Source organism: Sander vitreus, chromosome 12, assembly GCF_031162955.1.
Source record: "Sander vitreus isolate 19-12246 chromosome 12, sanVit1, whole genome shotgun sequence".
NCBI lineage: Eukaryota > Metazoa > Chordata > Actinopteri > Perciformes > Percidae > Sander > Sander vitreus.
In genome coordinates, this window is record NC_135866.1 from 3,356,480 (window position 1) to 3,428,568 (window position 72,089).

General features: G+C 42.9%; 1 protein-coding gene across 1 annotated transcript; it reads left to right on the top strand.

The window, feature by feature from the left end:
• Positions 1-32,829: 32,829 nt before the first annotated feature.
• LOC144526134 (palmdelphin-like) lies at positions 32,830-45,689 on the top strand. The gene is made up of 8 exons (XM_078263353.1): positions 32,830-32,874; positions 33,038-33,118; positions 34,182-34,285; positions 35,674-35,788; positions 35,886-35,910; positions 35,991-36,062; positions 40,175-40,335; positions 44,688-45,689. Exons 1-8 carry the CDS (start codon positions 32,830-32,832, stop codon positions 45,687-45,689), a joined length of 1,605 nt encoding a protein of 534 aa, XP_078119479.1.
• Positions 45,690-72,089: the final 26,400 nt, after the last annotated feature.

A 72,089-nucleotide genomic window follows, 5' to 3' on the forward strand; every position in this document is an offset into this window, starting at 1 on the left:
GCCAGTTCCTCGTCATTTTCTGAGCCAGTTAGCTACCACTAGCCTGCCTACTTCTGTCTGCTAGCATTGTGGCTACAGGATCTCTGTTTTTTAACCAGCCTGCTCCTTTGGCTATATTTTCTGGGAACCGTGGAGGCCGCAAGAGAGGACGTGGTCGACATGGTCCCTGATGCCATGCACTGGTTCAACCGCTCTCCAGTGGACCGGAGCCCGAGTTGTCCAGTGGACCAGAGCCTGTGCTCTCCAACGTTTCCGAGCCTGTGCTGTCCAGCAGTTCCGAGCCTGTGCTGTCCAGCGGTTCAGAGCCCGAGGTCTCCAGCGACCTTGAGTCCGTGCTGACCAGTGTTACTGTTCCTGAGTCTACTAGTTTTCCCGAGCTGACGTGCAGCCGTCCAGAGTCTCAGCTGACGTCCAGCCGTCCAGAGTCTCGGCTGACGTCCAGCCGTCCAGAGTCTCCGATGACAACTCGTCAAGAGTCTCTACCAGAGCGGACCAGAGTTCCTGAGCTGACCATTCTACCAGAGTCGTTGCTAACCACTCTCCCAGAGTCTACGTCGACTGACCTCCCAGAGTCTACGCTGACCATTCTCCCAGAGTCTTGGCTGACCGGCGCCCCAGCGACTTTGTTGGTCTCTGACACCCCAGTGACTTTGCCGGGTTGCGGCATCCCTGAGACTGTCACTGAGATTGCCCCAGTGACTATGCCCTTTCCCGGTACCCCTGAGACTTCGCCCGTCTCCAGCGTCCCAGAGACTTTGCTTTTGTCGGTGGTCCAGCCGACTCTTGCCCCCCGTGTTTTGTCGGTGGTCCTGCCGACTCCTGCCCCTCGTGTTTTGTCAGCGGTCAGGCTGACTTCTGCTCCAGTTACCCTGTCGGTGGAGTTGCCGACTTCTGATCCTGTTGCCTTGTTGCCTGTTCCTGATCCTGTTGACTTGTTGGTGAACCCGCCTACTCCCGTTCCTGTTACCTAGCTGACTCGTCGCCTGTCTCCAGCGCTGCTGACTCGTCGCCTGTCTCCAGCGCTGCTGACTCGTCGCCTGTCTCCAGCCCAGCTGACCCGTCGCCTGTCTTCAGCCCGGCTGACCCATCGCCTGCCCGGCCCACAGAGGGGTTTAGTCTTCGCTGGCCCACCAGGTCTCCCTGATGGATTCAGCCTTAGCCGTCCTGCTTGTCCGCCTGAGGGATGCTGCCTGAGGGATGCTGCCTTCGCGGACGGCCTCCAGAGGGGTTTCGCCTTCGCAGCCGGCCTTCAGAAAGGATTCGCTTTCACCGCCGTCCTTCAAAAGGGATTTGCCTTCGCCGCCGGCCTCCAGAGGGATAGAGGGATATCGCCTTCGCCGTTGGCCTCCAGAGGGATAGAGGGATATCGCCTTCGCCGCCGGCCTCCAGAGGGATAGAGGATATCGCCTTCGCCGCCGGCCTCCAGAGGGATATCGCCTTCGCCGCTGGCCTTCTGATGGGTTTCGCCTTTGCAGCCGGCCTTCAGAGGGGTTTCGCCTTCGCTGTAGTCTTTCAGAAGGGATTTGCCTTCGCCGCCTGAAGGATTTTGCCTTTGCCGCCGGCCACCTGAAGGGTTCTGCCTTCGTTGCCGGCCGTACTGAAGGACATCGCTTTCGCCGCCGACCACCAGACGGACATCACCGTCACCGCCGACCGCCAGAGGGACACCTCCTCCCAGCCAACATGTACATGTGGGCCCCATATGGTTTACAAAGGGGCTGCATGGGTACCAAGTGGGCATGGGCTTGAACTGGGCAAATTGTCTGGGCCATGGTCATGGTTTATTTATACAGTCTATGGTCGGAGCGCTAGCTTGTGGAGTTTGACATAAGTGTTTAGCTGCTAGCCCTTTCCCTAGGTTGGATCGTTTGGTATCTAGCTTGGTTTTGTGACTCAATTTCAATGAATGCCCAGTGTGTCAGTCTCGGTTTTGTTGAACGCTATAAAGCCTACACGTTAGGCTTTATTATTTGTGCGTGTAAGTGAATATGTACGTGTTTTGTGTATGTCACAACAACATTACATCCAGCCCTTTGCCTAGTAGATTGCTAGCATGCTGGATAACAGCTAAACATACCTCTCTGTCCTCTGCCTGATGTGAGCGTTTCAGCGCCCTGTCTCTGCGGCCGATAGCATCGGTAGTGTTAGTACTTGCCGTTGGTCTATCGGTCTGCCCTGTACTGTAGCCTGAAAAATCGATCATTGACGGAATGGCCTCAGGTTTCAGTCTGTTGGACTTAACCCTCACCAGTGACCCTGTTGAATCGAAATTACAGCTTTCTAAATAGTCTGTCGCTACACACTCGAAATCCAGGGGCTGTTGGAGGGCTGGCCAGTTTTAAGCCAGCTAGCCATGAGTTGAGGACTGGTTTCCTTGTCAAAGGTAGCCTGTGGAAATGTATCGTAACCCCAGCTGCCTTAGCCCTATACAATTCATTACTGCAGCTGGGGCAATACAGTATGAACCCCCCCTAGACCTGTTGGTTTCTGTTTCCTCAGCCATGTCCGTTAGCCTCAGACTGTTTACATTCTATGACTGCTTATCATGCCAGTGATGTAGCCGATTATGGAATTCCAACATGGCGGTGCCCATGTAACAACAACAACACCTTCAATGTACCATTTTATCCCTTTTAACAAATTCAGCCATTTTAATCATTGTACCAATGAGAATAAATAAAATGCATCAGTTATATCACCTTTACTCAAATTCCAGTTCAGTTAATCTTTAAAGCTGGGACCAAGATGGGTTTTGTCTGTTTTGCCCAGCTGGGGCCCATCTAAAACCTGGTGTAATCCTGCCTCAAAGCCACATGGGCAATTGGCTTGGGGCCAACATGGAACCTACGGTCAATCCCACTTGCAACCCATATTTCAGCCTATACTGTCCCCATGTAGGCCCCACATAGGACTTAAAGCTGGGACCAAGATGGGTCTTGTCTGTTTTGCCCAGCTGGGGCCCATTTAAAACCTGGTGTAATCCTGCCTTAAAGCCACATGGGCAATTGGCTTGGGGCCAACATGGAACCCGCGGACAATCCCATATGGGTGTGATTTGACAATCCCACCTGGGGCCCATCATTCTGCCCACTTTTTACCCACATGGGCCCCACATAAAAATGTTGGCTGGGCTTCTCCGCCGGCCGCCAGAGGGGTCCCGTCTGTGCTGCGCCTCTCTGTTCCCTGTCCCGAGTGGTCCCTCTGCTTCCCCTAGTGGCCCTCTGTTTCCCCCAGGCTTTATAAAGCTCATTCATGACATACTTTTCACAATAAGACCTGAGTCACCTTTATGAAACATCCCTCTTTTTCTTTTGCCTAAAAAAAGATGAGGTGATTTAGCTGTTAAGTAAGCTGTTAAGTGCCAAAACATGAACAATAACGTCGCTGTCAACGGGCTTATGTTAGCTAGCTAGCTACCGACCGTTAAACGGTTTTAAAACAGTAACGTTAGTACAGCGTTAACGTTTAGCTACTGTAACCAGCTACGTTTGCTAGCGGTAGCTTGCTACACTTTGCTTGTCGTCACCTAACTAATGTTAACAATGCGAACATAACATTGAAACAAGACATAGCTGGCTACACACTTAAAAACAATACATGATTGACATTGAAACATATGAAATATAAGACCCACCTGAAGCATTGAAATTTTCTGCTTCTCCTCCGTTCACCATAGCCTCTAACAAGGCTGTAGCGGAGTTAAGTGCCCCAGTGGTTTGGCATGCCGGTCGGTCACCAAGTATGGAGTCCAGGACGTCAAAATATGGGGATCTTCTTTGCCGACCGCTGCTACCACTTCGCCCAAGCTCCATTTTTTGGTCCCGATAATCTTTTTTTAATTTTTTAATTTTGTTTATCAGGTGTTCTACACCTTCTCCGGGAACCATCACCTTATCGTGGTGGAGAGGTTTGTGTGTCCCTATGAACCTGAGGGCTGTGTTGTCTGGAGCTTTGTGCTCCTGGTAGGGTCTCCCAAGGCAAAGTGGTCTCAGGTGAGGGGCCAGACAAGGAATGGTTCAAAAATTGGAGGGCTCGTCAGCGAGCATCTGGTGGCCGGGTTTGCCACGGAGCCCGGCCGGGCACAGCCCGAAAAAGCTACGTGGCGGACATCTCTCCATCCCATGGGCCCACCACCTGTGGGAGGAACCGCTGGGGTTGGGTGCGCTGCCACATGGGTGGCAGTGAAGGTCAGGGGCCTCGACGGACCAGACCCGGGCAGCAGAGGCTGGCTCTGGGGACGTGGAATGTCACCTCTCTGTGGGGAAAGGAGCCGGAACTTGTGCGGGAGGTGGAGCACTACCGGTTAGATCTGGTGGGGCTTACCTCTACGCACAGTCTTAGTTCTGGAACCATACTCCTGGATAGGGGTTGGACTCTTTTCTTCTCCGGAGTTGCCTTCTTGGAGACCTTGAGTGGAGTCCTGCATGGGGCTCCAGTCGGGGACTCCATAGTTCTGCTGGGGGACTTCAACGCGCACGTGGGCAATGATGGAGACACATGGAGAGGCGTGATTGGGAGGAACGGCCTCCCTGATCTAAACCAGAGTGGTTGTTTGTTGTTGGACTTCTGTGCTAGTTATGGATTGTCTATAACGAACACCATGTTCGAACATAGGGATGCTCATAAGTGTACTTGGTACCAGAGCACCCTAGGCCAAAGGTCAATGATCGATTTTATAATCGTTTCATCTGATCTGAGGCTGTATGTTTTGGACACTCGGGTGAAGAGAGGGGCGGAGCTGTCAACCGATCACCATCTGGTGGTGAGTTGGGTCAGGGGGTGGGGGAAGACGCTGGACAGACCTGGTAAGCCCAAACGGGTAGTGCGGGTAAATTGGGAACGTCTGGAGGAGGCCCCTGTCCGACATACTTTCAACTCACACCTCCGGCGGAGCTTTTCGTGCATCCCTGTGGAGGCTGGGGGCATTGAACCCGAGTGGACAATGTTCAAAGTTTCCATTGCTGAAGCTGCGGTGAGGAGCTGTGGTCTTAGGTGCCTCAAGGGGCGGTAACCCACGAACACCGTGGTGGTGGACACCGGTGGTCAGGGAAGCCGTCCGACTGAAGAAGGAGTCTTTCCGGGATATGTTATCCCAGACGACTCTGGAGGCAGTTGCAAGGTACCGAAGGGCCCGAAGGGCTGCAGCCTCTGCTGTGAAAGAGGCAAAGCGGCATGTGTGGGAGAAGTTCGGAGAAGACATGGAGAAGGACTTTTGGTCGGCACCAAGGTGCTTCTGGAAAACCGTTCGCCACCTCAGGAGGGGGAAGCGGGGAACCATCCAAGCTGTGTACAGTAAGGATGGGACGCTGTTGACCTCAACTGAGGAGGTAATAGGGCGGTGGAAGGAGCACTTTGAGGAACTCCTAAATGTTGATGATGGGGGATTGGCGTCAATTTCCCTGGTGGAGGTTGCTGAGGTAGTTAAACAACTCCACAGTGGCAAAGCCCCAGGAATTGATGAGATCCGTCCAGAAATGCTTAAAGCTCTGGGTGTGGAGGGGTTGTCTTGGTTGACACACCTCTTCAACATTGCGTGGAAGTCTGGGACGGTGCCTAAGGAGTGGCAGACCGGGGTGGTGGTTCCCCTTTTTAAAAAGGGGGACCAGAGGGTGTGTGCCAATTACAGGGGTATCGCACTTCTCAGCCTCCCGGTAAAGTCTACTCCAAGGTGCTGGAAAGGAGGGTTCGGTCGATAGTCGAATCTCAGGTTGAAGAGAAACAATGCAGATTCCGTCCTGGTCGTGGAACAACGGACCAGATCTTTACTCTCGCAAGGATCCTGGAGGGAGCCTGGGAGTATGCCCAACCAGTCTACATGTGTTTTGTGGATCTGGAGAAAGCGTATGACCGGGTGCCCCGGGAGATACTGTAGGAGGTGCTGCGGGAGTACGGGGTGAGGGGGTCCCTTCTCAGGGCCATCAATCTCTGTACGACCAAGCGAGAGCTGTGTCGGGTTCTCGGCAGTAAGTCGGACTCGTTTCAGGTGAGAGTTGGCCTCCGCCAGGGCTAAGCTTTGTCACCAATCCTGTTTGTAGTATTTATGGACAGGATATCGAGGCGTAGTCGGGGTGGAGAGGGGTTGCAGTTCGGTGGGCTGGGGATCTCATCGCTGCTTTTTGCAGATGATGTGGTCCTAATGGCATCATCGGCCTGTGACCTTCAGCACTCACTGGATCGGTTCGCAGCCGAGTGTGAAGCGGCTGGGATGAGGATCAGCACCTCTAAATCGGAGGCCATGGTTCTCAGCAGGAAACCGATGGAGTGCCTTCTCCAGGTAGGGAATGAGTCCTTACCCCAAGTGAAGGAGTTCAAGTACCTTGGGGTCTTGTTCGCGAGTGAGGGGACAATGAAGCGGGAGATTGGTCGGAGAATCGGCACAGCAGGTGCGGTATTACATTCAATTTATCGCACAGTTGTGACGAAAAGAGAGCTGAGCCAGAAGGCAAAGCTCTCAATCTACCGGTCAGGAAGGCTGGGTCATGACTGAAAGAACAAGATCCTGGGTACAAGCGGCAAAAATGGGTTTCCTCAGGAGGGTAGCGTCTCCCTTAGAGATAGGGTGAGAAGCTCAGTTATCCGTGAGGAGCTCAGAGTAGAGCCGCTGCTCCTTTGCGTCGAAAGGAGCCAATTGAGGTGGTTCGGGCATCTGGTAAGGATGCCCCCTGGGCGCCTCCCTAGGGAGGTGTTCCAGGCACGTCCAGCTGGGAGGAGGCCTCGGGGGAGACCCAGGACTAGGTGGAGGGATTATATCTCTAACCTGGCCTGGGAACGCCTTGGGATCCCCCAGTCGGAGCTGGTTAATGTGGCCCAGGAAAGGGAAGTTTGGGGTCCCCTGCTGGAGCTGCTACCCCCGCGACCCAACCCTCGGAGAAGCGGATGAAGATGGATGGATAGTTGTTCTACACTCCTCTGGTAACCTGCTATAGACATCTCATTCTGTAGCTTTTCAAAGACGGGTTTTGTCCGCACAGCTCCATCCAATTTATTTTGAATTTCTGTGGAGGACCACAAAGCCAGCAAACAGTTGGTTTCCTCCACAGGCAACGGTTGTTTGAGTTTTCCGTCCATGTCCAAAGCTAACGTTAACAGCTGTCTATGGTTAACAGCTGACCGGTGTTTTAAAAGTGGCGTCCGAAGTTTTTGTTTTCGAAGGTCACGGCACCTGACGTAACTGGTTCTTAACCTTAGACCAGCGCAAAGTTGGTGCTGAGTTGGAACCTGTTTTCTTGGCCCAGAGCCAGGTTTTTTGTGTGGAAAAGCAAAGAACCGGTTCAATTTTGGCACTGACTCCGAACCAGCACCAGAACTGCCTTGGTGGAAAAGACATAAGAGTGACAGCTGATTCATTATGAACGAGTCCAGCGCGGGTTGAATGCACATCAGCAGGTCATCGGTGTTAGTGTATACTATAAAAGTCTGTATCGACTTGTACTGGTCGCGCAGCCACGATGGTCCGTGCATTGTCGTAGACACATGCAGCCTCTTTTCTGGAAATCCTTGCGTGTCCGTGCAACCGACACAAGTCCACAGCGGTCCGCTGTGTGTATGTATGAGGCCATCTCCACCACATCCATCTGTGAGGTTGTCATCTTTGTGTCTGCCTGGCTCAGAGCGCCGTCTAGCAAAAAGCCTCGAAGCTTAAAACACTCTCAAAAGTTAACTTTGGCTGCTTCTCGCTTGCCATGATTACTCTGCTACCAGCCTCTGTCACGTCCCGTGTGGAGCTTGTGAGCATGCGGCTGAGAAGGCAGTGTCGCTGTCAAATCGTCCCTGGGAAAAGTAACTATGTTTCGTTACCAAATTTTCAGTAGTAGCACGTTACACAAATTTTTACCCGAAAAGGTAGTTAAGTTACTGTCACGCTTTACTTTGTAACACCCAACACTGCCCCTAAATGACAGCTCCTGTCGGCCAAGCAAGGATGTCACATCAAGGCGGTTTAGGAAGGCCCTGTTTTGTTTGACTGTTTCATTATGTTTAGCCACTTGAATGCGAGCACCTTCATTGATTGCATGCTCAACCCTGATCTTGCCCATGCAACTTAATCTTGCACATGCACTCACATGTTCATTGCTCTTTTCATGCCTTTTATATGCCCTGTCAAAGTTAGACAGATCTCCAAACCCCACCTTTGACCAAACAACACATCCGTGAGATGGTTTCATCAAGACGCATGGCCAGCAGTACATTTTCTTTGTCACAGCACTTCCAGTCAGCCAGCTAACTTTGTCATACCAGGAAAGCTGAAAAGACCTGTTTCTTTTCCCTATCTTTTGCACTAAATCAATGTTAGGTGTTGATATGCCCTGCTGTTTAATTCTAAGTTTCTCCTCGTAAGGAAGACTTTCAAATGGCTTCGCCAAATTCAGGTCAACAATATTAGCATTGTCTGCCATCGTGTGCAGTTTGCTAGCTGGCTAGTTCACCCCTACGACGCTAGCCTAGCCTACTGTAAGAATGAATGAATGAACAAACCATCTAACAAAACGATATTAAACTCAACGGAGGAAATGTGGAAATTATGTTAAACTGAAACAAGGAATGTGGTGTATAATTGTGTGAAATGTATGATGAAAATTGGCTAGCAATTTCGCCAAGCAAATACCAAGAAATAGGTTGCAGCAGTTTGTCTTTCGACTACTCTTGCAAAATCCGCGATGGGACTGAGCTCGAATTGCAGATAGTGTTTTATTTTTGTGCAGTGATTTATTTTAGACAAAAGCTTTTTCTCAATGTCAAGGATCCTTCCTTGGTAGGACTAGTCCTTCCAAGGAAGGGTCCTTCAGAGGCTAGGCCAGGCTCCTCCTTAGCATTCGGAGACCACGTACAATGGAACAGGCTACCAAGTGCACGTCATTGCGTCATTATGTCAGTGAAAAGGCCACCTTCGGTGCTCCAGTTCAACAGTGGACAGAAATGGATGTTGGTGTTAATTTGTTTGCTGTTCAGCATCTTTGCTGAGATGGAGCTGGAGGTGGTGAGGGAGCAGGCTGGCTGAGGAGGTTGGGTTTAGGAAAAACACTACGGGGAAAGGGCGCCTCACACGCCGGGAGACGGCCGCGGGGGGACGGCTGCGGGGCACGGCCGCTGGGGACGCGCCGGGAGACGGCTGTGGGGGACGGCCACTGGGGATGCCTACAATAACGGGATGGTGGAGGTTGGGTTTAGGAAAAACGCTACAGGGAAAGGACGCCTCACACGCAGGGAGACACGCAACAATAACGGGACGGTTGTGATTAGGAAGACTGCGGAAAACAAAACGCCACACGCGGGACGCGATCCCCGCTCGCCCGGGTGAAAGTCCTGTGTTGTTTGACCCATCCACCATTGTTGATCAACTATATCAACACACTATGGAAATGTGATTCTTTTTCAGGACGACCTCTGAAAGTCGACCTTAAGATGCTGAGGACAATGACTTCACCCCGCCTAATAGGCAGATGGAAGCGTTCCATCGACATGGTGGTAGAATAAGGAGGGCCCAGAATCAGCCTCCGCGTGGAGCCCACCCTCAATGCAGAACCCAACCTTGAGTCCATCCACAAGCCCAGCCTCTGCGCTGAGTGCAGTTTCAGCTCCCTCAGCTCCCTCCAGCACCTCAGCTCCCTACGCCCCCTCAGCGCCAGATACAGCCTTCCAGAGAGCAACGCCTCCGTGCAAAGAGGTCAGCTTCACTCTCACCTGTCCCTGTACGTTGTGTTCAATCACCTCCTGATTTTTATTTATTCTTTTTCTGTTCCATCTGCACTTTGTAGTGAGTGATGCCAGTGCTGCTCCGCTGGTGGGTGGACAACAACAAGCCCTCCTCCAGCTTGTACTGGGGTACACAATTGTGTCTGGAACGCAGCATAACTAATGTCTAATTAGTGGTAATTGTTAGTTGTAAACTTGAAAGATTTCATAAGTTTTGTCATTTTGCTTCTTAAAAGGCGTTTTATGTTCAATGAGCTCCTGTTTCCTTGTTTGTAAATGCTTCAATTTAGTTTTTTTTTAATAAAAAGCCTAGTACAATACTGACATGACACTGAATAAATACAATATTCTGCTCACAACGCTTTTTTTTAAGATAATGTTTTTGGGGCATTTTAGGCCTTTAGCTACAAAAAGTCAAGAGTCGTGCCAGAAACCACATGAATGTGCCTTCAAATTAAAAGGATGAACAGGATAAAATATGGCACATTTGTATAAAATAATTTTTAGTACGATATATTTATAATTTACTCTAGATTTTCACCGTACGTATTTATTATAGGGCAAATAATTGTAATATTTTTTAAAAATGGCAATACGTTTTTCAACAAGTGGCTTATTTTGAAAATTTAAATCAGTTGTACATTGTCAGCTTTGTTTAGCTTGATAATTTGTGGAAGGTTTGCTGCAGATATAATTAACTAAAGGCCACTGATATTGTCCTAACTCGCTCTTGGTAAAATAAGTGCACCAACCTCCAAAAATTAAAACCACAGACGCAAAATGAATGAGCTAGTTTTGATTGAGATCGCTGTATTGTAGCTACATATTAAGTAAATAATGTCTGTGTTTCCCCCTACTTTTATTAACATAATAGAACCAATCCAGTTGATTTGAAGAGCACAATCCAAACATACTGAAAGATGCAACTGACTGCTCAGCAAATGCACAACTTGTGTGTAAGCTTTGATTCTGCATGTCTTGGTTTGGATGCAGCAGCACAATCAGACCACTGGAGGCAGAACATCAAGTGTGTGACCTTGATGACATGACAAGGTGCATCATGACCTTGATGACATGACAAGGTGCATCATGACCTTGATGACATGATGCACCTTGAAACCTGGTCTGGCAGAACTTGTCCACGAAGAGCATATCTGATGATCTTTTCAGCCATCTTCATGACATTGTGGATGGACTTCCTAGCCTGTTGAAAGCTGGGTTTCCATCCACTTTCATAATTTTAAGCTCATATTTGAAAATTTTACTAAAATAAATGTTTTTTAAAGATGGCTATGATAAACTTTATTTCCCAGTGCAAGTGGACATTAGATGACTGCACTCATCTTCTGCAGACAGATTATGCTGGGCCTGCTGTGTTGGAATCCACATTAACAAGGTGAGCGTTTGAGTTGTAAAAACCTTTCTGTAATAGTAAAATTGCTAGAGAAATGCAGTTTCCTTTACAATATTGATAGTGAATGTCAAGTTGAACCAGTGACTGGGTTAGTTTTGGTAGCGTTAGCCATGTCAAAGCACCTGGATATATAATTTAGTAAGAGGCTGACCATGACTTCTGTAGGTTAACGTCGATGTAACGTAACATCAACCTGGCCCGTAGATTTTGTGTATCCATCTTATTCCCTGTACGTTAACTGGGAAAGTAACATTAACAGTAACGTTAGAGAATTCATTTCAAATGAAGATCTAAAAGATTAACGTTGGCTTGGTTAGTTTTAGCAGTGTGAACAAAACATTTTGGACTAAAGTTATTAGCTGTTGTGGCGAGCAGTTGTTATTGTAAAACTATAAAGCCAGCTAACATTATGCTATTCCTAATGCATTGCAGATCAAGTTGTCAGAAGGTTAATTCAAGATTTGATAATATTATCTCTTCCTCCTGCCTCTTGCCAGAGGTTTTTCCTTTTTTTTTTTTTTTTTCTGGCCACGTTTGAACCACCCCATCATCAACTGCCATGCAGTCAATTCAACTCCTCTCCCATGTGCTCTAACTTTTACTTCATGTACATTTGGTCACTGTCATTCGAGCTCATGTTCGCCACCTACTGGTCCTCAGGACTTCAGTCAACCTGCATTGTGGATTATGAACCCAGGAGTTTTTTTTTTACACTGTAGGCCTACTTAGGGACTGTTCGTTATTTATTTAAGAGGCCACCAGAGGAGTTTTGGGATCTTTGGTCAAAATAGACCTGACCCTCCCTTCACCAGCAATACATTTTGGTTGACCCTCCAAAATGATATAAAAAAAAGGGATGACCCTCCAACAATTTATGAATCCTTCTGTACTGCACAAAGATGTACAGCCATGACTTACGTGACTAAACCTCTACATTCTCATCTTACGCATCACACTCCTCTGTTATGGTGTGGTGGCCATTTCAGTAGATTTACTCACTAACATAGTAGTGGAAACACAATAAGCATGGTCACACTTCCTGCATTACTGCATTACTTCAAATACTAAGTTACTCCTCTAGTAAACTAGTATTCACATGAAATAAAACAATAAAACATTGAGACCATTCAGCAAAGCACACTGGGTAATAAGAAATTCAACACTGGTTGCTATGGACTTGTCACTAGGCTTCCTCAGTCATTGTATATTTTAGCATAGGTAAAGCTGCCGAAGCTGAACATTATCCAAAACTCCATTTCTCAGACGAGCGTCAATTTGGGAGCTTGCATGCTACCACTCCTTCCTTCTCAAATGCCTTGAAAAGGCTGTCGTTTGCACAATTTCACAAATAATCACCGGGACCGAAAGGATATTTGAGTCGGGTATGGCTGGGGCTGCAGCCTGGAGACCTCCCGTCTCATGCTCTCTCGGCTGGTGCTGTCGACGGCGCGAGCTTCGACTTTTCAAAATAAAAGCTTGCGTCTGGTCCGCTGTGTTTTCGTACGGTGTTTTGGATGTTTTTCAACTAAACAGTACGGCAATCATGCTAATGAATAAAACTATTTTTTTCAGCAGATGTCTTAGTTACAACACGATGGAGCTAGCAAAGCAGTTTTGTGTTTATATGTGCAAGCGGGATTTATTCAGTTTGGGAAATCCCATGGTCTCTAAAACTACAGCTCAAATTGTCTGGCTGACTAAACAAGGAGGGACCCATCTGCTAGCGATAGGGTCAGAGACTGAGAGAGCTACATGGCGCTACATACATGCACCAAACAAGCCACTTTGAAATTTAGCTGTTCTCATGAAAACAAAAGTTGGGTGACCCTCCCCCCTAGACTAAAAAAAATTGGATGACCCTCCCATCAACAAAGAATAAAAAGACATGACCCTCCCCTATTTTCCTCTAGTGGTCCATTCCATAAATACTGAACGGTCCCTTAGACTTAGGCCTATAGTTATACTTATAGCCAACCTATATTGAACCATTGGTTTTTATTATGGTCTGTCACCCCCCTATTTTAGGCATACAGCAGCATATACATATACACACACATACACAAATATCTCACACACATATCAATCAAGAATCACTCACAGAAAAGTAGGTGAAGTGATTACAGAGGCCTATTAAGGACTGGCCCTTTGATACATTGACCATGATAAGGTGCTATGGTAGATTGTGTGTAGTAGTGGAAGTGCAAAAGTACAAAAGTACAAAAAGTAAACAGTGTAGGGATATAATCAGTGCAAAGCTGTCACTGCTGTTAAATATAATTTATTGATAAGTATGGACATTGTATAAACATAGAGAATGGCTTAAGAAGATAATGTAATTTTAGAAACTAGAGCAACAGTTAAAATAAAGCAAAATAGGTACAGATTGCAAATGTCAATAGAGGTAATGTAAGGATCACAGTCCAGACTGTGGAGAGGGGTTAATATAGCCTGTAAAAGCAGTCAGACATATATGGGATGTCAGAGAGAAGACAGAGTGATGTGGTGGTGGGGCAAGAAATTAGACTCATGCTGAAAAGTCCAATTTTATCCTCCCTTTCTATGACGTAAAGCTGAATGGCCAAGGAGACAAAGGACATTCTTAGTCTGTCTGATGAACATGACAGTGACAAAAGTCTACTAATGAAAATGCTATTCTGTTTGTTGAATGTGTTGTGTAGTGGGTGACAGTCATTATCAAGGATTGCCAGCATCATGTTCAGTGTATTTTTCTCTGCTGTTGATGTGATGCACTCTAGCTCCATGCCAACTACAGCTCTCCTTACCAGCCTGTCAAGTCGCCCAACATCCCTCTTCTTTATGCTGCCTCCCCGGCATAACACAGCATAGGAAAGGAAACTGGCAAGGTGGTGTGTCTGATTAGTACCACGTAGCAGAACAGATTTGCATTGGTCTGGGGTGTTTGGGTCCCATAACATGGAAGCTATTGAGCAAAAAGCCATTTTCCATAGAAAATGAATGGGATTCTTAAAAAAATAAATAAAAAAAAACAGTAGGCGAAAAATATTAATTTATATTAATTTATACAAGCGTGCCTGCTTGCAAAAGCACCAGGTTGGCCTCCCTCCACAAAACCACCTTCACCTCAGCATCATCCTACAATAAAAAAAACAAAATAAAAACATGCTGCCTAAGCAGTGCTTACTTTAGTGTTGTTTTTTTGGCGTCCTGTTTTAGTTTCTAGTCTTTGTGTCAAGCTGTCATTTTAGTTTTTATTAGTTTTAGTCACGTTCATACTCTTTTTAGTCTAGTCAAGTTTCAGTCGACTAAAAGTCTGAGCATTTTAGTCTTATTTTAGTCAGAATTATCCATGACTATTTTAATCTAGTTTTAGTCGACGAAAACTGATGACATTTAGTCTAGTTTTAGTCAAGGAAAATTGTATTTTAGTCTCTTTTTAGTAATGCAATTCTATTTAATCCAGTCAATATAGTATAAGTACCTAGTAGTATAGACAAAACCTAGTAGTATAGACAAAACCATTTCTTTTATAAATATTTAAAATGACTAGATAAGTTGTACAAACTATGTAACGTTAACATTATACAATCCACAGCATTATACTGATAGCTTTCTTGTCTTTTTTAACAGGGACTGAGGAACAAACAGAGGCGTTTATACATCTCCGTGTAGAACAGAAGCAGCTGTTTACCGGGGGGAGAGACACCATGGTGAACGGATATCGGTGAGAATCAAATGTATTATTGTTTAATGTTCAGAAGTAATAGCTGTGTAATCTGCTTTTTATTTCCCCCTCATTCACATAGGCTTATTTTGGAGAAGATGGATCGGAGGGAGGGTCATCCATGCCCAGGCCAAAAAAAAGTGGGACAATTTAAAAACCAAGTACAAGGTGGGAGATATTGTACTTTGGGGTTTTATTGTATGGACATAATTGTTATGCACATTTTAATGTAACTTGTGATTTTTTAAGCAAGCTTTGAATGTCAACCTGACAGACTTGGGCCTGCTGACAGTAAGTTTAGATGCAGTGTTGTGTACAATAGTAGTAATACATCATCACAACAATTTTTTGATCTTCACTGTTTAGGAATGCAAGTGTCCTGCCACAGGTCAGGGGACAGAGAATGGAAAGGCGACGGCAGCAACTTGGCCCTGGTTTGCCCTCATGGACGAGGCATTAGGGCAGTCTGCGGCAGTCTCGCCCCCCTGCCTTATTGCCTCGATCCAAGAGGACAAACCAGGGCCAAGCACTGCACAAGAGGTAGAGGAAGGGAGAGACGAGGATGAGGAGGAGGAGGAGGAGGAGGAGACAGACAGCAGCAAAAGACAGAGCAGGGCACAGAGGAGAGAAGAGGAGAAGGGAGAGAGAGGATCCGTTCCTACAGCTCCTCAAGGAGGACATCAAATATCAGAGGGAGGCAGATGAGAGGAAGGAAGCTGAGGCCAGAGAGAGGTCAAATAGTTTTTTTTCACTGTTGGAGACGTTGGCGGAAAAATAAAATAAATTAAATTTAACTAGTTTTGTCTTTGCCCCTTTTTTAATTATTTAATATAAACTGTCTATGTCCATTTTTTTTTTTAAACCTTATTGTTCTTTAGACTGCAATAGAAAAAACTTGGTAAGTGACAAATAACTAGCATGTGAAGCCTAGAACAATGTGTTGAACAATATCATCATCCTTATTTATTTAAGTTTTTGTGGTTAGGTATTCCAAGCTCTACAAAAACATTCATTTCATCTTGGTCAAAAAAACAAATTTAAACATTTCTATATTGACAACTATATACATGAAGCAGAACATTCTTTCAAACATAACATTATTATATCTACAACTATATACAACAACTTAAACATTTACAACTATATACAACAAGAAGTTGCTTCAAGACTGCAGACAGAAGGAGAAAGTTTAGGTTAGTCCAGTGGTAATCCAATCTGTCCTGTAAAATGATAATTCAATTCAATTCAATTTTATTTATAGTATCAATTCATAACAAGAGTTATCTCAAGACACTTTACAGATAGAGTAGGTCTAGACCACACTCTATAATTTACAAAGCCTCAACAATTCCAGTAATTCCCCCAAGAGCAAGCATTAGCAGTGGCTAATGCGACAGTGGCGAGGAAAAACTCCCTTTTAGGAAGAAACCTCGGACAGACCCAGCTCTTGGTAGGCGGTGTCTGACGGTGCCGGTTGGGGGTGTGATGAACAGTGGCAATAATAGTCATAATAAAGATAATGGAACAATGACTACAAATGGTAGTCGTAGTAGTTCATGTCATAGCAGGGCACTGCAGGGCGTTACAGGATGTAGCATGGCACAGCAGAGCATGGGTGGACGTAGCAGGACGCAGCCAGACACTGCAGGGCATTGCAGAGCGTAGGACCACAGTGACAGCTGCAACCAAGATCTTGGTGCCACCCTAATCCAAGGGAATATTCTGGGCGAAAAAAGAAACATAAGGACTCCGGGGAGTAAACTCCCCAGAGCTAGGTTAGTAACAAGCATTTCTGGGACAATGATGCACACAAATGGAAACAAATGGAAAGAGAGAGCAGCTCAGTGTGTCAAAGGAAGGAAGGAACTTCCCCGGCAGTCTAGAACTATAACAGCATAACTAAGAGAGACAGGTTAAGGAGAGGAGCCTGGTCGGGCTAGAACTCTCCCCAACCGGATTGGGCTGTACTGGCCTGACTCCCTCTACTTTTATTGTATTATTGTTTATATGGTAGATGAATCTAACGACTATGAATGTATTCATCTAATTGTATCTAGATAGATACAATCTAATTTTATCTAATACAGTTGCAGTATATTTAATATTGTATCATGAAGGTAAATAATGTACTTAATGTACTGGTGATGTACTTTATTATGGTCTTAACTGACATCACTGTGTATGGGTGTTTACCAATGGTGTTGTTAAATGACTTTTCATATGTTGGTTACAGTACTTTAAGGATAATTGCCAGCTGGTAACTTCGAGGTATGTTATTTGTCTTAATAGTCATAGAAACAACAAACTTTCTTTTATGTACTTGGATGTGTCATCTTCCCCACTTTTAATTATTCACCTGGGATAAATAGTCATGGTCAAGAGGTGCCTCATGCGGTGCAGACACCTCGTTGGTCAGCGCGGCCCGCCAAGCAGCTCCACTCCGGCTCTCCCCACCATCACGCTCCAGAGGTGGCTGATTGTCATCCTCCTCCACAGCCTCTTCCAGCTCATCTCCGACACCAACACAAATGTTGTGTAATATTACACATGCCATCACCACCTGTGCACAAGGCAGAGCAAAAGACAAGACTTTTGTTGAGATATGAAAAAACATGAACACAGAAGATAGTGTGACTTTAGCAATTGTTAAGCATTAACTGTTGTTTTGAGTAGGATATTAAGATTTTATTAAGAAATTAACTACAGAAAATTTTAAATGATTTATTACCTTAGGGACAAACAGTGGATGTACTTCAAGTGCTTCTAAAAAAGATGCACCTAATGGTCACAGACTGCCTGGAGCATCACGGAGGGAAAGAGCTTCCTATTGTTGTAGTCGTGACCATCAGAGCCGCCAGGACATTTGATCCGTATGTGGCAACCATCTACTGCCCCTGCTGCCTTGGCAAATGCTCGGTGATGAGTCAAACGAGCAAAACCATCCCCGACCACCTGGAGCTCCTCCTGTGTGCGGGGGAAGATGACAAAATGGGGGAGCACAGCCACCACCTCATCCACCATCCTGTGGACCACTCTATGGACCGTGGGTAGAGGCATGCAAAAGGTCATATGTAGGTAATTAACTGCATATGGACCAAAAAAAACTTAAAAACTGATAGACTTTGGGGTCAGAGGTGCTTGCAACTGATGGTTTCGAGTGGGGGGGGCGGAACGAGGGAGAGAATACCATTGCAGTATTGAATAACTGGAGCTCAGATGCAATTTTGTAATTTTTGAATTTCTGATCCTCTGAATAAAAACAGAAAATTGGAAAAACAGTTTAAAGATCCAATTTTTTAATTTGTCAAGGCGGAAAAAAATTACAAATTGGATATTGGAACCCATTTTTCTGTTTTTCCAAAAGTCTGTTTGTGCTTAGAAAATTGGGTTTTTGGGTTTATTGCCAAGTGTTTTCTTTTGATTTTATATTCTTTTTTTGCACTACCTCCTGGAACCACTACTGGTTATGGCAGTTTATATTGTGTCTATATTGTGTTAAGTTTCTTTTAGTTTGTTCTTTTCTTTATAACCTCTTATATTGATTTTGATGTTCTTTTCGTGGAGTGAACCCTGCTAATTGTGTGTGTGTGTGTGTGTGTGTGTGTGTGTGTGTGTGTGTGTGTGTGTGTGTGTGTGTGTGTCCCGTTTTTGTTCTCATTTTAGTTGCTGAGAGCCGAAGGTGGTGGTGCTGGTGTCCGGATGGTGGTATTCCCTTCCTATGTGCTGTGTGTCTCCCCGTTTTCATTTGCTGTGTTCACTGTTGTGTGTTTTTGTGTGTTCACGGGTGATTTTTCCCGGGATCCCTCACTGCCCTCGTACTTCCTTCCCCGCCACTGGTAAGCCTCAGCACAATTATTTTCTCACCCTTTTTGGTAAGAATGTGTTTTAAACAGTTTTGTTTTTAAACTTATTGAAATAAAATGTGCTCCTTTTAAAAATTGGACCTCGTCTCTGGCTGCGTTGTATACTTACCTGTGTGACCTTAAATATATTAACCTTGCAATTGCGAAGTAAAATCATTCATTAGTAATTGAAATCATTCTCTGGGTGAAATTCCCAGGGTGGCGTTGTCGGTGTTTTTGAGTTAGGTTTCATCTAGAATACCACCTCCTCTGCTGCCACAGTAACACTGCTTTTTCTGCCAAAAGGCATCATTTTGTGATTAATTACATACCACTTTGCAACACAGTAATACAGCAGAAACCTTATTTATTGATACATATCAATATTAATCCATCTTAATGTTACTACAATGTATGTGCTGGTTGACAAGTAGCTAACGTTAATGCTAGCTAATGCTTGGTGGATAACATAATAGGGTTACAACATCATTCAACACGCTCATAAAGTTATTAATAGTATGATTGTTTTGACCATGGATGAAAGCAGCACTGCGCTAACCCATGAATAAGTTCACTAGTAACGTTAACGTTAGCTGTATAGATAGACGATTAATCTAATGCTAATTTAGCCAGCTAGCACACCCCGCTCTGCCTGCCTCACTCCCCCGGCACAAAGAGACTTCATTCGGGATGACAACACAGCTAGGACATGTAGCAATAGCTAGTTAGCGTTAGCCCCACCGGTGCCGGGTGCTTACGATGCTAATGGCAGTTTAATGAAGCGTCGTGAAACAGAGAATAGCAGACCCAGGCATCCTAGTCACAACATTGGCCATCCATAATGTTAGCTACCGGTGTTTGTACCGAAAATCTCCTCCCTGCCGAATTTCTCCCCCCTTCGCGTTTAGCTGTCTTTACAGTTTACTAAATTAACCCGACAAAAGCTGGGTTAAGCACCAAAACGAATAGTCAGAGATTACAGAAAAGTGAAGGGGGAGATCAGGCAGCTGGGAGATGTTCTCCTGCTGCTGACAACAGCAATCGCACATCCATACCGTCCTGGAGATTCCCCCTGCAATCCCCACCCACACCCATCTTGCAGCCTCGTTGAGTAGCTAGCTAGCGTTAAAATAAACCCTGTCCGCCCGGTAAAATCCAAAAGGTGACATTGGCATGTGAAATATACTGTGATAGTGTGGTTTTAGCTGCTGGCTAATCATTAGCCAGCAGCTAAAACCTGTTCATGTTGGCGCTAATGTTAGCTTGCTGGCTCACTAGGTAACTGGTCAACTAGTTACCAATACAGATTGAATCAAGAAAAACGTAATAGGCCTTTCACACAACTTCCGCATTTTTGACCGGAAATACGCAATCGTCGTGGTAATCTTCTTCCGCTCCGGTCAGGGCAACAGGAAAACAATTGGCGCAAGCAACTAGCAAGAGTTATTGTAGCGTACCGGGCTGTTCTTGTTATTCCCTAAAGCAGCCATATCTGTCATTTCATTCCTTCACTGTTAGGGTGAAGTTCGACGGAAATGGATTCAGGCTATCCGGCGGGATGAAGGACCAAACTTTACAGTTAAAAAGGGGAGCACTTATGTCTGCAGCAGACAATTCACATCAGACGACTACGTTTTAGGGATCACTGTTCGCCGCTTGAAACCAGAGGCTGTTCCTAGCCTTTTTCCTTGGAACGATTTCACCCCTAAAGGAAAAGGGACCCTGTGTATGAGCGGTGCCAGAAACGGCAGCCGTTAACGTCTGTAGGTAAGAAATTCCACCTCCTGTAACGTTAATGTCTTCATGGTAGAGTGGTGTGTTGCCTGTAACAGCTTGTCAATATTTTACCACAGCTAACTTAAAGGGTTTAAAGCATTTCTTACCTTATATCGCTGTGCCTAGTTCCCTATCTATGTTCTTGTGTTGTAGCCTACTTTGCAAAAATTACAACGGACCTGTTCAGCCGGTATTGTGCGTCAGATGACCTGGGCCAATTACCTCCTCTTCATTCTGGGGACGTTTCCTCTTTGGGTGAGTAGGGAGAAGGTGAAGTCCGTCATGCCAGGAAAATTCAAGAAGTACTGTCCAAATGTTCGTGTGATACTGGACTGCACTGAGATTGCTGTGGTGGCAGCCTCTTCAATGACCCTGCAATCAGAAATGTTCTCCCACTACAAAAACAGGACAACCTTGAAGGGACTGATCGGAGTCGCTCCCCACGGTTTGGTGACATTCTTCTCGCCGCTGTACACTGGAAGCATCTCTGACAAGGAGATAACAAAGATCAGCGGAATCCTTCCCTTACTTGGGTCAGGTGATGAAGTGATGGCCGACAAAGGATTTATCATTGAAGATCTCCTTTCTGGTGTTGGGGCAAAACTCATCATTCCACCCTTCAAGCGTTCAGCCCAATTTACAAGAGAAGATACTGAGAAGACACAAGCCATAGCGCGTCTCAGGATAGTGGTCGAAAGGGTAATAGGCAGAATTATGTCAAATCACATCTGGGACTCACCTTTGATGGGCACTGTCAGCCAGATCTGGCACAACTGTTGTGTCATGGTGAATTTTCAAGGACCTTTGTCTTTTGAAGAAGACATGGAGAGTAGAGATCTGGAGAGTATATGGCATGTGATGTTGCATACTTATCCTGGTTTTGGGTTTGCTCTCTTTTTGTCATTGGTGTATATATATGTAAATAACTGCCTCTTTGTCACTTCCTTTGCGGGGTGAAGTGGGTTAGTTTACGGATTGTTTTGGAAAGAACAATATATATATTGTTATTTTTTCTTTGGTGTGTTGCTATGCACTTTTGTACTTGTTATATATATACACACACACACATCTTATTTTTGTCGAAATAAATGAAATGAAAGACACATACCATATACCGCATACCCGGGAATGTTAAGGGAAGGCATCTTAAATATTGTAACAAGCACACTTTGAATTTTCTCTGCTGTAAGTAGAACAGTATCTTTTTGGGCCTTGTGTACCAGGAGCAACTGATTAATATATTGACATTAAAAGCCATTAACTGAATAAACAACTGATTTATTGCAATTCACTTTACATTTTACAGTACCAGGATTTAATAGCAATGTGATAATTACTTAATTAACTGATTAATAAATTAACTATTCAGGTTAATTCATGAACATATATCAGAATCAGAATCAGAAAAGCTTTATTGCCAAGTACGTTTTTTACACATACAAGGAATTTGTTTTGGTGTTGTAGGTGCACGTCACACATTCTCTAAAATAAGTTAAACAAGCAGGTTAAACAGAACAAACAATATAAGTATAAATGTATGTATATATATATATATATATATATATATATATATATACACACACACACAGAATGTATTAAAAATAAGAGAGTAATAGCTAAGATAAAAAGAGCAGATTAAGTACAGTGGCATGTAGAGCCAGAGGGGGTGTGTGGAGAGAGTCAGGGTGGGTTCCGGGCCTTGTTGATAAGGCTAGTGGCAGAAGGGAAAAAACTGTCCTTGTGACGTAAGGTTTTGGTCCTGATGGACCTCAGCCTCCTGCCAGAGGGGAGTGGCTCAAAGAGTTTGTTGCCGGGGTGGGAGGGGTCAGCCACAATCTTTCCAGCACGCTTCAGAGTCCTGGTGGCATAAAGGTCCTGGAACGGCGGCAGATTACAGCCAATCACCTTCTCAGCTGACCGAATGACACGCTGCAGTCTGCCCTTGTCCTTGGCTGTGGCAGCCGCGTACCAGATGGTGATGGAGGATGTGAGGATGGACTCAATGATGGCTGTGTAGAAGTGCACCATCATTGTCTTTGGCAGGTTGAATTTCTTCAGCTGCCGCAGGAAGTACATCCTCTGTTGTGCTTTCTTGACGAGGGAGTTGATGTTCAGCTCCCACTTGAGGTCCTGGGAGATGATAGTTCCCAGGAAGCGGAAAGACTCCACAATGTTAATTGTGGAGCCACAGAGGGTGATGGGGAGTTCCTCCTGAAGTCCACAACCATCTCCACTGTCTTTAGAGCATTGAGCTCTAGGTTGTTTTGCTTGCACCACTTCACCAGGTGGTCAGCCTCCGACCTGTAGGCGGACTCGTCTCCATCAGAGATGAGTCCGATGAGGGAGGTGTCGTCCGCAAACTTCAGAAGCTTGACAGACTGGTGACTGGAGGTGCAGCTGTTGGTGTACAGGGACAAGAGCAGAGGAGAAAGAACGCAGCCCTGAGGGGATCCAGTGCTGATGGTCTGTGAGTCGGAGAAGTCTTTCCCCAGCTTCACATGCTGCTTCCTGTCAGACAGGAAGTCAGTGATCAACCTGCAGGTGGAGTCAGGCACACCAAGCTGGGAGATTTTCTCCTGAAGCAGAGCGGGGATGATGGTGGCAGAGCTGAAGTCCACAGACAGGATCCTGGCATAGGTTCCTGCGGAGTCCAGGTGCCGGAGGATGTAGTGTAGGGCCAGGTTGACTGCATTGTCTACAGACCTATTGGCTCTGTAGGCAAACTGCAGGGGGTCCAGGAGGGGGTCGGTGGTGGCTTTGAGGTGAGAAAGCACAAGGCGCTCAAAGGACTTCATAACCACAGAGGTCAGGGCAACGGGTCTGAAGTCATTAAGTCCTGTTGTCCTTGGCTTCTTGGGAACAGGGATGATTGTTGAGGTCTTGAAACAGGCTGGCACATGACATGTCTCCAGTGAGGTGTTAAAAATGTCTGTGAACACTGGAGACAGCTGGTCAGGGCAGTGCTACAAGCTAGATGGGGAGACAGCATCCGGTCCAGCAGCTTTCCTGGGGTTCTGTCTCCTGAACAGTCTGTTGTCGTCTTCCTCATTGATGGAGAGAGTCGTCACTGAGGTGGGTGGGGGGACCTTTAAGGTGGGGGAGGTGGAGGTGATGCACTGTAGCTGGAGCTGTTGGGAGGTGTCGCGGGGGATGGTGTCAGGGAAGACCCTTTGTTGGGAGGTGTTGACGGGGATGGTGTCAGGACCAACCCATTGTCCATCAAAGCGACAGTAGAAGTCGTTCAGGTCGTTGGCTAGGCGTCGGTCGTTGGTGGAGTGGGAGACTTTGGGCTTGAAGCTGGTGATCTGTTTGAGCCCTCTCCAGACAGAAGCAGAGTCGTTCACTGAGAACTGGTGTTGGAGTTTCTCAGAGTACCGTTGTTTAGCCTCTTTCACCGCCTTGCTAAACTTGTACTTTGCTTCTTTAATTTATATGTATGAATGAGTATATGCAACTGATTAATAAAAAAAATTCCCATTACAGCAAATATTTTAAAAGACATATAGTGAGAGTCCAGGACAGTTACAGTTTTTTTTCCAATTGCTAACACACTAAAATGACATGCATAGCACAATTATTTAAACTGACACAGAGAGCAAAACCTCTTCTCAAGTCTCCAAAAGTGTAAACACATTTTCTGCTTTACACACATTGTGCAATTCAAAATTGCACTTTTTTAACGCACTGAACATGGTTCTCTGCATAAGACAACAATCTGACGTAAAGTCACATGTTTGCCATTTCAAAACACTGCCATTCAAAAGACACTACATGAGCTAGCCTACTTGGCCAATATATATATATATATATATATATATATATATATATATATATATATATATATATATATATATATGTGTCACCTGGCCAAACACCTCAATGGTTCATTGTTACCACTTCAATCAGGATGTAAGCACTATGATGCCTCTCAATTTATTTTTTTCCCCAATTTTTTCTTGCAATTTTCTTTTTCAGTTTACTGTTTTTTGTTCAGTCCAATGTCAATGTATCTGCTGTGCTTAGCAGCCATCAAATCAGGGTGAGGAAATGGTCCTAAAGAAAGAAAAGATACAGTAAGTCAACCATTTAATTTAACATTTTGATTACATAGTAAAAGTAAAATGGACATAAGTTGTCGCCTGACCTGAGTATGCCTGGTACAATGTGGACCTAAGACCACTCTCGTCCACTGTTGTTGGCTTTCGCACCACCACATCACTCACAGGTTCTGGATGGATTCCCTAAAATTCAAATAAAATATGAACACTGTGTGTGTGTGTGTATCTGTGTGTGTAGCCTGGCTCCACCCGCCTACGTACTTCCACTTCATTTTCATTTTTCTTCAGTACTTAACTTCCTAACTTTATCTTACACCCACCTGTGTTCTCGGTCTATGCCATCGCTGTAAATCACTTGTGCAGGCTAGAGGTGGAGAAAAAGTCTTCTCGCCAAGCTGCAAATAATGTGCTGTCTGATATAGGAGGGCCACAGTGTGGTTGCAGAAACCTTTTCCAGCTACGCAGCTGCAGGAAAAGGCCATCAGACATCCATTGTCAGCAGCAAGTGATATCTATACACAAAAAATAAAACATAGGGAAATACTAATAAGAATGGTGTACATGACATCACTGTTCATAACAGTATATCACTGTCAGCGGTAAACGGAAGTAACAGTTTATGGAAAGAGTTGAAATAGCAGAAGAGATTTATAACTTATGGAATGAGATGGAAGAGAAAGAGCTGAGGCAAAGCTCCTGCAGATAATTAAGGTAGATTTCCAGACTTATGCTGGAAATCACCTTCTGGCACTCTTTAATCAAAACAATATAAAACACAGCACTCCTGTGGCCAGCAAGGCTACACAAACAAAGAAGAGAGTGTGTGTGAGAGTTTCTATACTTGTAGCTGTGCAAAAACTCAGCAGAAAGAGCTGCAACTGCAGCGAGTGAACAGTAGCAGTACTGCAACAGCAGTAAGAACAGGAGGTTGCCACCATAATAACAGGGGACTTGTGCACTCAGTGGTCAAACCTCTAGTTTGTGAGGCTCCTCGTTTTTCCTCTGAGATGGGTAGCATCTAGTCCTCACAAAAACCTGCCTGTCTACTACATTTGATACTGACACGCAAACACACGTACATAAACACAGACATTGCCAGAGAAAAATGTTAACTGATGATGATACCATTCGGCTAACATTATTGTCGCTACACACAAGACGTTCACTTGGACATCCATAGACAGAACAAATTGATACCATAATGCTTCATTAAAAGCAAACGTTAATGATTTAGTAAGGTTAGGTAGTATATATCCTTTATACTATACATACATTGTCTAAGTGGACACGTTAATGATTTGTCATTCTAGTTAACAGCTCAGTAGCGGCTAACTGTTAGCCGCTAACTGTTAGCCTGATCGCTCTCTACTTACCTTGGCACTTATGGACAAATTCATTGTGGAAAAATGTATACCCTTTATTGATTTTTTTCTTTTTGGTGACGGAGTTTTCCTCCACGAGTCTTGTAACGTCGGCAAATGTAATATTTGGCAAATCCGTTAGCGAAGTTGTGTAGACTCTGATCCATTTTCTCTGTGTTGATGCTTGACAGGAAGTCTGCTTCCACAACGATTACGTATTTCCGGTTACAAAATACTGACCGATGTGTTTTAATCCAAAAACGTTAGTCGGACAGCTCCACTGTAGTCATTTGTAGTCATAGATTTGTGTTTCCTGCAATTTACGATCTAATTGGAATCAGATTTGACCTTTAATTTTCCGATTGGTTGGTTTTGTGGCACACTTGTAACGTTGTGAAAAATTGAGCGAGTGTGTCAGAGATGACAGAGTTTTTTTTGCGAGTGTATAATTTCTGTTCAAAATGTAATGTAATGTGCTTTCAAAATATAGTTCTCTGTGCTCAAAACATACAGTTACTCGCTCAGGAATGAGGCACATATTTAACCCCATAGATTACCAACTGTCAATCAGCTGTAATACCGTAGCCCCACCCACCTGCACCTGCAGCCGTCTGGTCTCGAGCTTCCCTCGGGACGAGGCACAGCCTTGCAGCCGCAGAGGGAGAGACAAGGTAGGCTAACTGGTTCTCTTTTATAGGAGCAATGGAGTAAGAATGTGTACCACTACGTTTTTTTTTAACATGCAGCAACATTGTTTCATAGTTCCAAATAACTTTTGGAGTTTATTATTCCACTTAATGTTACTAAATATTGGAGTTACATAAAAAGTCATAGCAGGTTTTAAATAAGAAACATGTTGTGAGTTGATGTGGTGAAGCTTACTGCGGGGCTTTTTGATATTACGAGAGAGAGAGAGAGAGAGAGAGAGAGAGGTGGAGATTATCTTCAGTTTCTCCTCGCTGGGGCTTAGTGTGTAGACACTATAGCTCCAAAACGATCTCAAACCTTACACACTTCCGTTCTTATTGCGACATTGGTAAATTGACTTCACACTAGGGCTGCTCTCCATCAAATAGATTCTTAGTCGACTCACGATTTTGTCGATTAGTTGAATTATTGGACAGATCTGTAAAACAGAGTTTCTCCACAAAGAATCATGCAAAGGCACAACTTTACATATTGTGTTTACTACAGTTGTGCTCAAAAGGTTTCTTGGAAATAAGTAATGCAGCACAAGTAAGATACATGAGGTAGCTGAATTTGGCAGGTATACTGCGTGCTTATGTCCAGATTGACGGATGATATTTACATGTTAAAAACTGTGTGTAAACTACACAGATATACAGCGAAGCACAGTGGATGTGAGGTGTTACAGCGTTATTGACACTTTTATTGGATTTTATTAAAGTAAGAGTTAGGTTAGAGCCATGTACAGTGATAATATGATGCCAGTGACATAAAGTAAATGCTCTGTGAAGCCATAGATAGCAGATAGTCGCTACAGAGCACATTGTGTGTGTGTGTGTGTGTGTGTTGTGGAGCAGATGGCTAACAGATTAGCAGCCTCAGAGCAGATTAGCTCACTTTGTCCACTGCTTTACTCACTGACTCATATTAGCTCTACTCTGCTTTTAATTTTACAATTAATCACAATGTTATCCAAATCGCAATATGGACTAGTGTGATATCCAAATAGCAGGGCGCTGGTGCGCATGGTGCCTTGTCTGATAGAGTTATTAGGACAGGAAGATGTAGTCCTTTCCTTCACGGTCTGTTAGGGGACCTGACCTGAGGCAGTGGGTCAGTAGCATGTTAGCATTGTGTTTGTTGAGTAGAGACATATATGTGTCTGAACCAGCACAACGGAAATCAGAAAATGCAGAAAATGCATTTGTTTCTTTCTAAGAATAGTCTCCACCCCTGACCCCCTTATTCATGTGAACATGTTTAAACCTCCACTCCAAACACTTCTGACCCACATATATATGAAGCACTCTTCGCCTCTTACCATAAATACAGCAGACTCCCAAACACTGGTCCACTGAACATGTCTCTAGGAAGCTGGACTTCATGTGCTACACGGACGTGTAACAGCTTGTGAGGTGACAGCACGTCCCACACTGACATGTCATATTAAAGTAATACTCAACAATAGACCGAAATCTAGGCACAAACCAGTAAGAAAATCTTAGAAAGTTAACAACTGTCTTGTACATATCAAGCCTTCTATGTCTGTTTGTACCGCTTAGTCTAAATGCACCCCACGTTCTCGATTTGGGATTTTTACAGATATATTGGTGATCACTGAATCATGGTTAAAGCAGATTGTTAGTTTTTCTCAATCGCTTTGGCACAATCGTCCAATGACTATTGAACTCGGTCAAACTATATGTCTATTTATATGAGCATTAGGTCAGTTGTTCTCATGACTATAGTCATTTATAATTGCATTATTGAGTAAGCCTTGCAGATCAAAATAGTTTGTATTCATTTGCTATTGAATAATTACTCTCAAATGCAATTATACACGTGTTCATTGTGCAAATCCCTACATGCAAAATAGAGCAACCAACAATCACAATAAGCTGTGTCACATATATATATATATATATAAGACTCTTATTGGGAAAACTACCACACTTCCTTACAGAACTTCTCTGTTACTCAGAGGAACATTATCAGACTGCTGACTGGCTTTTACTTCCTGTTCCTCGAGCTTGCTCTGAACTTGGAAAAACTGCTTTATCTTTAGTGCCCCTGACTTAGAAATCTGGTTTTAACCTGCAAACTTCTACTTGTAATTGTTACATAATTGTACTTTCTTTTGCATCCGTATTGTCCTGATTTATTTGTCAATTAATTTCTCCAATTCAGAAATGTTTAGTATCTTTCTATTTTTCTTATGATGGTGTCCCTTCTTTTCTGTGTACTTTTGTTTTTTGTCTTTGTAATTTGACTTGATGTCATTGAAAATAAGGGTCGCCCCTCAATGATCTTTCGAGAGTAAATAAATAATTGAACAAGAATCCCTCCAATGTGCTTATCAGATAGCTGTTAGAAAGTTGTGCACCTGGCAGTGCAGTGCTGGGGGGTATGATAAATAAATTAGGGTTAGGGTATTTTTTAAGATTCTGGCGGTTTCAGTCATGACAGTATTGTTTTCTTTTGTATGACTGGGCCTTTATATAGGTTTGTAGTTTCTTATTCTACTGTCAGGAGTAGTAGTAGTACTATATATATATATATATATATATCTAAAATAGTAGTATTGTTTTCTCCAACTTAAACTCTCATCAGTACCTCCTAAGAAGCTTGTGTTAGACACTTGAGGCATCTCAACAGACTCAATTGTAATTTTAAATAAATCTTTACAGTTAGATTTTTTATATTCAGGGGGTTCAAAATAATTCCTTCATTAATAATTTGTTACACATAACTTTATTATATTAAATATTAATCAAAAATAATTCACACCTTCACAAAATCCACACGTTTAACACCCTATACAAAATTCACACCCCATTCAAATTTCTTTACCTCTACAAAATCCACACGCTGTTGGATGCCGTCCTCTTCTCCTACTCTTTCTTCAATTCTTCAATCTCTTTCTCACTCCCTGACCCTGTCTTTCTGCTTGAGCAGCACTGGTTGAAGCCTGAAAATATTGTAAACAAATTAATAACATAACTAATTCCACTGGTCGGACTGTTGAGCTCTGTTTCAGACTGATACCTCTGGTTCAGGCTGGTCCTCATCCTCAACACGGGCCTTTTTCAGTCGCGGAAAATACTTTTCAATACTCATCTGGATTGAAGCAGCAAACATTCAGTGTAAGAGTAAAAAAATGACATAACATTATTTATAATACGTTTACTTAAATTCAGAGCTGCTACATATAGTGTTTTGACCTTGACAACCTAACTGCATTTTACCGCAAACTTGCGACTAGTTAACTTTCTAAAGAAGGCGCATTCGCTTTATTACTAATGGTTGGGTTGGGACTCCAACGTTAACACACTGACAACATTGTATTCAGAATATAAAATGTTTTTTATAGGACTTTTTAATTTGTGATTGTGTAAAGTTGTTCACGAGATACCAACCTTTCGTGAACTTGTGAATTTCGCCAGCCGTCTTCTCTGCACCAAATCTAGGCCAAGCTTCCACGCTTCCAGGAATGATCTCGTTTTGATGGAGAAAACGTGTGCACGGAGGAGAGGGGCTGTGTGTGTGTGTGTGTGTGTGTGTATGTGAGAGAGACGCGTGAGTGACGGAGGGAGAGCAGGGAAAGGAAATGTAGCTGAACGAATACGCTGCGTTTTTTAAATAACGTAAACATTTTTTTTAAAAAAAAAAAGAATAATGAAATGCAATACAGTATGTGGCGGCCGGTGATGATTCTGTGGCGCACCGCCACAAATTAGTCTATGTGTGGGAAACACTGGGATTACCATGGCAATCAGAGATTTTATTGGCTAAATCATGACCAGTATTATCAAAACATTGAAACATTGAATTCTTTAGCTATATCAAATGGATTGTTTTCCACCATCCCAAAAGACTGTAGGTAACTCTGTAGTAGTCTTTTCATTTTGCAACATCTGGTTTTACTTTGCAGGTGGATTTAGTATCTTTAAACATTTACAAATGTTTATATACAAGGAGCGTTCATTTATATGAAAGAGCTCATCGATAAACAAGTGAATAAAATAGATTTCAAAGTAATTATTATTATTGTACTGTGTGTACAGTATATGTGAATTAATGAATGTGTACAAATCTAATGTTAAGACATCTGAGGCGTAGCATTGGTTCTTCTAGGCCTCTGGGCAGGTTTCTCTGGATGGTGGGTGTACAATGAGTTTGTCATACCGCAGGTAGGCAATCTCCCCCTGTTCCCTGGCAGCCTTCATGGCTGGAAGAAGTTCCTATCTCTTCTGACGAACAGCTTCAGGATAATCCTCATTTATAAAAATGTCTGTGCCTTTTAGGGCTTTGGCTTTGCTGAGAACCTCCAGTTTGTCCTTAAAGCGCAGAAACTTGACAACAATGAGCCTGGGCAATTGGGCGAGAGGTAGAGTTGTGACAGCAGAGAGCAGGGACCGCTTCTATGAAAAAAAAACTATTAAGGCTGATAAAAATATAACTATTTACCTCGTAAAGCCTTGTGAGCTCATTTGTCTCTGGCTCTCTCATCACTCAATATTTCCCACACTGGCTGTTAGATAGTTAGATGAAAGTCTAATCACCTTAGATATGGTTGTTATTTCAGTGTAAACAAAAAAAAAGACAGAGAGGAGTGAGGGAGAACCTGTATTCCATTTCTGAATGTGCATTTGTTAAGCACCATTCAATTAAAGTGTGCCTGAACTAAAATAAGACAAAAGATTGTTGTGTCTGTATTTATTACCAAATCATTATCAGTAAAACAGTTAAAATGGGGGAAATGTAAAAAATTGCATTGCAGGTCAATTTAAGGTGTGCGCCTCCAAATTTTCTGCCTGTGCCCCTAAAATGTTTTACTTAGGGGCTGCAATAATCCTGGTAAAATAAGTTTCGTCTGGATCCCTGGGTCCCCTCGGCCGTAGCGCTCTCCCCGGCTATGCACCGCTGTCCGGTATGTGAAAATGTCATATAATACGGGAAATTAAGAGCAGTATAGCGGTCAGCACTATGGCAGGGTGTAGTTCACACCCTGCCATAGTGCTGGCCAACAGTTCGTTGAACAAATAGTGTCATTCATTCCGAGCACTCAGCTGTCTGCTGACTGACAACTGTTTACAACTGAGGAGGACACTGCTCTCCCGTTACCTGGTGGCCAATATTACTAATGTGTTGTTAGTATGGGATGCTGTTGAGAGGGAGGTGACAGACAAGGTAGTAGTCAGAGAATTCTTCATGTCAAAGAGCAGATAGAAAACATTTTAAACCACAACAGCTGGACAACCCCGCCCCACCCCAGGCAGCCCAGACCCCAGACCCCAGACAGCCTGCTGACCCACTGGATAGAAATAGCTGTTTATAAAAAGCCAGAGCAGTGTGTAGGAAGTCACAGCTATCTGCTCCTGATACAGCAGCAACACTCCATGGGGTCACCATGACTGAATATACAATGGTCATTTAAATGAGAAATATTCAGACGAAACACACACACACACACTGTGCCGTCTTTGGTATTGCTCTATACACTGACGGCCAGCTAAACTCTCTCCTAACATCAAGACAGTCGTTCCCACGTCCACAGGTTTAATGACATTGCAAGGAAAGTGTGAAACTGTCACATACAAAGACAGACTAATCAATTCTATGCTAGCTTTTAACATACAATATAGCCTAATGTAATTTCATCAATTCACATATTTCCTTTCTATCGTTACACCATATAATTCATGACTATTAAATTGATAGTGAGTGTGATTATGCTGTAAAAAGAAATTTTTTACATGTAAACAATATTACGTTCATTCATATAAAAAACCTGAGTGGAAATGCCATAATTAAAAAAAAAAAATCCTGAAATATAAGTTTTATGCTTGGCTGAGGTGGAAAAGTTGGTGTATCAGTAAAAGGAAGATGCAACAATGGAAACAGTCATAATTTATCATTTATAATTTATTGAGGGTCGGGGGGAGGGGGGGGTCATTAATAAAATAAACATGACAGTGTTATAAAAATGAATGAAGACATCCATTTTGGGTTGGTTATTACATAATGCACCATATTACATTTTCGTTAAAAAGAAGTGCAACTCCCACATTTTGTAACAACCGGCACATTATGTAATCATTTATTACAAAATGCGGGGACATTTTTACATATTTGGTTAAGGTTTTTTTATTACAAAATGAGGGAGATTATTACATAATGCGGGTGTTATTACATAATGACATAATGAAGTGAATATTTATTAGATTTTGACATTGTTATTACATAATGCATTGTAAGAAATGTCCCGGTTGTCTCTGATGTGTCCTGCAGCAGAATGGAGGAGGCTGCCCTGCTGAAGGAGAGGCTCCACGCTATCACCGTAATGCTTTACTCTACTCATACCTTCAATCATTATCTGCTACAGTAAACTAACCTCAACACGTGTTAGATCTGCACCACTCTGGTAACTGTCCCTTCCATGTGTTGGAGTCCTCGGTCCCTGCTCTGTAATCTCATGTGAGTGTTTGTCTTTAACGGAACAGGAGAAGCGTCGCATTCAGGAAGAGATTAGGCAGAGGAAACTGGAACTGGACCAAGAAAAACTCAATCTCCAGCATCTAAAGGTTCACTACGCTCATTTACATGTTAACATTGTCTCAATCTATAAATAGTCAGTAATAACACCAGATTACCCAATTGGGATTATCTCATATTAGCATGTATAATCATGCTGTCCATCTGTTGGTCCTTAAATGGTCCTATCATTAGGGATGTAACCATACACTCAACTCACAATTCACTACCATTCACGATTTTCAAGTTCTTGATACCATTTTTTCACGATTTTCTTTAACAGAATGAAATTACTCAAAAATAATCCTTTATTTATATAAACTGCAAGACAGCAGATGTGTCCTCTTGTCATAAATGCAACTGAAATAGTATTTTATCTTAAATAACAAAAATAAATAAAAAAAATCGGCTTTTTTTATTGCTAAGGCCATATGCTCAACTTTAAATGATTTATTTAAAATGTAATAACAATAACTCATAACAACAACTCTTTTCACCAGTCATTTCCTGTTAAACAACAAAATGAAAAGGAACACTAGATGGCAGAAGGGTGTTTTACATCAACACTGAACGCAACACAAGCTTACAAGCCAAAGTCATACACAACAACAGTCCTGTCTCTGTTATTATATTATAATAACAGATCAATAATAAATTATTATTACATTATTATATATGTTATTCTACCGACAGTCCATGCTGTCTCAAAGGTCAGCGAGACTCCTCTGTGTCTTTAGCTGCAAACTGTTGGACGATGCTGTTAGAATCCTTTCCAGTGAAATGCATTCACACTTTACACCGTTTAGCCGTTAGAATTTTAACCGTGTTAAAGTCAGCTAATGTTACTAGCTAACGGCAGGCTAATGTTACCTGCTGTGTTAGCTAGCGTCACACCCTGGGCTGTTTTTTTTTATCTCAACTGGTAGTAATCTTACACATTTAAATACATTTTGAAGCGATTGAGGATGCATTGTTCCATCCCTACGTATGATTGTTCTTCCCATGAGAGGCTCGGTGGTCCGCCAACAGTTTGATGCACTCTAACATCTGATAGCTGTAGCTAGGAACCTGAATTAATCCACATAACTGTGTTCTTTCTTCTGAAATCATCAGAAGAAAGTTCTGAGAGAGCAGTGGCTGCTCCAAGACTCAGCTTCCCACAATGCAGCAGGCTCTGACCATCAGCAGACCAGAGCACTGCAGCTCAACATCAACAGGTACACACACACCCACGCGCATTCACAAACACACACACACACACACACACACACACACACACACGCTTTTTACAGTGCTTAGGTGCAGATGACATCATACGCTCATTTGCATATTGGTGACATCATAGCTTAGTGATTGTTGGTTGCAGCGAGGGAGAGATAACTAAAACAATACACAAAGCAGCAGCTTGTCACTAAAATGAGAATAGCTGGTCCACCTTAAAGCCAGCCCACCTTAAGTTAGTGAGCCTGAGCTGAAGTTGTCGTTAGCTCCGCGGCTAATATCAGGTAGCAGCAGGACACAGGTACTTGTCTGTGGTCTTGGACAGTTGCCGCATTTATTCCACGACAGATAAACTGTACAAAGACTGCACTGCTACGCTAACAGCATTAGCATTATGCTAACTTCACACTCACCGACACACACACACACACACCTCCCTCTCTCTCCACCACACACTGGCTAACGTGAGCCGCTGTGTGCGCAACACACATGTTGTGTGTGTGTGTGCCGCTGTGTGTGTGTCAGTCAGTGCTGTAGTACTCAAGATGTTTTTTTACAGTCTCAGATTTGGCCATTGGTCTCACCAAATATTCTAGTTGGTCTGGACCGAGTCCAGCACTATCGGCAACATCCTCCTTCAGAACAAAACCGTTGATGAAGCACTTCTTCAGAGAACGGGTATTGGTTGAATTCAGAATCCATCTAGAACGGGCGTTGCCATTGGTCACCTGGTAAATGCCTGGCTGCTTCATATGAGGCGGCATCAATCATTTTCATTTTGACCACATTTTCCATCAGCAGTCCAGAATGTTCTTGTTCCACCAGAATAAAAAAGATCTAAAATGTGAAGCTGCACTTCAACTTTGTGTGACTTAAATCAGGGGTCTTCAACGTGTTTTAGGCCAAGGAACCCTTAGCAGTAGGGGCCCCCTACTGCACATATTATATACAATTGAGTTGCATGTTAAACTGGGCCGAATGGATGGAAATAAATAATTATTATTCATGCATCATGTTGTAAATAATCTGGCCTAATTTGATCCTACAGTGTTGTTACTCTGCACTTGCTTTTTGATTATTACAAATAATAATGCAACATGATCATCTTATAATAGAAGGTCTCTATCATCACATAAATGATCAACAGGTCAGTGACTGTCTCTCATTTGGACTCGGTCTTGTCTTAGACTGGATACAGGTGGTCTTGACTCCAGCTGTGGTGTGTGCGTGTGTGTGTGTGTCTCACACTGTTTCTCTCAGATGCTCTCCACATTGGTTTTATTTTCATACTTAGGTAGTGCGCCTAAGCTGTATAATGGCAGGGTAAACCCTGAACACACACACACCAAATATGACCTATGGAACCTGCGCTTTTTCCCATTAGGATAGAAATGGAGGTGGAGTCTCTGGAGGGACAGGAGTCGATGATTTCTGCCAAAGAAAGTTTCATCCTCAACAGACTAAAGGCTGTGGAGAAAGGTCCAGGGGACATTATCAAGGTACACACACACACACACACACACACACACACACACACAGAGCTGTAGTTTAGTGTGTCCATTCTGTTTTATTTACTGATTTGTGTCTTTCCCGTAGGAGGCCCAGGACAACTTTGTTCCAGGTAAGTGATGACATCATTTGGATGTTTTTACCAACACCAAAGATGGATCTGTGTTAACAGTTCGGTTTTCTGTCCCACAGAGCCATTTCATGTCCCAGAATCCCTCTGTCCACCAGCCAACCAACTCCCTGAACCAAACACACCAAGAAAGAGTGAGATCATTTTTACACATTCCTGTAAAGCCATTCAAAGCCCATTGTACATTGTACGTTTATGAGTTTGGACATACACAGGTTCATAAGTTCAGGGTTCACTCATAATCATAATGAAGTCTGATGGCAAACAACCTTAAAGGAGTAGTCCACTGAAAACCTGCATTTTGTAAGTATCAAACACAGGACAGCAGATGTAGTCACCTTGGATTTAGTTACAATGGCTTCCAGTTAGGACCAGGTTTACCTTTGTCACTTGTCGTTAGACAAATGTAAGCTAACCATGCTAACATTAAGCATAAGCTGTGTATTCTGGCAAACACAGGAGTGTTCAGAACATATGGAGCATACTGGACAGCCGAGAGAGGATTGTTCTGCAGATGTTTCTATGGACATGTCCATACTTTGTTCCTGAATATGGGCCAGCACTAGAATCTATGTAGACCGATCACCTGTTCACTGTAAGGAGGCAAGTGTACAGGGTTCCCACGGGGTCTTAAACGTCTTAATAAAAGTCTAAAATTCAATATTCTAAAGATAACACCTTAAAAGTCTTAAATTTCGTTACAAAGTATTACATTTCGTTTACAAAGGTTTTAAATTATTTCTTGTCCTTTCATAGGATGAAATAAATACCGTATGTGTGTGTGACTTTACAATTTACTCCGTGTGACTCGGATGTTATACGACAGTACAGGTACTGTTTACCTCAGTGTTTTTATTTACGCTCTTGACTGGGGAGTTTGCGCGGACGTGGGATGCGCGACACATGCGCGATGTATAACAATAACAACGGCGCAACATGGTGTTTTATCATAAATCCATGGACACGGTGAGCAAGCTCTGGCCTAAACAGCCAACCTCGGGCTAAATCAATCAGTTGTCAGGAAAGAAAAGCAAAACGTCTCGCACCGTGCTACTAACAAGCTCACGTTAGCTTATCGGTTAGAATGGGCAAGTGTCTGAAGGTCTGGCCACAGATGCGGACAAGTTGGCAGACGAGGCGGAGGGCAATGGAGCTAAGGTTAGCAGCTAAGGTTATCTTATCTAGCCAAGGCAGAACTAATTGTGACACCTCAAAATGCACGTTTTTATTTTTTATCATCTTATTTATTTTGTGTGTTTCATAGCATAAGAGCACTTCATGCAACAAAAACTTAATTATCTTATGTTAATAGAGTACAAACACCTTACAAAGCTATTGTGAATTAAATATGATTGTTGAGTATTATAATAAAATGTTTTATTCAATTCAGGTGACATTACATGTTAAATAATTGTTTTCTCAGGCCTTAAAACTGATTTTCCATTATATGGCCTTGAAGTTGGCATTAAATTTCATCCTAGGTGGTATTAAAAAGTCTTAAATTTAACTCATAGAATCCTGGGGGTACCCTGGTGTAGCTTAATGGGTGGTTCATTCATTTGTATTTAATTATCGTAGAATGCCTGCACTCTACTTTGGCTATCAGAAATCATTTGTTGAATATTTTAATGTTGATTTTAACCAGGATTTACCCAGAATTAGCTTAGTACACACTTAAAACGATTAATAAAACTTATAGATCATGTTGATTCAATTACATGATCTGAATTTTTGTTGCAAAAGTAAAGGTGGCGTAATATACTTCAAACATACATTTCTGTTACTGTAGCTCTTTAGAAATGAAGAATTAATTTAACTACTAAGAATACACACTCCTAAATAAACAAATGCATATATATATATGTGTGTGTGTGTGTGTGTGTGTGTGTGTGTGTGTGTGTGTGTGTGTGTGTGTGTGTATCTACGTGGACATCTATAAATATGAATGAAATAGTAATAAATGAAACTTAGATGATTAGACTGCAACTTAAATGGTTGGCCAAGACATACAACTGCAAGGCTGTAATGTTAGTTAGCTTTTGCCCTGTGAGGATTCTTTAAATAGCTTCTGTCTGTGCCATTCTTCCTAAAGAAGTTTAGTGATGCTGGACAAGGCTTCATTTAATAATCTACATTCCCACATACTCGTGATTTGAACATCACCGTGCTTGAATACCAGTTCTGTACATGCTACCTTCAGCCAAAGGTTGTTCACCAACTTTGAGTTGCATATCATGTTTACAAGGCATGGTTATTTATATCCCTGTTAGGCTTGGGTGGTATCTTTTTTTTTTTTATACCTTCATAGCTTCTTGACTCTATTCTTAGTGTACTGACTAACTACCAGTTGAGGGGGCCTCTGCCAACATGGCTGCCAGCGATCAGAATCCTGGATGAGATGTTTACTCTACACAGTATCCTGGTTTCCATTGCAGTACTGCAGCTTGCTAGTTGGCTTTCTCAAAACCAGGATTAGGGCTTACCCAGATTTAGATGGACAAACACAAAATGATCATACTGCAAACACCTGAATCTAATATTGCGTTCCATTTGCCTCGGAAGTCAGAGGTGAGAACTGAGACTGACGCCACCCCCGAGTTAAACGCATTCCAGTTACAAGTCAGAAAAAACGAGGTAGGGGGACTCTAGCCAGGTTAGCCATTGTGAGCAATACCAGTTGATGACAACGTGTTGTCCGGTATTTTGCGTAGCAACATGATCACGGATTAGTTGAAAATGTCAACTGGAATGGCCCTTGAAGTGGGATTTCCGACTGTCTATTTGTGGACATGTTGCTAAAATATTTGTATGCAGAAAATACAGCATAATAGGGCTGTGTATTGGCAAGAATCTGGCGATACGATCGTATCACGATACGTGGGTCACGATTCAATATACTGCAATATATTTCGATACTGTGCATATGGCGATATATTGGGATTTTTTTTAAGTATAATCTTAGATAAACTAATATTTAAAAAAAGATGTTCATAAAAGTCAAAGAAGTTTACTTTAGGTTAACAGAAACTCAAACTGCCAGTTTGGGATTGTGGTTCACAGGTTCTTAGTGAGCTAATTTTTATATGCTAAAGTAGGCCAAAGTTCAGCCAAAGCTACATTGTTAGCTTCTAGCAAAAAGTCAGGCACTGCTAGGCACTGTTAGGCAAGGACACTAGTAGTGCGTCTCAGCATAGCCATCTAGCGGTAGGGGGTTTAAACACAACATAAACGTGAACCACTGTCTTACATGAGTATTTTTTAACGTAAAAAAGAAAAAAAGAAAAAAATCGATATTGCCTTTTTGAAAATCAATACAGTATTGCAAAATAAAATCACGATACACTGTGTCAGCTTCACGGAATCGCAAAACATTCCGTGATGGGCCCACGGAAGAATTCCGTTAAATAAACACGGCCCCTTAAGTTAAGGAAAAGGTCGTGGGTGGGCTTATGGTTCTGTGACATGCGGGAAGAACAAGACGGAAAAGAAGAAAGCGACTTTAGGAAACTTGACATGCGGGACACGAACCCCAGTCTCCTGGGTGATAGTCCTGTGTTTGACCCATCCACCACCCCAACCAACCTAATTTCGGCCTTACATACTACTTGCTACTGTAGTCACTCTTAATGCTACGTCATCTTGTCACCGTAGTCACTCTTAATGCTACGTCATCTTGTCATTGACTTTACATTGGCATTGTTTTCCGTGGTGGCCACACGGATTTTTCACATATTCCGTGCCACCACCACGTAATGCGCTGTTAACAATCCGTGATAATTTCACGGAATTCTGTGCGACCAGGCAGATTTTTTCTTATACCCCTACAGCATAATGCATTGTTATCAATGGTATTGCTTACAGTGGCTTACCTGGCTAGAGTCCCCCCCACTCCTTTCAGGGGTGAAAAGGGGACTGAGTACCCAGGGCCCCAAAAGATGCTAGAATGAGGAGGGGGCCCATGGAGAATGCCTTTCTACAGGGCCCAGGATTTTGTGCTATGCCCCTGACCCCGTTAAATATAACGGTTTTCCGACTTGTTACTAGAACACAGTCAACTCGGCTGTGACATCATTCCCAGGAAAATGAAGTACACACTATCTCACTATCTGCTGATGATGGAGGTTGGTTATCTGGGAGAGGACTGAATGCTTTCTACTGTGTGTGAACTTCAGGGGAATACAGCTGTTACTATAGAGATATGAGGTTTGGCCAACATAACTGTGTTTGTCTTCCTTCTGTGTCCCAGCTCTATTTGCCATGGAGATCAGTGTGAGTAAAAACTTGCTGACTGGGACGAACACGGTGCTTTCTACTGCAACAGTTCCTCCGGAGGAGTTAGAGCAACACACCGGGCGCAAGGTCTACGACGATGGCAGGAAGTGTGTTTACGCCTTGAATTCACAAAAGGTATTCATTTATTATAACCTTTATGTATGTAACACTTTTCAAAACAACCTTCATAAAACAAACAAAACCCCAAACTTTAAAAATAGCAAAGATTATGCGACCATATTCTTTTTGCGACCATTTTTCTGCGACCAAGTATTTTTTTTTCAACTACTTGTGCAAATTCAACAACTCTTTTTTTTTTTCATTTCATGTTGAAAGACCGAGTAGAAGTTAAAAGTTACAGGGCACATAGTCTTTAAAGTTTATGAAAATGAGTTTTTAGTAGAGCTTTTAAGTGTAAAGTGCAGGTTAACCACCACAACCAATTAATGTGTAAATAAAGTGCAAAAAAATGTATATATTTAAACATGTCTGTCTTAAAATGCGTTAAAATAACATTTATTGGGGATTCTGCTAAGTTAGCATGTTTTTTAACGTAACTGGGTGATGACAGCATATGAGGGAGTAGCAACCCATAGCAACCCATACTCTGCTAGATTCCTACCGTCTACGGCTAGACTATGGAGAATGACTGGGAGAATGAGGAGGTGGGAAACCATCAAATTCTTGATGGACCACAGCCCCTACAATTTTTACAATGTCAGAAACGTGATTTTTGTGTGAGATAAAAGTTAGAGGTAGAGAAGTGATGTGACGTGTTTTTTAGGCTACAACATTTTTCGTCACATACAGCAAACATCTCCTCACTATCCGCTATCTGCCTGTCCCCTGAACAGACTGTAAAAAAACGCGGTCTCTGAAGACAGCCCAGGCTCCACAAACGCAAACAAAAAAACTGCGCCAACTTGCACCACGAACCATAACAAACAGTGTTCCAGCCAATAACTGACAAGAAGGAGCTGGTTGTGCCATCACTGCAGCAGCATTAGCCAGTAGGCTACTTCCACAATGCACGTTCATGACTCAACCAACTCCAATTTTGCTGCACCACTTTACCGTTAGATTCGCACAACAGCCACTAGCTGGTCTTTACACACAATTTATTTATCTGGACCACTGTAAAACAAAAAGAGAGAATATTAGAAACTTTATTCATCACAGGGGGGAATTTATGTATACAATAGTTTCTACAACCACAACACAACACACATACAAACATATCTCACATACATGAAAATAAAAATTACTCACAAAAATGTACAAAGTAAAGTCATACATTGACCATGACAAGGTGCTATGGTAGAGTGTGTGCAATGTTAGACAGACATCACAGTCTAGCTAGCCATCACTGGTGCTGAAAGTAGGGAGACATATCATCTCACTTTAGGTCAGAGTTACTTGGATGAGGTGGCGGCTCCTTCATCAGGCATCCAAGAGGTGTCACTTGTGATGAAAGAGGCCTCTTCATCGCTGTTTTCAGGACTGGCCAGGGGTGTAGATGTTCTAATGCTTGTGGTCTGAGTCCCCACACTGACCATCTTGTGCCTTACCTGCACAGCAGTGTCAGAGAAGCATAAGACAAACATAGCCACAATGACAATAATGGTACACAGTATGCTGCTATATTTTGGTTGACCTACCAAAGGATTTTCCATCGGGTTTCAAATCACACCGTGGCCCAGTGTGGCATAGGCCAGATGCAGGTGGGAGGGTTTCGGGATCGGGGTTGTCAAGCTTTTCTTCTTGGGGTGTTGCATTTTCCAAAATCTTGTATGAAAACCAGTGAAAACAGGGCAGAATCACAAGCATAGTGAGTAAGAAAGTAAGAAAACATTTATTTATATAGCACATTGTCTAACACAGTGGTCACTAAAAGAGCCTCATGTAGACAGACAAACAAAATCACGCAATAACAGGTAATGGTGGTGCTTTGCTTGACATGAATACAACATCATTGAGTCCTTCAACAGTCCCACCAGGCTGCTAGATCTGATGAGCTCTGTCAGGTTGTTTGATCTCAGCCAATACTCATGGCAAGGCATTCAATGTTTGGGAGCTATGCGAGAAGATAGCCTTATCACTACTCCTAACTTTCAGCACCAGTGATGGCTGGCTAAAGTGTGATGTCTGTCTGCCTCGGGTATGCTAACATTTACTTCTGGAAATTTTCATGAAGTATGCTTTTCTAATAATTCTAGTAGTATTAGTCGTAAGACGTTAGAAGGTGTGCACTCTAAGGAACAAAGGAAGGCGAAGCAAGGTGGCACTGGTATTTGTTATTGTCACACTCACTGAGCTAACGTTGCTAGCCATACATTGTAGAATATTTGAGACTTACCGTAGCCAGCTCAGCCAGCTCTCGCTTTTGGCGAGCACCCCCAATCTTGACTGGCTTCTTTGTCCGGACAGGACAGGCATAGGAGCAGGAATGGCAATGCCGTGAAGGAATAGCATCGGAAAGAAGTCTTACCCGGCGTTTAAAACCCATATTGAACAGACGCATGTCTCCAGGGTCATAGTCTTCTGCAGTGAAGTGCCCGCTGCATATGACGGCTGACTTTGTCACAGAGGCAGCAGTAAAATCTGCCCGCTTCATAGCCACAAACCTCACCCAGGCATGAATCAGCCGTTTGTCCTTGGGGAACTTGTGGACCCTCTCCCCTGTTTTTGATGTATTGGTACATCCCGCACAAACACAATAGTTTACCATTTTTGCTAGGTCTCCAATATATCTGCTAGTCTACTAGCCGACAGTTAAAGAAAGGCGGCTTATGACGTCACGCCCCGCCTAGTGGAAGGGAGGGGGAGTGCTTTAAACCACTGTTAAAAGTACCAACTTATTATTTTCAGCATTTTGGTATCAAAAACCATACAAAACAATGGTGGGCGGTTCTAATCTTTATGTTTAATAAGCACATTGCATTAACTTCGTGAAAAATATAACCTGCAAGTTACACTTTAAAGTTGAGTTTGAATAGTAAGGCTGCTTTGATCCCTGACAGCAAACACAATCTCCTTTATGTTTAGAGACTAGGGGACTAGAGATTAGGGGACTGCAAGCAGTGTTCTTTGTAAGAGCTGAGGTTGAGTATAGGTACACATGGGCACAAATGTGTTGTGATTTCTCAAGAGACCCAAACACAGACTCAGGAGTGATGAATGAAAAGAGATTTATTGTGAGGAAACAGCAGATTGGAGGTGGATGAGTGATGAGGCTGCATTCTGAAGTCAACTAAAGGCCAACTGAAAGAGGACAAAGTGGGGGTTATGTGAACTCTCTCTCCTGTTCCAGTCTGTCTGCAGCATGCTTAGAACATTCTCAAAGTCAGAGAATGCTAAAATGATTTGGTTTTGGTTCCATCTTATGTTTATCAGTCTATGTATTCTATTTCCATCTTATTTTCATTAGTTTTTGCTATTGTCATGTGTTTTATTTCCCATTAATTATGGTATTCTATCCTGTTTTTAGATTGATTCCCTGTTTTTATGCGCATTTTATGTCATGGTATTCACTTATTGTAAAGCACATTGTGCTAAAGTTGTTATTATTAACATTATAATCAAAAGTTGGATTGAGTAAGATAGATAGAGGATAATTCCTGCATTTCTGCACTAGGGTAAACAGAGGATTCCAGGTTATCAAATGTTTCATTAAATTGTGATGTGTTTAAAGGACGATTCCGGCGCAAAATGAACCTAGGGGTTAATAACATATGTGTACCGAGTCAAACGTACTCTGGGACATGTTTTCATGCTAATCGAATGCGTCTCTAGCTTTTAACAAGCTACCGCAAAACCGGTGGTTTCAAGGCTCAAAATACTTAAACGGTAGCATAATGAGGATCCCTACATGCAAACTGAAGCATTGAGAACTAAACATTGAGTTTATTAAAAAGATAGATTATAAAGACAGTAGCGTTCGTGTTTACATTCGGCCACCATCTTGGAAAACAGTCATGAGCCACCAATGCCGTGCAACCAGTAACCAGCAACATAGCTCAAACACAGCGCTCGTGATTCGACTGCTCATGACTGTTTTCTAAAATGGCGGGAATGTAAACACGAACGCTATTGTCTTTATAATCTATCTTTTTAATAAACTGTCTGTACACTTACAAAGTTCTCAATGCTTCAGTTTGCATGTAGGGACCCTCATTATGCTACCATTGAAGTGTGGTGCTATTTTGAGCCTTGTTAGTGGTAGAAAATAGTGATTTACCAAGTGCCCCAAAAGCTAGCGTTAGCGGGTAACCACCGGTTTTGCGGTAGCTTGTTAAAAGCTAGAGACGCATTCGATTAGCATGAAAACATATCCCAGATAACATTTGACTCGGTACACATATGTTATTAACCCCTAGGTTCATTTTGCGCCGGAATTGTCCTTTAATGTCTTGAACAGGATTGATTCAGATTGTTGACCCTCATTGTGTTCTCCCAATAATAACCCATAATCCTTTCTATTTGATCAGAGCTGTGAGTCGCAGCTGTCAGCCAGCGAGGTGGAACATTTGCTGAGAAGCGCCACAGTGCATCACCAAGCAAAGCAGCTGAACCCCGGCGGGAGGGCGGAGCATTGCTTTTACCACCACCAAGATGAGAGAGACACAGTGGGAAGGGTTGACCTCAGAAAGCAGCGAGCATATCTGGCTAACCGTCTCCTTGGAAACAACATGGCGGAGAAAGACGTGAGCTGCAGGGAGACGTGGCAGAGGAAACCAGGGCCAGAGCATCGCTGTGCTCAGCTGGAGAGCCATTACAGACAGCACCAAGAGAGGAATAACCAAAGCAATAACCTTGGCAACCACAAGGGGGCGGGGCAGCACTATGGCAACCAGAACGATGGTCACTCCAATTCCTACCCAGTGAGAAACGGTCACAGTATTGCTAGCCATCACACACGCAGCAGCAGCATCCCAAGCAACAGTGTGGCCATTGGAGGCCCTTCTCCCAGGTCACATGACCAGGAAGCAGTGTCAGCCTACCAACCGCAGCTCTGCTACACTCCAGCCAATCATATTCCTCTCAGCGATTACATCAGCGTGGACAAGGAAGAAGTGTACTGTTACCAGAGCCACAATGCTCTGTGCAGCGGCAGAGTGCCCTCCCCCCTCTATGCAGACGACCCCCCCTACACCATAATAAATGCCATGGAGACCACTGAGCCCATCACAGCCATCTTCATGGGCTTCCAGACAGCGCAGGACGACAGCGGGCCGGCTAAGGAGTGTGAGGACTCGCTGAAGGCAGAGCTGGTCATCATTGAGGACGCCGAAGACAGCGAGGACGACCACAGCATGAAGGAGAAGAAGCTCTACGTCCAGCCTGGGGACAAAAGTTATTCAACAGGAAGCTCAGCCAATGGAAACGTTGGACGGTTGGAGGGAGTTGGAGACAGATGGACGGAGAGACGGGTGGGACCAGGTATCAGAAAGCTCCAGAAAAAACACAAAGCCTGCTGTACAGTCTGCTAACAGCACTGACTGACACATGGCTGAGTGTCCAGTCTACTAACAGGACTGACTGATACATGGCTGAGTGTCCAGTCTACTAACAGGACTAACACTGACTGACTCCACAAATCATCACCACAGCATTCATTCCATACGTGCACCACTGTGATTATTTTTTGGACATTTTGTGAATAATCCGCTACTATGAAAAACACGAGTCAGACCTGACTCATGTTGTGTGTTAAGGGTTTTCGGGGTAAGCTATGCAGTAGATCCTTAAACAAGTAGCTACACATCAGAGCTATGGCAGCACCACGTCGTGACAACTACTGTGATTGGTTACTTTTGTTTTTGTATCTCTCTGGTCCAAATTAAAATAGTTAATAGTGAAGACAATGTTAATAAAGTTGCTCTTTTTCAGTAACAATTGAGTAATTAGACAAGGCAAAATAGAATGGGGGGGGTCCAATGCTGAACTAAACATTAAAGCCCGTTCGTAGGTATCTACCTTACAACAGGCTTTACCCATTCTGAGAGCTCTACTAATCAATATATTTGTATTTAATGAATGAAATGGCTACACGCAGTGAGAAAGGGGTCACTTACCATTCAATTATCAAGCGATTTTAGGCAAACTTTTGAAATGTGGCAAATAAAATATCCTGAAATATTGTAAAATAAATTTGCACCAATCAGCGACTATCAGTCCTGCAAACTCCACCCTGGAGGGTGCTGTATTTCCAGAAAGTACTACCCTCGGATCAGGGACTTTTGAGTGGGTAAAAAGGCCCCGGAACTTAACTTAGACCCTGTCCCTGCAGTCCAAACACAATGAGTTCCCCAAAAGGTTTCTAGTCCCTAAAGGAAAGTTCGAAGGGGCTTTAGAGATAAGCTAGTGAACATAGTGGAGCATTAAGCAGCTAAAGAGAATATCAGACTTACATCATCAGATGAACACAGCTATGACTCCAAATAAATGCTTGTTTTGCTCCATGTCTGCTGGATATGTTGAAAATATGCTATTGTTTCCTAATATATTAGCCTTAATAACTTTGTAATATGTCGCATCTGGCAGCTTGTCATGGACATGTTCTGCCAATACGTTTTTTGAAATACGACGCATACGAGGACTTCTGGTGATCGGCTTCGGTTTGGCCCTCTTATTACGCATATGATACATACATGGCGCTTAGCACAGAGACTGTGACTCAGTGTTTATGGCATCACCACTCTCCAATCTTTATTAACAAGCAAAAGCTCATAGGGCATAGGCCAATTTGTTTTTCACAATGGGAAAGGAGAGGTATCCATGTGCTGTGCGATGTGATGGTCTCAGATCATTTCCATAGAACCATCAGTTCCAGAGGGGCCTCTAAAGGTTTAGCCTCCACACTTTACTCAACATTGCTTGACACTTCTTATACTGATTGTATATACTGACTCTCTGTAGACAGGCAATGGATAGGTGACATCCCAAACTTAGAACCACTCTGATTGGGACTCTGTTGGGCTAACATTTGGCTGGCGTCCCGCAATCCCGACCATCAACAAATTCACCTTAACTATGTGCACAGAACTTACCTAACTCCAAGAAGAATGCACTTCATGAAAATTGTACCTAATCCCCTTTGTTCCTTATGTTCTCTGGGGGTCCATGGAGCCTTTATCCACATGTTCTGTGAGTGCCTGCCTGTAGCTCACTTTTGGATGATAGTAACCATTTTTTTATATGATATGTTTTCTATGATCGTACCTGTATCTGCACCCGTCTTAATTCTGAATGGCCTCTTTAAGTTGACAGTTCGAGAATATCAGAAGTGAATTGTTAAAGAAACTCATTGCAATGCGTTGGAAACAACCTGACAAACTTTCTATCACTCATTGAGTGATCATCACATTTCTAACATACCTCTTCTCTTCCCTGCAGCGATTTGGGTTTAGTACCGGTTTTATTTCTTGGATCAAATTATTGTACTCCTCTCCCCAGGTGTCAGTCTGGTCGAACACACAGCGCTCTAATCCTTTCCCCCTCTTTCGCATTGAAATCAGAAGGAGGATTCAAAGGAATAAGGAGACATGGAGAGGAACCTAGGGTCTTGTTATACGCTGATGACCTACTCCTGTATGTAAGTGATCCCCTATCAAGCCTTCCACCCATTCTCTCAATCCTGGACTCTTTCAGCGTATTCTCCGGGTATAAATTGAACATTTCCAAAAGTGAGTGTTTCCCAATAAACCAATTGGATACAGACATTCCAACTCATCTCATACCATTCAAGACCGTTGTGGTGGGCATAAAATACCTAGGAATAATGGTCACACGATCTATGCGCAGACTGAAAGAACGGAACTTCTCGGAACTGACGGCAGCAGTCAAACAAGATCTTCAAAAATGGAACCGTTTACCACTTTGGCGGGCAGAGTGCAAACAGTAAAAATGAATATCTTACTACGTAATAACCTTTACCTTTTTCAATGTTTACCAATCTACCTCCCTCGATTATTTTTCAATCTTATTAACAGTATCATATCCACATTCATTTGGGCAGGCAAACGGGCCAGAGCAAATAAATCCTTACTCCAGAGAAGCAGATCATTGGGTGGCCTGGGATTACCCAACCTCCTTGGCTACTATTGGGCGGCCAACGCACAAAAGATTTTGCTCTGGTTCACCTCACCTGAACATAGTTGGTGCCAGTTAGAGGCGAATTCATGCTCCACATCCCTCCAGCCGCTAGTATGTGGCACCCTCCCCCTTTCTCTTGCAAATTTCACATCCAACCCCATTGTAACTAATACATAAAAAAATTGGGCTCAAATCAGGAAACAGTTTGGATGGCTCTCCATTCCCCTAACTACACCTCTTTGTAAAAATCACTTATTTGTGCCAGCCAAGCTTTGTAGCTCTGGAAAAGAAAGTCCTGAGATGCATGGGAGACTTGTACATAGACGGACTGTTCGCCAGTTTCAACCAACTACGCTCAACCTTTGGACTAGGTAATACAGACTTTTTTTCGCTTCTTCCAACTTCGTGCCTTTGCACAAACCTACTCTCCTCAGTTCCCCCAAGCCCCACCCCTCAGCAGTATAGACTTAGTACTTCAGGCTAAATCTTTGCCTAAGGGCCATGTATCATTTCTCTATAATCTCGTATCACCAACAAATGATTCATCTGCAAATAAGAGCAGAGCCGACTGGGAAACCGAACTCCAGATAAGCATTTCGGATGCTCTATGGAAAAAAGCGTTGGAAGCTGTTAACTCCTCCTCTAGCTGTGCCAGACTCTCTGTTATCCAATTTAAAGTACTCTTTAGACTGCACTATAGCAAAGATAAACTCTTCAAACTTTATCCAGATAGGACTACTGAAGCTTGTGATAGATGCTCTCAGACGCCGTGCAATCTGACACACATGTTCTGGATATGCTCTAAATTGTCTAACTATTGGCAATCATTTTTTAAATCTATTTCTGAGATAGCTATTTTTGGGGTGCCTCCTGATGAACTTGTGACCACATCTTTGCAGAAAAATGTTATAGCTTTTGCGCGCAGAAAAATTCTCCTCTTATGGAAATCCTCCCAGCCACCTTCCTTTAAATCCTGGCTACATGATATGTTATTCCTACTAAAACTGGAGAAAATCAAATTCAGCCTCAGAGGCTGTCCTGAGAAGTTTTACTCACACTGGAAACCACTACTTGATTATGTTGATAAACTTCCCGCTACTGAAACGTCCCCCTGATTCTACGCCCACACCTTGCCTGGTCCATCGACCCCCTTAGATGTGACTTCCACGGGCAGCAGACAACCTATGTTACATACTCTTATTTATTTTTATTACTATTATTATTATTATTATTTATTTATTTATTTATTTTATGTTATGTATTTATTTGTTTATTTATTTATTATTTTTCCACAAGTACGGATCTGGTGGGATAGAAAAATGAATGGATGTATGTGGATGTATTGTTTACTGCAACTGTGAATCAATAAAAAATATTTAAAAAAAAATAAAAAATGGGGTTAAGGCAGACAACCTGGATCAATGGCATGAGAAATGAAAGGCTCTGGTGTAATCACTAGGCATGTATCCATCCAATTGTCAAGCGAACTTTTAAAATGTCACTAAAAATAAAGAAAATGCGAATAAGAAGCGTTTCCATCAACTGGTTAAGAGCGAATAAACTAGACTACTCAAAGCGTAGTTTCGTCACAAGTTGACGTTACGCATGGTTGTAGATAGCAAACTGGCTTGCTAAATCAAAGAGTTTGGATGCTAAGTTCTTTGGCTAAATTGAGAGGTAGCATTGTATAAGTATCCCGATCCTTCCCCCATCTGATGGATAGTCATGTGAGTTACATGTTTGCTACTTCACAACATATTCGATAAAGCTGTTTCCATCTCCCATTTTGCGCATTTAACTTTCTTTTCGAAAAAGGCAAAAAACACCTCAAGCGAGCTTAAAAACCTTTTTGCGAATTTGAGGAAGTTTTTTTGAATTTTGCCGTTTCCATCAACATTTTCTAATGCGATACTTCAAAATGCGCATGAAAATATGTTGATAGAAACACGGCTATTGTTCCATTAATCAGCAGGTCTTATATCGTGACCCTGGAGGTCCTTGGGGTGGGGTGGGAGGGTTTATTTTATTTTATTTTTATGTATTGTTACTATTGTGTTAATTGTATTGTTAGGTTTCCTCTGTCTGTTTTCTGTCTTTGTATTCCTACTAAAAAATAAAACTGTGATAATTCAAACGTAGTATCACAGTACTGTGTCTTACAATGTATCCTTGAAACATACTTTCCACAGTTTAAAGGTGGAATCATACTTTTCAAAGTCCAAAACAGCAAAAACAAAACAAGAGACAGGTCCATCAGTCACGGGACAGAGTTCTTATCAGAGTTATCCCTCAGTGAATATTGAATCTTCTGTAGCTTCACTGAGCCTCTGGAAAAAGGCCTTTTTCAGAATATTCAAACTGAATATGCTGTTTACATTTATCAAATTCAGAATTTTGTCATATTCCAAATAATAGTGGAATATTGGTGTGGATGTAAACGTACTCAATGTTTGAACTGTGTTTGTCTACAATTTCTACAGCATGTGTAATGACGCTAATAAACCTTTACAGACAGTTCCTTCTGTGTACTATGTGTGTGTGTGTGTGTGTGTGTGTGTGTGTGTGTGTGTGTGTGTGTGTGTCAGGTACAGAGGAGGAGTGAAGAGGAGGCCTTGTGACCTGACTGACCCTGGATCATCATGCTGCCTTCACATAGCTTCAGGTTTTGTCATAATTGCAACAAACCATACTCACAAACAAACAAACCATATTCTTCCTCCACTTCTTTCTTTTTTTTAAGATTATTTTTTTTAGGCATTTTCAGCCTTTATTTCAGCAGAAGACATGAAAGGGGAGAGAGAGCAAAGGGCCACAGGTCGGAGTCAAACCCGGGCCCCTGCATCGAGGAGTAAACTATATATGGGAGCCCGCTCTACCAACTGAGCTATCTGGGCGCCCGTCTTCCTTCATTTCAATTGTTGTTCTGTTTCATAGTCCACTCTGTTCTGTTTGTGTGACAGCTAATTAGGGCTGGGAATCACCAGAGGCCCCACCATACCATATTATCACCATCATGTCAAGATACACTATTTAAACATATTGCCATATTCTGCGATATATTGCAATTTATTACCTTTTTCCCAACTTGAAATGATGTCCCCAAACATCTGTTTTAGAGAGATACATTTCTCTGTTTGACAAAACAACTCAACTGCACCATCCAGTGGATTGAAAAGGCAATTGATTTGATCATACTTGCACCAAATATAAATTCTCCTGGGCAATTTATATGATGAAAGAGACATACTTGGCGTCTGTGTATCAATACAGTATGGCCATGCTATGCTGTATGGATCTACAGCTAATTACTCTTTGTCCTCTAGATGGAATGATGGAGCCTTCTGTATCACTGCTGGCTGCTGCAGGTTGTTTAAAAGTAAAGTTGTTTTGTGACTCCCATCATAGCAGTACACCTTCAGCAATAGTGATGTATTGTAGGGAAATGACATCTAGGACTGGCTAAATGTGTTGTCAGAATGATCCATGTGCAATGGTGGTGTGACATGTCCAACATGGGGATTAAAGTGTCCAGAGAATAAACTTTGACATGTTGTAATTTGGGAGTTTAGGTCAGATATCTTTGGTTAAGTCAGGAGTCTCCTCTGCATGTAGTATTTTATCATTAATATGTTATCACAGACTGAACTCGGAGTCTAATGGCACCATCACTGACCAGGTGATCAGCTTCCCACTGCATGTTCCCCGTATGGTTTGGATGGATTTACTTATAGCACTATGTGTTTGACTTTGTCATGGTGTACATTAGAGCTGTCAATCTTCCTCTATAATACCATTTGAATTTCATTTTTTTTTTATATATATATATTCAAATAATATTTTAATATTTAATGCTCAAATGTAGCTGTTTTTAATATGTACTACACTACTCAGGCATATGCATTGTTAATGCCACTATAAGCGTGTAGTAGTTGTTACACGTTCTCTCCCCTAGAGGGACTTCTAACATTGACTAACTTTGTTAACATTCATTTTCCACCACGAGCACGCAGCACACAAATCAACAGAGAACTCTGTAATGAAACATTATCAACATGTGTAGTGAAGCGGCTCTGTTGTAAGGGCTAACAGTGCTCGGTTAGCACAATGACATCATGTTAGAAAGTACAGCCGAAACAATTTGTCATAAACTAGCTAGGTAACAAATGATGCTAATGGCATTGATAACTAAGCCAAACGGTGCTGTCACTACTATTTTAGTGATTTATAAGCAACCTCTTTCTTGCAGATTGTCACGTTACTGAGAATACAGCTATTAGAAGGTAATATATGAAGTCGGAGCTAACTCTGACAGCTGTAGGGTAGCTAACGTTACTATAGGTTGCGACGCACTTAGGAAACCAAAACGGGCTAACTAATGTTAACGGTAGCACTTTGGTTTGGTGGATGTCAATTTGGAAGTCATGTTAAAACTATTTCCCTGTCCTTCCGATTTCCAGCCGCAGCCTGTCACTCCAGCGTTATTATGGTGCCCACGGAACTTCTAGGCAAGTCCCGCCCTACGAAGCAGCTTGATTGGTTGGGGTTAGGCATTGAATAAATCAATAAAAAAAATCAATAAAGACACAGGGATTTTACTACCTGCTTGGATATCTCACATGTAAATTCAGAGTTGTGTAGTGTAAGATGGGTCAGGTAAATCAATGGGACTTGTACAGCGCTGCACAGACAAAGAGAGCATCTGAAATTTGGCTAAGTCAGACTGCTGAAGCCTCATTAACTTCAGCTAAACTCACTCACAATGAGGATTACTTTGTTCCTTGCCCCTTGCAGTGTAAGCTTATTGCACTTCAATACTTTTTTAGCCAGAATGAAGAGGACAATAGCGACCAACAACACTTTCAACAAAAATAACAAATGAAGGATTGCACTAAGATAGATTTGAAGAAATTGAAACCTAGTCTGGCAGAAAATATAGATCCAGCTACATCGTCAGGTTGCACAGTGACACATGGAGTAAATCAGCTAACAACGGGGTTTGAGCCCTTGTAGTATTTGTCTACTGTAACACATCAAAGCTTGTAGCACATCCAAAATATAGTGATGCTAATCTCCCATTTCTGAGTTGACTTGAAAGCATCTTTATTGGACAGCAGACAGAAGATGAGTTTATTGAAGAAAGCAGAGAGTGAGCCTGTTCTGAAGCTACAGAAACCAAACTGATGTACAGTAAGGAGGATGGATTACTATAAAACACACATGCACACACAGAAGTCATCTCCTATAAAAGACTTCCAATTCAATTCATTCTGACACAATATATTATAAACCTTTTACAAATAGAAGCTTTAAGGATTCATAAGCATTGCTCAAAGTTATAAATATATGCAGCAAAAATACAGTACAAGAAATCTCTTTTTAGGACAGGACATAAAAATATGTAAAACTCTTTCCTAGACTAGAATATAATATTGGATTCTTAGTTATAGTATAGTTATAGTAAGCTATTTTGCTGAAAGAGCAGAGCCACAGACACAGAGTTTGGCCAGGTTTTAGCAATCATATCTGGACTGTACTATATGCATCATGCTTACACTTCTAAATCTAAACCATTTGGCTGAAAATATGTGGTAATGACAGCTCGTTTTAAAGATGAAGTGCAGAACCTTTGTCTCCCCCCCCCCCCCTCTGGCAGTGACAAAGGTTGATTTAGTCGTGCAACAGAAAACTCAGATTGGACAGATGGTCTAGCTAACTGTCTGGATTTACCCTGCAGAGATCTGAGGAGCAGTTAACCATAGTCCTCACAAATCCACCGGAATTTAAAATGCCAACACAAACAAAACGGAAGGAGCGGACATCCGGCTGAAAAGAGTGAAATCCGACAGAATTTCCGACAGCAACGGAGCAATACCGGAAGTGGAACGTCGTGGATATAGACCAAGTCTGGCTTAACGCCTCACATCGTTCCTCCCTTCTCACTATCTCTGCTATCGAGGCTTTGTGCCGCCCTGGCTGGTTGTGATTGGTTTAAAGAAATACAAAGCCAAAGTGTTTTCCTTAATTCCAGAATAGATAAGCGGTGTGGCCCAAAAAACAAAAAAGTCTAGCGGCAACCAATCAACCAATCAGAGTGTTATGGTATTGTTCACCAATGTATGTATTACGCACTATTAGAGACTTTCTAAGTTGTTGTAATTTAGAAAAAATAAAGAGTTTTTTGTCATTTTGACAAAGGTCAACTGGCAGAAAAAGCCTTATTCTGTCCATTTGTATATAAGCAGAGCGCCATCTACTGTACCGGAGGTAAAGTCACTCCCGTCATTATTTCCATTCGTCCTCGCTCATCTATACGGGGAGAACTGGCATAACCCAGTTATTCACTTAACCTGCTGTTCATGAAAACGCACTGACTATCAGCAGACCTCGCTCACACATGGCTGTGCACATGGGGAATAATTTGAACTACTCCGCTCTGCTGTTGTTGTTGAAGCTGTCTGTGAAAGTGTGCGGTGACCGATGACGACTGCCCCCCTTCCATTTCCAACAAATCATATACGGCCCCGGTTTTTAGCGACCCTGGTTGTGTGCAATTCACATTGAAATCGACCCTTGTCCAACCTTGGTCCAAGCCACCTCTCGACCTGGGTCGTGAAGCCAAGTCAATCGACGAGGGTTAACCCTTTCAAGCAAACAGCCAACTATAGTTCAACCCTGGTTGAGCCCTCGGGGTCAAAGGGGGTATAAGTGAGGAAGCAAGGTTATAGTGCGTTTGTTTGTACTCGGAACACGCTTTCTGTGTTATTTTCCCAGTTGGAACAAATTGACAAATGGAACGCCGCCGATGTCAGGGCTCGTCAACTCGGTCATAGTCAGAGGACCCGAGTTCAGAAAGCAAGATGGCTGTGTTTTTTTTTGTGTCCAATTTAATAAGTCGTATACACAATACTGTATTGTTATGCGAGAAATACCGCATAATGTGTTGTTCAATCAACTGGTGCTGCTGAAATTAGCTAGGTCGATGTTGTCGACAACAATCCCTAGCTAACGTTACAAATCGAGCAGAAATGTGAGCAGGTCATTGAAACGGAAAGCTCAGATTAAAAAAGTTTAGATGTCTTTTAGTTCACAGCACTTTGTGTACTGCCCATGTAACAGAGTTGTTGTGGAGTTAATAAACTACTCGTTCAGTGCGGGAATGTCTCCACAGACAGCGGACACCACAACTCCGGGATACTGAGACATGCGGAAAGCTTTCCCTGGCGGTGAGGCTTAATCAGCATCGTGTCAACTTGTTTAGCAAGGGCTTGAATTCAACATTCATTTATAACATTTCCACACTTTTAAGGTGTTCAGATTGAACGGGAATATTCCCCTTACATATTCACATACATATTTTTGATGCAAAGTCAGAGCCTGTATTCATCTTCCTTCAGAAGCCAATGGGCAAACAGAGCTTAACAAAACTAATATACCATTCGGTAACTAGCTGATAAAGGTTTTTACTGTTTTATCAGTTTTATTCAGGTTCAACTTGTACCGTCGTGGTTTGGTGTAGAACATCAACAGCTTTCATCAAAAATGTCCATGCCCTGGTGCGTACGCCATACATTCCATGGTAACGAAATGGTAAATAAAACTAGCATGACTTGCAATTTTGAGACTACAATATCCTCAAAAAAGGTTTTTCATGACCCGACAAAACTGCAACTTCTGTAATTATCTGGGTTACAACCAACCTCTTCCAAATAAAAGGCAAACCATCTGGTCTGTGCGACTGTGACCCCAATGGTATTTAGTTAGCAGCTAGCACTGTTTAGCCAACATGGCTGACATTGAAACGAACATCCAAACTCTTTTGATCAGTGGCTCATTATAACGTTTCACTAAGGCAGTGATTTTCAAAGTCTGGGTTGGCACCTTTAAACTAAAATACAAATTGAAAAGAACACATGCTACATGCTAAACCATTTTTGCATGTACCTTCTCAAATCTCTGCATTGCTAGAACATTTCTGAATAAACGCTGTACGCTGTTAATCACTTTAAAATACAGACTAAATTAATATCTGAAAATAAAATATGACTGCCCAGAAAAAGTTTGAAAGTCACTGCATCATATTCAGTCATAGTCATAAAAATCCACAAATATCAACAGTTGTACTAGTCCCATAATTCATAAACACCCACAAATCAAAGTGCTATAAATATTAAATATTGAGTGTAGTTTACATAAAATCTGGGTCACATGTCAAAAAGAGTAGTATTATTATGATTCCAATTTTTAACTCAGTTATTATTGGGACAGGCATCCTGGGAATACAGAGGTATCATATATAATAAACTGTGACATACTGTTTCAGACATCATGCAACGGGCTTTTTCATACATTAAAAGCATAATGGAAACCTAAACTAGATAAATGAAGAAATAGTCCTCTTCTCATGAATCAGTCAGTCAGTTGAGTGTGGTTGTTGCTTACTCCTTCTTCTGATTGGCTAAGAGGGAGGCCTCCCATCGCTGTGCCATGGCGTTCTGTCGTCTTGGCACAGAAGAGAGGGAAGAGGGGAACTGGAGGGAGGGGGAGATTTAGCTGAACCACTGGAGCCAAGATGGGTGGATAGGTGGATATGGTCGGATGGATTATAAGATGGAGGGGTGATGGACAAGGCAAAAGAGAAATAAACAGGATGGGACATTTGCAGGAATTGTTAGACTGATGACTGCAAGAGTGATGGGTTAATGAGTCGAACAATGAATACATTTGCTAAATTGTGAACTTATGGATTAAATAGTTAATCAGTCAACTGATTAACAAATGAGAAAGTTCACAATTAATAAATGTAACAAATGAATGAGTAAAGGAAGAAATCATTACCCAACATGGAAATTGCAAAAGAACAAATTATAAATAAATAATAAATGTTAATATGATTTTCATGCCATATACACATGAAGCAATCCAACACAGTGAAATATAACCAGCTACTGTGTAACACTATACATTCCAGAAGTCATTATATTGCATCTTTGTATCAAAATGTTGGAATGAATATCACTGTAAATCAAATGTGTCCTACCTGGTGTACTGTGTATGCCATTAATGCTGCACCCATCAATATTTCTGTATAATTCATGGATCAATACAGAGCATTTTAGTGTTGAACATCATGGAGCATTTAACAGCTAAAAAGCCAAATGTTGTGAGGAGTTGGTTGTGGATCATTAAAAGTAGGTATTTTTCTTATTCTAATTGGATTTCTACAAATGTGCATATATGCATGACAAAATACAGACTCTAATGCCTGCAACAAAGTTAACATTGTTACTAAAGTCTTTGAAACATGTTTCACCTAAAAAATACTGTTTTAGGCAAATTTGTTATGGTTTGAAATCTTGTCCATTAAATCTTGATCGATTAACAGATTGAGTACTCTTTGTCCTGTCACTTAAGTGGATATACATACAGATTTTCAGACTTCCTATTCAGCTCCAAACAGAGGCTGCAGCACGCAACTTTGTCTCCAGATAGATAGACAGATACTGTAGAGTTTGTGTGTGTGTGTGTGTGTGTGTGTGTGTGTGTGTGTGTGTGTGTGTGAGCCAACCTTGTGGTCACAAGACATACTGGATCGTTCCATTTTGCGGGTCCTGGAGGGGGACGAAGGGGAGGAGACACATCTGTCTGAAACCTCTGGCACTGGAATAAAAACAAAGGGAACAAAAAGACCATTAAATCACACTGGGGAAAAACAATTATCTCATTAAATTATAATTTAATACGATTATCATCCAGATTAGAAACCAGATTTGGTATGGTACAGCAACTTGAGTGCAAACTAGCAAACACAAGCTATCCAAGATGTTAACAATTGCAGGGAAGGTGATTGGCAACACACAGAAACTACTTTGCAGTATATTTGAAAGTGCTGTACACAAGAAAGCTAACAGAACTGCATATATCTCACACATTTAACATTTCAAAATGTGGATTAAGAATGGTAAAAACACACCATCATCTGCAAACCTTTGAATTATTACTGACACTATTTGGATTCCCCTACTATAAATTCATGGAGTTAAGGCAAGGGACACAAAATGGCTATCACTAATGGTGTGGAGGGCAGGAGTTATACATTGCTGGTTCAGTTTAAATCTATGAGCTCTCATTTGAGCAGAACTACTACACAACAGAAATGTTCCTGATACTTCCGTACCGTTGTAAGTGATGTTATCGCTGAGGCCTGGAGACACCAGCACAGTATCGTACCTCTCTCTCCCTCTCCTCCACATCTCCTCCCTCTGCCTCCTCCACTCCTCCTCCCTCTGCCTCCTCCACTCCTCCTCCCTCTGCCTCACCATGCGGATCTCCTGCTCCACCAGCGACTGGCTACTGAGGGAGCGCAGCTTGAAGAATGGATTGGACGAGAAAGTGCTTTCCTGCATTTCCATGGACACAGGGGCGGAGCTTAGGCAGAATTCAGAAGCGCTGCGAATGATGAGATTGGAGGTTTCCACGACGATGACATTGGCGGAAGGCACTGCATCCTTGATTGTGGACCAATCGGCGAGGCCCCGAGCAGAGGAGAGTAAGCGGTTCCTGGAGGCGGAGCTGGAGCAGTCGGGCTCCAAGATGATGACATTATTGGCTGTCATTTCATGATAGACAGATCGGGGAAGGGAAGAGGAGCAGGAAGGGGATGGGGAGATGGACAAGGTAGGAGTGCGGCAGGCTGGAGGTCTAGGTGGAGATCGTCCTGTCTGCGGGGTCAAGCCTCTGAACACAGATCAATAGGACAGGTTTCAGGTTAAAGGCACACTTTATCTGTTTCCCAGTTGAAGGAGACATATTTTCAAATCTTTTTACATTAACAGTGGATCTAATGTGTAATGTGAAAGGCTTTACTCAAAGTGATAAAGCAACAGAGAATTATCATGAACTCAACAGGCAGCTGTTTTCAGCAACAAAAGCTCTGATTTCCCCACAATACACTACCTGCTCTGCAGACAAACAGAAAAAGTTGATAACTAGCTGGTGACTACAGTGGGGCATTTAGCAGTTAAAGAGACAGACATTTCATTCAAAAAATAACTAAAAGGACAGTGAATATTGGACTTAACTTTTTGCGAACATGCCATAACAACTTTATAATTGTATACGTCAGTGTTGTGTGCTCGTTCTCCTGCCATCAACTGGCCAAAAAAAGTTGTAAAAAAATAGTTAACGCAGTTTTAGTTTTAGTATTTTCCCAAAGTTAAGCACTAATGACAGGTTAAGGAATACCATTTACAAACAATGCAGTATTTATCAAATCTGTATAATAAAAATGTCTTCACACATTCAATTAGCTGTGGACCACACAGTGTTTTTATTACAGACCTGATGAAAACGAGGGCTCTTGGAATTGTCTTTCACTCATGAACTAAAGTCAAACTGGTTTCATTTCAGAGCCTGTGTAGTTTTTATAGTAATTTTAAATAGTATCCCTACCTATACACCTGTACAGGTACAGTAAAAACAGTAATGTTAGTCATCCTGTAAACATTTCACTGCAAATATCCCATTTCCAATCCATGTCACAAAATCTTGTGTTTCCCAAAGGCACAAATGGCTTAGATGATCTTGGTCCAATTTAAAATCTGTGAGCTAAGATCATAGTCTTAAAATGCTTTAGGTAAACACCACCAATACTGCATTCTGCTGCTTTGTAGGCTTCTGCAACTTGCTGATATTCTGTTACCTGGGTATAGTTAGGCCCTGTGTAATCATCCCCCTCTCCCTGCGGTGGTGTTCCTCTCTCTCCAGAGTCAGTCGGATCTCTCTCTCTACCGCACTCTCTGGCTCGTCCAGCGGGCTGCGGTATGACAAATCATCCAGGCCCGAGTCCTCTGAACTGGGGGACATGGTGGAGGACAGGGGCGGCTCCCTGGGCACTGGTGGATGGATCTCCCTTTAAGAGGACAGGAGGAAACCAAGCTTAAGTTAACTACAACTTAAAGCCAACAGGACTTAAAACTCTGTTTCCATTGAAGATTAAATGGATGATTTTTTTTCTCTTCTGATCCACATGTACAGTAATAGCCATGTAAAATGTTTGCTCCCAGCGATTATCCACTGGGAGTGTCCCCCCTCATCCTGTCCTGACAAGGCGTGTCAAGGTTCCGCAGTTAACACGGTCATCCAAGCGCCATTCATTCAGTTGCACCGTGTCATCATGAGAAGGCGCTTCTTTGGCCTGTTTTGGCCATGTTATGTACAGGATGTTTCCCAGACTTTCTGTAGTTGCTGAAACTTCAACAATGTTTGCCGTCCCTCAGTTGTCAGTCGTTATTAATCACATTTTTTAACAGCATAAACCCTGGACGTGCCTGGAACACCTACCTAGCGAGGCCCAGGGGGCATCCTTACCAGAGGCTCTACTCTTAGTTCCTCAAGGATGACTGAGCTTCTCACCCTATCTCTAAGTGAGACCCCAGCCACTCTACTGAGAAAACCCGTTTCGGCCACTTGTACCCGGGATGTATGACCCAGCCTTCATGACCAAGTCTATCTCTGTCACGGCAGAGGCCGCAGCCCTTCAGGCCCAGTGGTACCCTGCAACTGACTCCGGAGTCTGCTTCTTCAGTCCGATGGCAGAATACTCTGACCTGTTGTTTGGTGCATATGCACAAACAGACATTCCTCAGTTTTCCTCCCCACAACCCACAGGCGTAGGGAGGCGACCTGAGTAAACTTCAACGTAGCGGCGCTCAGCCGGGGGCTTGTGAGTATACCCACACCTGCACGGTGCATACCACCCTGGGCAATTCCAGAGAATCCCAATCCCTATCCAGGAGTACGGTTCCAGCACCGAGACTGTGCGTAAAGGTAAGCCCCACAAATTGGCTCCACCTCCCGCATAAGTTCTGACTCCTTCCCCCACAGAGATATGATGATCCACGTCCCCAGAGCCAGCCTCTGCTGCCTGGGTCTAGTCCAATCGAGGCCCCTGACCTTCACTGCCACCCGTGTGGCAGCGCACAGAACCCCAGCGGTTCCTCCCACAGGTGGATGGGATGGAAATGCCACGTAGCTTCTTCGGGCTGTGCCCAGCCGGGCTCCATGGCAAACCCAGCCAGCAGGCACTCACTGACGAGCCCTCCATCTGGGCCTGGCTCCAGATGGGGGCCCCAGGCTTCCTCCGGGCATGGTGTGACCCTCCTCCAACCAGGGTCAACGCCTATAGTAGTTCAGTACACCCATGTAAATAATCGGAACTTCCTGTCTGTCACTCTCCTATCTTTAACTTTACTCCCCATGCACTACTTTCTATCAAGATCAAAAGAAACAGAACATTTGAGGTATTTATTTATTCATTCTCCCACCGTATCTCATGATATATTATACAAAGTTGGAATAAAAAAACTGTGACTATACAAAAATCCAAATTCTTCCTTTTTGACATAACATTTTGGCGTAAAACTGTTTCCCTATTCCTGCTTTAAAAAAAACCCAAATGTTTTAGTGCTAAAGACAAATAATCTATTGTTTAGAACAGGGGTCTTCAACATTCTTTAGGCCGAGGACCCCTAATGCCAGGATCAGACTACACAAATTCAGCCAGATTTTGACCCGACAAACACGTCGCAGTCAATTGTTCAAAGTCGTGCCCGATAATGAGGGTCGAGACCGACAAATGTGTCTATTTACCTCTTGTAGTGTGACATAGTCAAACATATAGCCTAGTGTGACATGTTCTACGACGTGTTCCTTGACATTGACCAATAGGAGGAGAGAGCGCTCTCTCTAAACATGGTGAAAAGAAAGAGACGCTACTGCTGCTGTCTGGTGGAGGAAAGATACACACAGTGCCCATATAGGCTTTGTTTTCACGGCAGGTATCGCCCTGCTTCCCAGCGATGCACGCTAGCGGGCTAGCGACTAGCAGTTATGTGTTTCTCTTCCCTTTGACCACTGACAAGCAAAGAAAACAGGCTCCACCCTCCTAAAACCGCGATGGCTGCACCAGATTGGACGAAGGATTCACGTGGGGCTCCTGGATTTCAAGTGAGAAACAAGCTATTTAGTTGCCGAATCTGTATTTTATCTCAGATCGACAACGGTCACTTTAAAAGATTTTCGTGAGTATTCGAGAGGCTGCTGCTCCATAAAATTGGAGACCTGACCAGGAACACCAGGCTCCAGACAACACAGCATTCAGGTTCACCAACCTCTCCACCACGATAAGGTGATGGTTCCCGGCGATGTTTCCTTTTTCAGAGCCCATAAGATATTTATTGCTGTAGGGGTGTAAAGACCATTTAAATATATATATATATATGGGCTGTGTTTGCGGCGGAGGACAAGTCTCGCCCCTTACGGTAGAGATCCATTTGACCGTGCGGCGCTTCTGTCGCGCCACGCCCCACTCTATTCCTATGGGTGACGTCAAGTGACTTCAACGAGCACGTGTTAGCATTCTGGGAAGGCGGCGCTGCATTCGAAAAAATGCTGTGCGTCCAAAAGCTGGCCGATGCCCATCTTTATGCAAATGAATCCGTTGAACGCGACGCGACTATCCAGTAGAAGTAGACAAAAATCTTTTAAACTATGTATGTATGGCCTATTTCAATAATGTTTTCAGAAACACGTTTCAGTGATCTATTTTCGTAAAATACTAGATCGTATTCTCAACGAGCTGCCATGACACTGTTGAAATTCTCGAGAAGCCAAACCCACGTCTGGCGTTCGTCCAATCAGCTACCGGTCAAGGGCGTGGAGCATCAACCATGGATGTATGACGTCGCGACACCACGCTTCAGTCGTGTCGGACAAATGGATCTGTACCGTTAGACTGCAGAGAAGCTGCTGTCTTTTCAGCGCTTGTGATTAACTTAAGAAAAAAAAACTCCCCCTAGATCTGGCAATGCTGACTAAACAACAAACAAAAAAAGTATTTTTCCAAAACTGAGTTTTATCCAACCCTAATCCATATTGAAATAAACACTGGTAGTCAGTCAAGGCTGGGCCACACGACAGGGGCGTGACAAACCAGGAAAGGACATGTTATGAGTAATAATTTACGAAGGTCTCCGTTTATGCCCGTCCAGATTACTGTACAAAGCAACCCCAGAGATTTAAAACCCAAACGGGGTTAGCAGTGTTTCAAAATGAGTATGCCACTTTTTGAAACATGCTAACATTTGCGTTAAGCTGATTGTACATCTTGAACGACAACACTACCAGAAAAAATTATGTCTGCAAAAGCTCAATCAAAAAGAGAAAAAATAACTGTAAACTGTTAACGGTTGGGCATATCGATACCAAGATGAGTATTGGTATCGGATCGATACTGTCGTGATCAGATCGATACTTTTGTTGCAGTTTCTCTCCCGAGTTCATGCGAGCACAGCGTCTCTCCAAGTCTGTGCGCAGTGTGCAAACAGCACACCTCTCTCTCTCTCTCTCTCTCTCTCTCTCTCTCTCTCCCCCCTCCCCCTCCCTGCTCTGCCGGAGGCGGAGAGCGGAGAGTCAGAACAGTTATATTCATATTTATACATTGTGGCTTTTGTTTACTTATTTTGCACAACTGGCTTTATTTTTCACAGATATCTGTGTGTAATGGAAGGTATTTTTGGTTGTGTTGTTGACTTTGTTATATTTATATTTTGTTTTATTATTTTATTATTTTTATACTGTTACAGTTTTATATTGTTCTAGTTAGTAAATAAAAACATTTAGATTTGCCTAAAATCTTTGTCCTGTGTTTTATCATAATCATAATCAACTAACAAGGTCTGTGGCAAAATCACAATTATTCAATGATCGTGACGTTACAAGTAAAAAGTATCGGTATCGGTATCGGCTGTATTTACTTGGTATTAGATCGATACCAAAATTCCCAGTATCGCCCACCTCTATTACTGGTAACTCCAGTATGTCCTACCTGTGCTTGAGTCGGGGGCTGCGAGTGGGGGGGTACAGTGAAGTGTGGGTGCCCTGGAAGCTCCCCTGAGCTCTGAGCCCTGGTTTGGGGGTTGGCTGACCTTTGACCTCCTCCTCCATCTTCCGCCACTGCTGGCGGGCCAACAGAAAGTCCACATGCTCAGTGGAGACATTTTCACTGTAGCTCTCTTGTGGGACACATAAATCTACAGGAACCTGTCAGGAAAGATGAGATTCAGGATCAGATAACTAAAGATGTTTTCAGACAGTTGAAGGAACCCATTTTAATAGACATATAGTATTCAGTCCCTCCAGAAAAACGTGATTATGCGATTGCATAATTCAATGCATAATCAGTTAAAGTCTGCATACTCATGTGGGGGCCGCATTCTTTCAAATACTCCGCACTTTCACCGCATATATTGTCGATTTCCGCGCAAAATATGCGGGGCTTGCATGATTTCATAATCCCCGCATTTTCGTTGCAAAAAAGTCACATATATCTTAGCAGAAAGTTGAAAAATGTTGTGTTTACTTCACACAAGAGCAGCCATTTCCCCCTGTTGTCATGGGAACGTTATGAAGTGACGTAATTACGCGATGTGAACATCATCGAAAAGCTGCAAACCCCGCGATGAAGCCATGATGAAACCGCAGTTTTTGCAAGTTCCCGCAATTTCATCGCATAAAATTGCATAAATATCCCGCATATTCCATCGCATTTTTTAAGAAAACGTGCCGCATAATCAAGGATTTTTGCCCGCAACAATCACAAAAAAACTGGAAGGACTGATTATTACTATTAAACAGTTATGTTACATGGTGTAGTCTATGGAGGACCTCCAGGGACGTGGAAATGGAAATAGAGCATTTTTTTATTTTATATTAAATTGTACATTAAAACAGGAATTTATAAATTGGTTTTCAAATTCATTAATCAATCCATTATTAAATAGAGGAAATGGTTAAACTTTAAAACAGTAAATACATATATCATTTAAAAATAAAACACAACCCGAAAACATAATGCTTGTGGCCGCGGCAACATAAAAACATTTATCGTCGTGTGTGTGCGTCTGTGATGATAACTGCATCGGTGACGTGACTACTGCGGTGATGACATCATCACCATATTTTTTTATTTTTTTGCTGGTGAAAGTTACAGGAGTGCATATGTCGTGTGATATGAACACAATAATCATTGTTTAGTTATCATCAAGAGATTATATGGAGAGAAAAAAAAGTTGCTCGTCACTTCAGCTTTGCACGATATAAGATTTGATATGGGGGATTTCTTTTGTGTGTCCGATTATTATTAATTATTCCTAGGCTTGAGTACTAGCGATATCTACAGGTAACGTTTAATATAAGTAGGGAAGGACATTTCTCCGTCTCAGCTGACACATGGCACTTTAGCCTAGCAGCTAGCAGAGCTTTCTTTCCTGTTTATAGCTTAATCCCAAAAAACAATCATGGTTGTATTTAGGCCTGCTTGAACATTTTTGTAGCCCAAAACAGAGCAGCTTATATCGACTGCCGAGGACTCCTCTGCTTTATCTTTACTCAGCTGCTAGACCGCTGTGCTGCTCAGCGTCTTCCCTCTGCAATTTTTTTTTACTTTATTGACAATAGTGCTTTCTGAACTGTCTTTATAATAGATCAACAGAGAGGAGACAAAAAACAAAAACAGAGAGCGTGACCGTAAATAACAGCAAAATGCAGTAATGACTCACATTGAGCTGTGTATTGCGAGGTCTAAGCCAATGTTTTTTTTCGGGGTAACACCCTTTACCGGCAGTTAGGGTTGTGCCGATGGACGATATCATCGTCCGTCGTGATGGCTGGCCGACATCACGATGGAGAGCCACCATCGTGAAGCCGCACCCCCCGCCCTGTCAGACACACACTAATCCTAGTCGCGGGGCACTGGACGGGAAATTGACAAGTGCGTCGCTCTTTTAAACTAGCAAAGACACTTGCGTCGGGCTTTGCGCTGTGCTGCGCAGGGTGCAAGAAGATAGGGCCCCTAGGATAGTGGAAGCTACTTTTTCCCCCTTACGTGCAACCTATTTGTGAAAAAGACCATTGCTTTGAGCAGACTGGATCGGCTGCAGTGATACATTCTCTCTCTCTCTCCCTGTCAGTTGTAGCTCGCTCTACCTGCTGTGTCCACACGCAGCAGTCTCGAGCGAGAGAGAAAAAAAGCGTTAACATGGAACGCTATCACACTTTCCTTTCTCCCCTCATTGGACTAAGTTTGTCGACACTACTGTGTGCGTGCATCAATAAGTACGTCTGATGTCCTGTAGGTACGGGACAATGATATGCAGGATTTATGAATGTACGTTAGCAACAGTAGGCTAATTCACAAGGGTGCTATTTTATGTGTGAGCTAATATTGCGCAATATCTGTTCATGTGCGCTGCAAGAGTTGTTTCTGTTTATTGAATGCGTTATTCAGTGCAAACATAACCGAGAATGTAGTTTAATCTCAGTAATGATTGTATATTAGGTTATTACTGTCGCTCTGTTGAAGGCAAACGTCCCACTGTACTGTCGTTTCGCAGATCACTGACATCTGATTGACTTTACTGACGAAAGTAGGTCAAGTTGTAAAAAACTGCCTTTACCAGCAGGGCAGCATAGCCATGTAATACTGTCTATTTACAGAGGGCATTTAAATGTATGTCTGATCATTTCTATGTTAACTGTTAAGCCCATAGTAGTAGAAAAAAATACCTTGACATTCAATACCCAATTTCAGTACCTAAGGAGTAAATCTCATCAGCATCAATGAGCCAATAAGCATGCAGCATGCGTCTACCAAGATCTAATAATGTCTGTGATTGGCTGTCTAACGTTATAAGTTGTAGAGGCATGTAGGAAAAACTCTACGTTACACAGAGACGGGGCTCACGTAGTAGGAGTTGAAAAATAAATAAAAATATTTTTTATAGTAATGTGTAATGTAATTTCTTTTTGTTAAAATGGATTTTATAAGACTGGTATCGGAAAAAGTATTGTTTAGGAACCGGTATCAAAGTCACGGTATATGGTCACGGTTTCAACAAGTATAGAACAAATGTTGAAACCAAAGTTTGGGCTTGATGTTCTTACCTTCCTGTCAGGGTCTGTGGAGCTGTGCTCTTCATCCTCATCATCCCTGCCTCCCCACTTCTCCTCCTCCTCCTCCTCCTCCTCCTCTACTTCCTCCTCTCTCTGCTCCTCTCTTCCAGTCTCTGCTTCTGCCTCCTCCTCTTCTTCCCCTCTCTCCTCTTCCTCTCTCTCTCCATCACAGATGCTATCGTGAATCCCTCTGCCTGCTTCTTCCTGGTTGGTGACATCACAGGGCGGTGAGCCAGCCCATTGGTCCTCCCCTGCATCACTGTCCGAGTACACGACAGCCAGCTCGGCTTGGAGACAGTCACTGAGGTCATCTGTGTCACCGAGGTGCTGGGCCCAGGCCTGCTCTGAGGGATCTGATTGGACGACCAGGAGCGCTGACACGGCATTGTCTTCCATCTCTCCCACTGTCTCTTCTATCCATTCTTCCTCTTCTTTTGTATCTACTCTTCTTCCATCTTCCCTCTCTGTTTCTCTACTCCCTTCTTCCTTGCTTTCTATTTCTCTTCTTCCTCCATCTTCTCCCTGCTCCTCTCCTCTCTCTGTGTCTCCTCTTCCTCCATCTTCTCCCTCCTCCTCCTCTCCTCTCTCTGTGCCTCCTCTTCCTCCATCTTCTCCCTGCTCCTCTCCTCTCTCTGTGTCTCCTCTTCCTCCATCTTCTCCCTCCTCCTCCTCTCCTCTCTCTGTGTCTCCTCTTCCTCCATCTTCTCCCTCCTCCTCCTCTCCTCTCTCTGTGTCTCCTCTTCCTCCATCTTCTCCCTCCTCCTCTCCTCTCTCTGTGTCTCGTCCTCCTTCACTCTCACCTCCTACATCTTCTCCCTGCTTCTCTCCTATCTCAAAAACAAGATAGTCCAACTCATCTTCCTCTCTTTTCCCATTTTGCTTCTCTGCAACCCCTTCTTCCTCCTGCTCATCCCGGATTGGCTGCTGCACCCCGTGGCCCTCTGGGTAATGGAGCTCCTCTACTTCCTGGCTGCGCCAGCTGACCACATTTTCTCTCTCCATGTGGGTTAGCGGAGGCGATGAGCTGATCTCCATGGTTACTGGATCTGTTGGCTGTATAGCAGTGGGAGAGTCGTTGACAGGGTTATTGTTGCTGGTGCCACTGTTGTCGTGGTTACCGTCTGTTAACTCAGCTGTTGTCCTCCCTAGCCCAGCTGTTGCTCTCTGTGGACACAAAAACAGTCAGTGGTTATTCATACATAACCACATACATAAAGTATTTTTTATTATTGGATAGGACGGCTGAAGATAGGAAAAGTGGGACATGGCATGCAGCGAAGGGCCAGGGGCAGAATCAAACCCTGGCCGCTGCGCTAAGGACTGAGCCTACACAGGGCACGCTTACCCAGGTGTGCTACCAGGGCACCCCAATATGTCAGGTCTTAATGGAAATATTAGGAATTTGGCAGGATTTTTTTAAATACACAGTAAAATACAGTTTGGGATGTACTGTGTTGCTGAAATGTCTGTGAGAAGGGTTAAAGGTGCAATATGTTATATTTGAATACATTGTGTAGTCGTAAACTATTGGTATTTTATTTGATATTATGTCCTTTTGTTTGTTCCTCTGCTTCTTTCTCAGTGATCAGTCTTTGGCTCTCTCCATCACCTTTGCGGTTGCGCTCCCAGCTTTTTCCTTTGCGCTTTCGCAGTCTTTGTTTGCAATCCTAGCACAAACCTTACAGGGGTGCATCCCCATTGGCTAATGAGTTTTTGGAGTACGTTTGAGTGACAGCTCAGTGCAGCTAACATTAGAGACTTTGGAGGACACACAAACCACTCTACACAGCGGATTCCTACAAGATTAATAAAGGCTATGTTTAGACGGAAACGATCTGAAGAGAAAACGCAAAAGTGGAGATGCGTTCTCACTTTTTATTCCGCGTTTATACGAGAGTTTTGGGGGGCAAAATCTGCGTGCATATGGTGACGCAAAAGTGTGTGAAATTCGATGTAGTATGCACGCCAGGCGGCTAGGTGGCACTGCCACACAGCCGCAACTAAACTCGGCTTTTTTTTGGGTTTTAAGCTGTCTCAATCTTTCAAATACATCTCCAATATTTACTCAGGTTTTATTTTGCCTCTGGTCATGCAACTGTTTAGAAATATGCCAAGGATTTTTAGGTGGGGTAGACTCTATCTCCGTTGATCCCGTTCATTTGTTTGCTGCTTCCATGGCTGTACTACAGCTGTAGCGCGCTGGGTTTGCGTTTTTACAGGTATATCTGGCAGCCTGGCCTGGCTGTCAAAATGGGCGGTTGATACCAACACAGAGGCCAAAACACAAACAGACATTCCGTCACAGAACGGAAATTTTAAAGGAGAAAATACTGGTTTTAGCATTGTTGTCAGAAAGATAGTATTTCAACTTAGCCTGTTTCCTTAATATCTCATGACATATACGTTACTTTATTCATATGCTGAAACCTGCCTCCTCCACGATTGCATATATTTGGCTATAAACGGCTCAAAGCTGCATGGAGAGGCTGTTTAGGAGTTGCTCTGTCCCACCCGACCCTCTCCTCCTCATGCTGTCAACAGACACACTGGCTTCATAAATGCACCATCAAACTGCTAGCATAAGCCACACATGTTGCACAGTGCTAGCACACAGTCTGCGCTTTATCCTCCTCTTTATTTCATCATTGTCAGGTAACAGTAAATCCGTAATGCTCTCATACAAGAGATAGAGACTGAGAGCTGCACACGGCACCTCATCCATACAGACTGAGGTTTCACTGCGGCACTACCCGCCCCCACCCCATAACTTTATTTGAAGTTTTTTTTTCCTGAACAAGACTTTTTGACTGAAATCTGTGAGGCTAAAATAAACTGAACAATACACACATGCCCCGGACCGTGACTAGTCGAACAGTTCAAGTAAAAAATCTTAACCACGTCATCAGTCAATGAAGAACAGATTTCATTATGATATATTGACAGACATTCTGTTAATATATCCTAATTAAGCAGAACCCTCTCAACCTTTACTTGACTTTGTTTCTCAAACGGTGGCCTAATGTAGCCTAAAGTTACAGCGGGAAGGGTGGAGGAGAAAGAGCGTACAGGTAAAGGGAAGCTGTAGACATAGTAGACACTGATGAAACATACAGACATTAAGACATAAGACAAGTACAGGACAATGATTTATATTGGTCTGGGAGGTTGAATTTGGCTAGTGTTGTGCCATGACATGTAAGGTGAGTTTTTTTTTTATAACGAGGATGACTACTGATAATGAGAGATTCATGGTATGGAGGATAGTATTCTGCCAGACCGAACACAAAGAAAGAGGAAGGTGAGGGACATCTGGTGTATCTTCCGGCGGCACCGGAGAAATCCCCTAAATGAATCGTCGTCGATATACACTACGAGGATAGTAATGAAAACAGAGGATGTGGCTGATGTTTAACTTGTGGGGTTGTAAATTGACCACGTAAGGCCTCTGGAGGGCCATGCATGTTAATCTCTAATGTGACACGGCCGGACATGCATCGGCCTCCGTTGTAAAAACAGCGGAGATGAGACAGTGAAACAGTTTAGAGAAGAGGAATCAACCTAATATGACGTTATAAGTCACATTTCTAAATAATAAAGGCATAGGTTCCCTACTTATTAATAATATAAATTAATCAGATTTTACTGATGCAAAAATGTTAGAAACGATGCATAACGAGTCCATCCCAAATTGTATCCGGTGTACACTTTTATCGGAGCACTCCGGTTTTATTTTAGTAAACTAAAACTAAAATAAGCAGTGAATTTTTTTAGTAAAATGAAAATAAATAAAAACTTGAAACTATGTTTTTAAAATATGAATACAAATAAAATTAAAATAAACGTACATCATTTCAGTTTTAGCTTTTTAGCTTTAATATATCACTACTGAAAAAAAGGAGACAGCATGAATTTCTGTCAGCTTTCGTGACGTTGATCCACAGAAACTGGACATACTTTATATGAGATGGCGCTGAGATCACGCTGTGCTGTAAATGCTTCACGTTGGACGCGAAAGTAGTATAAAGATTAAACATCATGTGTATTACACATATAGACTCAACCAAACACAGTAAAGCAGAGCAGTGTATATGCCCTGTAAAGGTTTGGGCTAAACTCAAGCCTTCATATTGTTACCATGGTGAGTGGGTTAGCAGATTATTATGGTCTCATGTTCCAGGCATGTGCTGGTGACAGACAAGAGGTGTTGCTATGGTAACGCTAAGTATAGCTTCAGAGGCAGGCAAGGTGCTGAAGTCAGTTCTCTTTCAGTTAAGTCACAATGTGTGGAGAAAAATCAAAAGAATTATACGCTGAATTATGTTGGCCTACATGCCCTCTTGAGCTGCATGATCGTTAAACTGATGTGATGAGAAGGTAGATGTATAGAAGTTCCAGATCAGATAGCTCAGGGTGATAGGGTGATTAATGGCAGCAACAACCAGTTTACTGGGATCAGACCTTGGCGCTGGGTCTAACGTTAGCTGCTGCCGTTTTTCTTCAGGTAGCAGCAGGCTAGCTGCTAGTTAGCTACTATGCTTGCGTTTCCGCTGGCCACCAGCCCACTGTGAACCGGGCTCAAACGCTCGGGGTTACACTGGCTAAAATCGACTTGCTACTATACAGCCGTGAACTAAAAAGTCCATCTCCGGAGCTGGTATCCACTCTCTTCACGGCAAACTTGTCTCAAAGCGGTGGGGAGAGACGCAGGGAGGCAGGGAGAAGGCTTGTTACTTTGGTCTGAGGCAGTGAAAAAGCCACACCCCTTCATTTGAATATAACAAGTGAAA

Excerpts from the sequence above, each read along its gene's own strand:
- LOC144526134 (XM_078263353.1), top strand. The coding sequence starts at position 32,830 with ATGGAGGAGGCTGCCCTGCTGAAGGAGAGGCTCCACGCTATCACC. Across the intron at positions 34,286-35,673 it reads CTGCAGCTCAACATCAACAG|GATAGAAATGGAGGTGGAGT; the intron begins GTACACACACAC and ends TTTTCCCATTAG. Across the intron at positions 40,336-44,687 it reads ACGCCTTGAATTCACAAAAG|AGCTGTGAGTCGCAGCTGTC; the intron begins GTATTCATTTAT and ends CTATTTGATCAG.